The sequence below is a fragment of the Salmo trutta genome, unplaced genomic scaffold, assembly GCF_901001165.1.
Source record: "Salmo trutta unplaced genomic scaffold, fSalTru1.1, whole genome shotgun sequence".
Lineage (NCBI taxonomy): Eukaryota > Metazoa > Chordata > Actinopteri > Salmoniformes > Salmonidae > Salmo > Salmo trutta.
The window spans coordinates 142807-203218 of record NW_021822756.1 but is presented as its reverse complement, the minus strand read 5'-3'; the positions used below and the strand labels follow the sequence as shown (position 1 = coordinate 203218).

The following is a 60412-nucleotide window of genomic DNA, read 5'->3' as shown; positions in this document are numbered from 1 at the left end:
TCTCTCTCTCTCTGTCTCTCTCTCTCTCTCTCTCTCTCTCTCTCTCTCTCTCTCCAGGTCCAGGTCTTCCTACAGTAGCTCATCCTACTCCAAATCCCGTTCCCGTTCTCGTTCATACTCCCGTTCCTCCAGTCGTTCCAGATCCCGTTCCAGGTCCCGTTCCAGATCCCGTTCCAGGTCTTACTCCCGCTCCTCTCCGTACTCCCGCCGCCGCGGACGACCTCGCGGCTACCGCTCCCGTTCCCGTGGCTATCGCCGATCGCGCTCGCCGCCGCCTTTCAGGGACCGAGACGGTGCGGGACGTGGTAGAGGACGGGGACGAGGTTACCGGTCACGCTCTAAATCACCTGGCCAAGGTGGGTACCGAACCCACACTCCTCCACCCACAAGCTCCAGGAAACCTGTCGTCGCTGGTCCGTCACCGGAAGGTGAGAGGAAATACCCAGGCCGGATCCGGGAGAGGGATCGGGAGCCGGCGGCGTACGACCGTGGTCCAGAACACAATGACCCGTACGAGAGGGAGAGGTACCGGGAGTGGGAGAAGGAGTACAGAGAATGGTACGAGAAATACTTCAAAAACTACAACTCCCACGACCCTCCTCCTCCCAATAACCCCCCTCCCTACAGGGGTCGACCCGCCTTTAGTTTCGCCCCCGCCCCTGTGCCACCCCAAGCCGGACGAGACAGAGACCCCTTCAACCCTCCTCCACCCTCTGACTTTTACCCCTCCCCTCGACACCGCCTGGGCCGTGGATCTTCCCCCTTCAGCCGTGAGAGGAGGCGAGGTGAAGACTATCCCCCTCCCTCCTCAAACCCTTCCCCCAGGGGCAGGAACCAGCCAATGACTTACCAGGAGAAGTGTGCCGAGCAGTTTGGTAATCTGCCGGTGACCCGGTCAGCCAATCAGGATCCTCAGACGCCGCTGAAGGTCGCTAAGGGTGACAGAGATCCGTCGTCGAGCGTCGCCGCGACCTCCGACCTGAAAGAGCAGAAGCACAGGAAGAGGAGGAAGACTGAGGAAGGGGAGGCCTTCAGTGCATCGGACTCTACGGACGACGCTCGGAAAGAGGAGGAGGAGGAGAGAACCAGGAGTACTCCCGTTGGTTCGTCAAGCCATGATGACTCCACCCCCGTACGGGACGAGCCAATAGACAGCGACTCCTCAGACTTAGTCCCCCCGGACAAAGCGGATAGGTGGACCAGGGACGTTAAGGAGAAGGAAGTGAGGAGAAAGGTGTATAAAGGCAGACCGGATTCCAGAGCAGCAAGGAAAGACTCGTCGTCCAAGAGCTGGAAGACCGCCAGAGATAGAGACTTAGAGACGGACCAGGACAAGACCGGTACAGCCCGGGATAAGACCACCCCAGCCGGAACGGCCTACCAGGAGACTTCTCTAACAGAACCGGCAGTCAAACGGGTCAGAGATGAATCTATTCCCTTCCAACCAGACTCTTCCACTTCCCCCCAAAGAGAGGTGGAACTCATATCCCCTGCACCTCTAGCATCAGCTCCCAAACGACCTCCTCCTAAACCCCACCCAGACTCATTCAAACCGGTTAGAACTGACCCAAACCAGTTTAAAGCTGTCAGAACCCACCCAGACCTGCTCAACACAGTTCAAATCCACCCAGACTCATTCAAACCGGTTAGAACTGACCCAAACCGGTTTAAACCTGTCAGAACCGACCCAGACCAGTTCAACACAGTTAGAACTGACCTAAACCAGTTTAAACCAGTTAGAACCAGCCCAGACCAGTTTAAACCAGTTAAAACAGACCCAGACCAGTTCAACACAGTTAGAACTGACCTAAACCAGTTTAAACCAGTTAGAACCGACCCAGACCAGTTTAAACCGTTCAGAATCGACCTAAACCAGTTCAACACAGTTAGAACCGACCCAGACCAGTTTAAACCAGTTAGAACCGACCCAAACCAGTTTAAACCTGTCAGAACAGACCTGGACCATTCCAGACCAGCCAAGGAGGAGCAGAGAGGGAAGAGAGATCCAGGGGTTCGGCAGGACAGGGGCTCAGGGAGAGAGGACAAGCCCAGGAGAGAGGCTGACAACAGGCTGGGTAGAGAGCAGGAGAGAGCCTCTGGCAAAACTCCAGACACCAAATCTGAGAAGAGGAGGAGGAAGGAGGAGGAGGAGGAAGAGGGGAAACAGAGGAAAACAAGAAAGGAAGAGAGGAGTATGTCTGATAAAGAGATGGACGTGCCCCAAATCAAATCTCCCAGAGTGGAGCTCACCGACACCGTAAAAACCTGCAACCTCAAACGTGACGTAGAGAAAGAGACGGAAAGAGACGAGAGAGCTTCCGTAAGGCCTCCGACGGAGAGGGGGATGAAAGGAGGAGAAACTCAGAGGAAGATCAAGACCAACAGAGAAGAAGGGAGGAGGACCGCTGGGGTTGTGAGCGTGGCCGGAGGAACAGAGGCAGCCAATCAGAGCAGCTGTATAAAGGGAAGCAAAGCCAAGAGGAACCGTAAGGTCCAAGCGTCCGACGGACCAGGAACAGTAGTGGACTACACCAGGTGAGACTGGCTGTCTGGGGAACTGACTGTTTCCTCTAATAGTAACTACCTGACTGGAATGACAGGAAGTCTCTCTGGGATAATACATGATACAGTCCTCCAGGGGGCAGTAGTCCTGTGTGGTGGAGGAGGTGGTGTCTATATTAACTATGTGTTGTTGTGTAATACAGCACCAGTCCTCCAGGGGGCAGTAGTGCTGTGTGGTGGAGGAGGTGGTGTCTATATTAACTATGTGTTGTTGTGTAATACAGCACCAGTCCTCCAGGGGGCAGTAGTCCTGTGTGGTGGAGGAGGTGGTGTCTATATTAACTATGTGTTGTTGTGTAATACAGCACCAGTCCTCCAGGGGCAGTAGTCCTGTGTGGTGGAGGAGGTGGTGTCTATATTAACTATGTGTTGTTGTGTAATACAGCACCAGTCCTCCAGGGGGCAGTAGTCCTGTGTGGTGGAGGAGGTGGTGTCTATATTAACTATGTGTTGTGTAATACAGCACCAGTCCTCCAGGGGGCAGTAGTCCTGTGTGGAGGAGGAGGTGGTGTCTATATTAACTATGTGTTGTAATACAGCACCAGTCCTCCAGGGGGCAGTAGTCCTGTGTTGTGGAGGAGGTGGTGTCTATATTAACTATGTGTTGTTGTGTAATACAGCACCAGTCCTCCAGGGGGCAGTAGTCCTGTGTGGTGGAGGAGGTGGTGTCTATATTAACTATGTGTTGTAATACAGCACCAGTCCTCCAGGGGGCAGTAGTCCTGTGTGGTGGTGGAGGTGGTGTCTATATTAACTATGTGTTGTTGTGTAATACAGCACCAGTCCTCCAGGGGGCAGTAGTCCTGTGTGGTGGAGGAGGTGGTGTCTATATTAACTATGTGTTGTAATACAGCACCAGTCCTCCAGGGGGCAGTAGTCCTGTGTGGTGGAGGAGGTGGTGTCTATATTAACTATGTGTTGTTGTGTAATACAGCACCAGTCCTCCAGGGGGCAGTAGTCCTGTGGTGGAGGAGGTGGTGTCTATATTAACTATGTGTTGTGTAATACAGCACCAGTCCTCCAGGGGGCAGTAGTCCTGTGTGGTGGAGGAGGTGGTGTCTATATTAACTATGTGTTGTAATACAGCACCAGTCCTCCAGGGGGCAGTAGTCCTGTGTGGTGGAGGTGGTGTCTATATTAACTATGTGTTGTGTAATACAGCACCAGTTCTCCAGGGGGCAGTAGTCCTGTGTGGTGGAGGAGGTGGTGTCTATATTAACTATGTGTTGTGTAATACAGCACCAGTCCTCCAGGGGGCAGTAGTCCTGTGTGGTGGAGGAGGTGGTGTCTATATTAACTATGTGTTGTTGTGTAATACAGCACCAGTCCTCCAGGGGGCAGTAGTCCTGTGTGTGGTGATGGAGCAGACGGCAGAGCAGATCAGAGGAAGACTGTCGTTAAAACACTGGAGGAATACACCAACAACATCTCGACACCTGCTGACGGCCATATTGTACTCATACAGGTCAGAGACACACAGCTCTACACCTGTTAGACCATATAGTACTCATACAGCTCAGAGACACAGCTCTACACCTGTTAGACCAAATAGTACTCATACAGGAGACACACACAGCTCTACACATGTTAGACCAGATAGTACTCATACAGGAGACACACAGCTCTACACCTGTTAGACCAAATAGTACTCATACAGGTCAGAGACACAGCTCTACACCTGTTAGACCAAATAGTACTCATACAGGAGACACACACAGCTCTACACATGTTAGACCAGATAGTACTCATACAGGAGACACACAGCTCTACACCTGTTAGACCAGATAGTACTCATACAGGTCAGAGACACAGCTCTACATCTGTTAGACCAGATAGTACTCATACAGGAGACACACAGCTCTACACCTGTTAGACCAGATTGACCTGTATGAGTACTATCTAGTCTAACAGGTGTAGAGCTGTGTGTCTCCTGTATGAGTACTATCTGGTCTAACAGGTGTAGAGCTGTGTGTGTCTGACCTGTATGAGTACTGACACACACAGCTCTACACCTGTTAGACCAGATAGTACTCATACAGGAGACACACAGCTCTACACCTGTTAGACCAGATAGTACTCATACAGGAGACACACAGCTCTACACCTGTTAGGCCAGATAGTACTCATACAGGAGACACAGCTCTATACCTGTTAGGCCAGATAGTACTCATACAGGAGACACAGCTCTACACCTGTTAGGCCAGATAGTACTCATACAGGAGACACAGCTCTACACCTGTTAGACCAGATAGTACTCATACAGGAGACACACACACAGCTCTCCACCTGTTAGACCAGATAGTACTCATACAGGAGACACACAGCTCTACACCTGTTAGACCAGATAGTACTCATACAGGAGACACACAGCTCTCCACCTGTTAGACCAGATAGTACTCATACAGGAGAGAGACACACAGCTCTACACCTGTTAGACCAGATAGTACTCATACAGGAGACACACAGCTCTACACCTGTTAGACCAGATAGTACTCATACAGGAGAGAGACACACAGCTCTACACCTGTTAGACCAGATAGTACTCATACAGGAGAGAGACACACAGCTCTACACCTGTTAGACCAGATAGTACTCATACAGGAGAGAGACACAGCTCTACACCTGTTAGACCAGATAGTACTCATACAGGAGAGAGACACAGCTCTACACCTGTTAGACCAGATAGTACTCATACAGGAGACACACAGCTCTCCACCTGTTAGTACTCATACAGGTCAGAGACACACAGCTCTACACCTGTTAGACCAGATAGTACTCATACAGGTCAGAGACACACAGCTCTACACCTGTTAGACCAGATAGTACTCATACAGGTCAGAGACACACAGCTCTACACCTGTTAGACCAGATAGTACTCATACAGGTCAGAGACACACAGCTCTACACCTGTTAGACCAGATAGTACTCATACAGGAGACACACAGCCTGTTAGACCAGATAGTACTCATACAGGAGACACACAGCCTGTTAGACCAGATAGTACTCATACAGGAGACACACAGCTCTCCACCTGTTAGACCAGATAGTACTCATACAGGAGACACACAGCTCTACACCTGTTAGACCAGATAGTACTCATACAGGAGACACACACAGCTCCTCCTTGAAGATGAGCATGTTCTCTTCTCTCCTCCTCCAGGTCCCTCGCTCCAAGTGGGAGAAGGAGGACTACGAATCGGAGGAAGAGGAAGGAGGGGTCAGGGTTCAACTACTCCGCCCCTTGCTCGCCCCCTCCCTCCCTTTCCCCCCAGGACCCCACGTCGCCGTGACAACGGAGACGGAGGCAGGGCGATGGAAAGAGAGGGACTGTACCTTTCCCAAGCCAGAGAGAACTATGTCTCCCTCTAGTGGCAGAGACAGAGAAGACGGCCTGCAGGATAGGAAACACTCCGGAGACCACATACCTACTGAGAAAGACAGAGAGATGGAGAGAGAGAGAGATCGGTTAAAGGAAAAGGTGAGGGAGAGAGATACAGAACGGGACAGAGAGCGGGGGAAAGAGAGAGATAGAGAGAGGGAACACAGCCGCGCTTCTGACAAAGATATGGACAGACCGAGAAAGATTCTCTCTTCCTCTCAGCGTCCGGAGAGAGAGAGGAGAGAGAGAGAAGGAGAGAGGACTGGAGAGAGGACTGGAGAGAGAGGGAGCGACCACATCAGTGAGAAGACCTCGTCTCAGCGTCCGGAGAGAGAGAGGAGAGAGAGAGAAGGAGAGAGGACTGGAGAGAGGACTGGGGAGAGAGGGAGCGACCACAGCAGTGAGAAGAGCTCCTCTCAGCGGCCGGAGAGAGAGAGGAGAGAGAGAGAAGGAGAGAGGACTGGAGAGAGGACTGGAGAGAGGACTGGAGAGAGAGGGAGCGACCACAGCAGTGAGAAGAGCTCCTCTCAGCGTCCGGAGAGAGAGAGAGAAGGAGAGAGGACTAGAGAGAGAGGGAGCGACCACATCAGTGAGAAGAGTTCCTCTTCCTCATCACACTCTCGCTCACGGGATCGTAAACCTTTTTCTTCTTCCAGAGACCACAAAGCAACTACTGACCGTAGACCACCGGACCCCAGAACCAGGAAGCAGAGAGACCACAAGCAGAGAGACCACCACCACAAACATAAAGACAACAACGACCACAACTCCTCCACTGTTGACCGTAACACCGACTCTACTGACTGTAGACCACCAGGAGACCACCAGGAGACCACCAGAGAACACAGAGAGCTAGGCGGTGCCTCGCCCGTCTCCAAGAGCGACCTACCCCCATCTGACCCTTCCTCCTCCTCTTCCTCCTCCACTCAGAGATCTCAGGGAGGGTCTGAGCCCACCAGACACAGCGAGAGCAGCCCTGGCAGGGACACGACGCAGGATATATACCCTTCTCCTCAGGTCTCCGGCTCCATGGAGAACCAGCCCGGGAGGGGAAAGGCTGAGGGAGAAGAGCCCAGAGCAGAGCGCTCCTCGGCGGGGAGACAGAGCCAGCAGGCCAGCCTAGGAACCCTAGAGAAGGAGATGAGTGGTGGAAAGCCCCAACAACACCCGGCCTCACTCCTACAGCCCCCCAGGCCTGACAACAGGGCAGGGGTGCCCAGAGCTGTCAGAGAGAGAGAGAGAAAGAAAGAGAGAGAGTGGCAGATGCAAAAGATGAGGGAGAAGATGGAGAAGGAGAGAGAGGAGGAGAGAGAGAAAAGGGTGGATAGGGAGAAGGAGAGAGAGAGAGGGGTGGATAGGGAGAAGGAGAGAGAGGAGGAGAGAGAGAAAAGGGTGGATAGGGAGAAGGAGAGAGAGAGAGGGGTGGATAGGGAGAAGGAGAGAGAGAGAGGGGTGGATAGGGAGAAGGAGAGAGAGAGAGGGGTGGATAGGGAGAAGGAGAGAGAGAGAGGGGTGGATAGGGAGAAGGAGAGAGAGAGAGGGGTCGATAGGGAGAAGGAGAGAGAGAGAGGGGTGGATAGGGAGAAGGAGAGAGAGAGAGGGGTGGATAGGGAGAAGGAGAAAGAGAGAGGGGTGGATAGGGAGAAGGAGAGAGAGAGAGGGGTGGATAGGGAGAAGGAGAGAGAGAGAGGGGTGGATAGGGAGAAGGAGAGAGAGAGAGGGGTGGATAGGGAGAAGGAGAGAGAGAGAGGGGTGGATAGGGAGAAGGAGAGAGAGAGAGGGGTGGATAGGGAGAAGGAGAGAGAGACGGAGCACCCTAAAGCCAGACCTCCTCCCTCAGTCCCTTCTTCTAGACCTCCTTCTGACCTGGTCAGAGAGACAGATGAGGCAGCCTTCGAACCTGACTACAGCGAGGGAGAGATCTCAGAGGGGGAGGACAGGGGGGAGGAGGAAGGAGAGAAAAAAGTGGGCGGACAGCGAGCGGTGGAGGGAGAGCGAGCGGTGCATGGGGGCAGCAGCAGCAGAAGTCGTAGCAGCAGCGCCAGCTCTGTCGGTAGCCTGGGCAACAAGAAACACAAGAAGAAGAAAGATAAAAAACAGAAGAAGAAACAGAAGAAGAAAGACAGAAAGCAGAAGAGACTGGAGGCTGAGGAAGGAGAGATCGCAGGACTGAAACACAAACACAAGAAGAAGAAGAACAAGGAGAAAGAGGACAATAACAGAGAAGAAGAGGAGGAGGAGGAGAGAAGAGGCGAAGACCAAACGGTTAGCGTAGCCTTATGAGACATTTCGTTGTGAAGCGTTTTTCCACACGTTTCAGCCCAAGGCTCGTGGCCCAAACCTTATTCCCTAACTAGTGCACGACTTTAAGGCTCGTGGCCCAAACCTAGTGCACTAAGAAGGGAATTGGGCGCCATTTTGGAGGAAAGAGATTTGGTTTCCTTCCTAGCTTCCTGTCAGTGAACTGTAAAGGTCTCAGAGAGGCGTCACACAGCCTCTGCATTCCAAATACCATCCTATTCCCTATATAGGGCACTACTTTTGACGAGGGCCCATATTCCCTATAATAATAGGGCACTATGTAGGGAATGTGGGTGTAATTTGTGACGGGACCCCGTAGTGAAGATCATAAGAGGACTCTGCAAGCTTGTTCACTTTAGTTCAACACTTTATTTGGGGGGGTTTTGTTTTTGTTTTTGTTGGGGTTTTTTTGCATAGGATTTGAATTAATTTAATGAATTTAAGGCTGATGTATAAAATTATTAATTTTTTAGACTCTGCTCAACATAGGCTGTTGCTTGGACGAGTCAATTTACTTGAATGATGCTTCGATTTTTTTTTGTGTTTAAAAAAAAATGTGTAATTGCTAAAACCTTGATTTGTCCCTGTCCCCCACCGTCCCCCCTCCAGATTCTATTTGAAGAGTTTCTACGACCTGGGATGCATCCCAAATAGCAACCAGTTCCCGATGTAGTGGACTATATACAAGAATAGTGAACTATTATGGACACACACAATATACCATCTTTCATATCAGATATGTATTCTCTAGAGTGAAAACGTGTAGGAGGAGGAGGAGGAGGAGGAGGAGGAGGAGGAGGAGGAGGAGGGAAAAAAGCACTATTGAGATGTAAATGACTGTTACTCTGCTGTAAGCAGACTGAGCTAGAGTGACCTAGAGGTAGTTGTTGGCCTATGTTTTGCAAAATTACTTCCCCCCCCCCCCCTAAAATTCACCATATTTCCCAGAAATCCCAGGTTGTAGGATTCACGGATTTCCTTCTTGATTTCAGGAATCTGTGATTTTTGTTTTTGTTTTTTGTTGTTGTTGTAAAGTTACCAGAGTTGTTTAACCCCTTAGTGGTAGTAGTGTCTTATGATACCTGAATTATATTTACACAATTCTGACAATATGTGAATATTGTTGTTCGTTGAGCTGGACCAGGTGTAGAGATACTACACTGGAAGGTGTTAAAGGGCCACGTCTTCGATTTAAAAGGTTCCATGCAATTGCACTGTGAAGATTCATCAAATTTGTTTGTTTTTGTTTTTAATTGTAATTTTTTTTATTTATTTTTTTGCAATGACCTCTATTTAATTTAAACTACCAGCTCGAATGAATACCGGAGGGACATTTTTTTTATTTTATTTTTTTCTCTTGTTTTGAAGATAATAATAAAATAAATTCTTGCAAAAAAAAAAAATGTTTTTCTCCATTTTCTTGTTCTTTCCACCTTTAGTATTTACCCAGAAATCAAAAGGGGGCTTCAAATGTGTTTAACTTTATATTAAAGGGTCTGTAATAAATTATTTATAAACAGTTTGCTCACCTTTTTTTTTTATCATTGTTACTTCCACATTTAATGTTTTACTAAAGCTAGTCACAAATGTATATTTGTGGGACTATAAAAATACTTTACAAATGATTAGTAATTTTACATTTGGGGTTGATGATTAATACATGATGAACAAACACTTTTATAAATACTATATAAATGTTTTATACATTTGGAGTAATGATTAATAAATGATGAACAAACACTTTTATAAATACTATATAAATGGTTTATTACGGACCCTTAAAGTGTTATCCAGACGTGTCCAAGTGAAAAGTTTGACGAGTGAAGAACTTGCACTTTGACCTTCAGCTCAGATCAGCTATGCCTCGGCTAGGTTTTAGGAACTTTAATTGAAGTCGCCTACCATACTTAGTCAAGAGCAGGAACCGCAAGGAAGGTCGACGCCAAGATGAGGTTTTTAGGCCTCAGGCAAAAGAGGGAGATGGGGGAACGAGGTTAACAGAAGTCTGCAGCTTTATTTATTTATTTTATTTATTTAACTAGGCAAGTCAGTTAAGAAAAAAATCTTATTTTCAATGACGGGCCTACCCCGGCCAAACCCCGGACGATGCTGGATTAGTTGTACGCCGCCCGTATGGGACTCCCGATCACGGCTGGTTGTGATACAGTTAAACTAGTAGGGAGATATACGTTTTTTAACTAGTTCGGTAAATGTTTTTAAATGAGTTGACTCATTGACCAAAGTGACAAACATGAGCGTCAATGATTCGCCCACGTAATGCCCATTTTAATCGGATGGAAAATATGGACCACCAGTCGTCGACAAGAGAGCGGTCCCACCTGAGGAAAAAGGTAAAAGTATTGACATAACAGGTTTGAAACGGAAGGTTAATTTACCATGTTTGTCCTGCAAATAATTACATTTACGTTTAACCTAGCGTTGCAGGCTAGCTGGCTACAGGCACTATAACGTTAAGGCTAGCTATAAACTACATGTATTTAATGTACTGTAAGCTACTGTGTAGACCCGGCTACTAACCTAACATAGCAGGCTAGCTGGCTACAGGCACTATAACGTTAAGGCTAGCTATAAACTACATGTATTTAATGTACTGTAAGCTACTGTGTAGACCCGGCTACTAACCTAACATAGCAGGCTAGCTGGCTACAGGCACTATAACGTTAAGGCTGGCTATAAACTACATGTATTTAATGTACTGTAGACTACTAACCTAACATAGCTGGCTACAGGCACTATAACGTTAAGGCTAGCTATAAACTACATGTATTTAATGTACTGTAGACTACTAACCTAACATAGCAGGCTAGCTGGCTACAGGCACTATAACGTTAAGGCTGGCTATAAACTACATGTATTTAATGTACTGTAAGCTACTGTGTAGACCCGGCTACTAACCTAACATAGCAGGCTAGCTGGCTACAGGCACTATAACGTTAAGGCTGGCTATAAACTACATGTATTTAATGTACTGTAGACTACTAACGTAGCAGGCTAGCTGGCTACAGGCACTATAACGTTAAGGCTAGCTATAAGCTACATGTATTTAATGTACTGTGTAGCACGTGTAACCGATGTGAAATGGCTAGCTAGTTAGCGGTGGTGTAACCGATGTGAAATGGCTAGCTAGTTAGCGGTGGTGTAACCGATGTGAAATGGCTAGCTAGTTAGCGGTGGTGTAACCGATGTGAAATGACTAGCTAGTTAGCGGTGGTGTAGCCGATTTGAAATGGCTAGCTAGTTAGCGGTGGTGTAACCGATGTGAAATGGCTAGCTAGTTAGCGGTGGTGTAACCGATGTGAAATGGCTAGCTAGTTAGCGGTGGTGTAACCGATGTGAAATGGCTAGCTAGTTAGCGGTGGTGTAACCGATGTGAAATGGCTAACTAGTTAGCGGTGGTGTAACCGATGTGAAATGGCTAGCTAGTTAGCGGTGGTGTAACCGATGTGAAATGGCTAGCTAGTTAGCGGTGGTGTAACCGATGTGAAATGGCTAGCTAGTTAGCGGTGGTGTAACCGATGTGAAATGGCTAGCTAGTTAGCGGTGGTGCGCGCTAGTAGCGTTTAAATCGGGTGACGTCACTCGCTCTGAGACCTTGAAGTAGTCGTTCCCCCTTTGCTCTGCGAGGGCCGCGGCTTTTGTGGAGTGATGGGTAACGATGCTTCGTGGGGTGGCTGTTGTTGATGTGTGCAGAGGGTCCCTGGTTCGAGCCCAGGTCGGGGGCGAGGAGAGGGGACGGGAACCTATATACTGTTACACAGGGGCTCCCAAATCTTCTCCACTCAGGTCCCACTTCCAGCAGAGGGGGGGGGGGGGCATCGTATTTCGTCTGCAAGACAAAGGAGCTGGTGGTGGACTACAGGAAACGGAGGGATGTCCCCATCCACAGGACATGGTCCACACACACCCCCACGGTCATGAAGAGGGCACGGCAACACCTCTTCCCCCCCTCAGGAGGCTGAAAAGATTTGTCATAAGGCTCTCGGATCCTCAAAGAGTTCTACAGCTGCACCATCGAGAGCATCTTGACTGGCTGCATCACCCAGCACATCACTGGGGCCAAGCTTCCTGCCTTCCATGACGTCTTCCCTGTGGCTCAGTTGGTAGAGCATGGTGTTTGCAACGCCAGGGTTGTGGGTTCGATTCCCACGGGAGGCCAGTTCACACAAAAAAAATATATATATACTTTTTTTTATTTTTTATAAATATTTTTTATAAAATTATAATGAAATGTCTGCATTCACTACTGTAAGTCGCTCTGGATAAGAGCGTCTGCTAAATGACTAAAATGTAAATGTCTCTATACCAGGCGGTGTCAGAGGAACGGCCAGTTCTCTCTGCTACCGCACGGCAAGCGGTACCGATGCACCACGTCTGGAACCAACAGGACCCTGGACATCTTCTACCCCGAATCCATAAGAGGACTGATAAATAGCTCATCAAATGGCTATTTGACTACCTACATTGACCTTTTTTAAACTAACTCTCTTGGGTAGAGTCCAGTGTGTGGGCCCTTTCCTATTTCAGCATGACACTGCCCACATGCACAAAAGCGGCATCCGTACAGAAATTGTTTATTCGAGATCGGTGTGGAAGAACTTGACTGGCCTGCACCGAGCCCTGACCTCAACCCCATAGAACAACTTTGGGATGAATCAGAACGCCACCTGCGAGCCAGGCCTAATCGCCAAACATCAGCGACCTCACTAATGCTTGTGTGGCTGAATGGAAGCAAGTCCCCGCAGCAATGTTCCAACATCTAGTGGAAAGCCTTCCCAGAAGAGTGGAGGCTGTTATAGCAGCAAAGGGGGGGAACCAACTCCATATTAATGACCATGATTTTGGAAGGAGTTATTTGACGAGCAGGTGTCCACATACTTTTGGCCACTCTCTGGTACTCTCTGTATATAGCCATGTTATTTTGACTTGTTATTGACTGTGTATTCATTACTAATGCAGGGGGTAGATGGACTCAGTACTGGTACTCTCTGTATATAGCCATGTTATTCTGACTTGTTATTGTTATTATTTCTATATATTGTTATATATTTAACTCTGCCCTGTTGGGAAAAAAAGACCCTGTAAGTAAAGCATTTCACTGTCGGTCTACAAAATGTGATTTGATCTCATTTAAAACACATCTATATTCTAGGTGGGTTTTTTTTTCTTTTCTCTCCTGGTAATATTCAATCAACACAATACTCCACCTCTGTACCCCCTTACCTCATCGGATCTTCAGCAATAGGAGAGACCAGTCCATCCAGGACTTCCTGGGGATTTGGGTTTTTTTTGTGATATTTGTGGACAAAAAAAAAAAATGCTTGATTTTTGCTGCGGCAATTCTGATGTTTTGCATGGCAGTATGTCATGATTTTGTTCAATTTATCACAAATGAGGCTGTCGACGGAAAAAGTTTCTTGACTTGATTGAAACGTATTATGCGGTAAATGTGCAGTGATTGGTTGAAATTGCGAGCGCCTCTTTTTCTACTGCGCTGATGGGTCAGTTTTACGCGACACAAATATGTGCGACGATTTGACTGTTTTATGCAGTAATTGATCACATTTGTAAGCTCTTGCATTAATATGCGGGGAATTGTTGATTTTGCGAAGAAGAAAAAAAACAAAACATTTACGATCGCAGAGTCCTGGAGGAACTGGGACAGATACAAGGAAAACAAACCTTATCCGACATAGCAGGTGATGTTGTGGTGCTATTTTTGGATAGTCTATTTTCAGATTGTAGTTTATGACTGTTCCTTTTTTCTCTCTGTCTGTCCAACCGGTTTCTAGTTCTAGTGTTGACTGTCTAAAGACCGGTTTATAGTTGTAGGGTTGACAGTCTAAAGACCGGTTTATAGTTGTAGGGTTGACAGTCTAAAGACCAGTTTATAGTTGTAGGGTTGACAGTCTAAAGACCAGTTTATAGTTGTAGGGTTGACAGTCTAAAGACCAGTTTATAGTTGTAGGGTTGACAGTCTAAAGACCGGTTTATAGTTGTAGGGTTGACAGTCTAAAGACCGTCTGTCGCTCTCTCTACCCGTCTCCCACTCCGTCCGTCTATCTGTGACACACAGAGTTAATGAAGAGATGGTGAGATAAGGGAGAGGAGTTGTTTTTGTTGCAGGCAGGTCAATGGTCACTTCATTGTGTTCTGTCACACACACACACACACACACAAGGTTCTGAGTTACGCCATTCATAGATACGCTAACTACCTTTAGTTCCTATTAACGATAGTATCTTCTGACCGGGGCAGTGTTGCTAACAGCCCCGATGCTAACTACCCTTAGCCCCTATTAACGATAGCAACACTGCCCCCCCGATCAGAAGATACTAACAGCCCCGATGCTAACTACCTTAGCCCCTATTAACGATAGTATCTTCTGATCGGGGGGGGGGCAGTGTTGCTAACAGCCCCGATGCTAACTACCTTAGCCCCTATTAACGATAGTATCTTCTGATCGGGGGGGCAGTGTTGCTAAGAGCCCCGATGCTAACTACCTTAGCCCCTATTAACGATAGTATCTTCTGATCGGGGGGGCAGTGTTGCTAACAGCCCCGATGCTAACTACCCTTAGCGCCTATTAACGATAGTATTTTCTGATCGGGGGGGCAGTGTTGCTAACAGCCCCGATGCTAACTACCTTAGCCCCTATTAACGATAGTATCTTCTGACCGGGGCAGTGTTGCTAACAGCCCCGATGCTAACTACCCTTAGCGCCTATTAACGATAGTATTTTCTGATGGGGGGGGGGCAGTGTTGCTAACAGCCCCGATGCTAACTACCCTTAGCGCCTATTAACGATAGTATTTTCTGATCGGAGGGGGGCAGTGTTGCTAACAGCCCCGATGCTAACTACCCTTAGCGCCTATTAACGATAGTATTTTCTGATCGGGGGGGCAGTGTTTTCTAAGAGCCCCGATGCTAACTTCCCTTAGCGCCTATTAACGATAGTATCTTCTGATCGGGGGGGGGGCAGTGTTGCTAACAGCCCCGATGCTAACTACCCTTAGCGCCTATTAACGATAGTATTTTCTGATCGGGGGGGCAGTGTTGCTAACAGCCCCGATGCTAACTACCTTAGCGCCTATTAACGATAGTATCTTCTGACCGGGGCAGTGTTGCTAACAGCCCCGATGCTAACTACCCTTAGCGCCTATTAACGATAGCAACACTGCCCGATCAGAAGATACTATCGTTAATAGACGCTAAAGGTAGTTAGCATCGGGGCTCTTGGCAACACTCCCACAAGCAGAAGATACTAAGAGCCCCGATGCTTGCTCTAAACGTTTACGCGCATCGCTTGGCGGTAAGGTTTTGGAAACATAAGGAGCGTATCTTCTAGCATATAACCATACAAGTCCAGTCATTGCGCTAATGCTAGTTAGCAACTTTATTCGAACCTCACGCAGACATAAAAATGGTATCCATGAGTTCATCTGCTAGCATGCTAGTAGATACCATAGACTTCTAGTCATTGCGCTAATGCTAGTTATCATTGGCTCGTGAAACTACCTTCTAACTTCCTTCATACTGTATACATAAAAATGGTATCCGTGAGTTTGTCTGCTAGCATGCTAGTAGATACCATAGACTTCTAGTCATTGCGCTAATGCTAGTTATCATTGGCTCGTGAAACTACCTTCTAACTTCCTTCATACTGGATACAGAGACATATAAATGGTATCCATGAGTTAATCTGACTCTCGGGAAGTAGATAAAGTCCGGGCCTCATTGCCAAAATCCCGAAGTATCCCTTTAAATAAACAACACACCTTTTTATAGGGTTAGGGTTCCCACTGGGGGAAATATTTCCATGTTAGAGCGTTTGTTTACATAAAACAGACTGAAGACAAGAGTGGACAACCTGTGCTAATTAGCAATCTGCGTCTCCGAAACACCTGTGTGTGTAAACGGAAGACAAACGAGTTGTCATGGAAACATACTGTCAGCTGCAACTGTGATAAAACACTGTATTGTAAGTGTGTATTTAGCATTTGTGAGAAGAATTTCTTCTTTTTTTTGACGTTATATGAAAGTAGAGGGGTTTATGTTTTCTAGAAACAGTACCACAATTAGAGAACCGATTCACGTTTAGATGGGGAGTATTTGGCTGTTTTGGTTTCCCAGAGCCAATTTGTCTTTTAACAGCTGTACAGCTGTCAGAGCAGCTCACAGATCACTGCACCTGTACATAGCCCATCTATAATTTAGCCCAAACTACTACCTCTTCCCCTACTGTATTTATTTATTTATTTTGCTCCTTTGCACCCCATTATTTCTATTTCTACTTTGCACTTTCTTCCACTATAAATCTACTATTCCAGTGTTTTACTTGCTATATTGTATTTACTTTGCCACTATGGCCTTTTTATGCCTTTACCTCCCTTATCTCACCTCATTTGCTCACATTGTATATAGACATATTTTTCTACTGTATTATTGACTGTACGTTTGTTTTATTCCATGTGTAACTCTGTGTTGTTGTATGTTGTAGAACTGCTTTGCTTTATTCTTGGCCAGGTCGCAATTGTAAATGAGAACTTGTTCTCAACTTGCCTACCTGGTTAAATAAAGGTGAAATAAATACAAAATAAATAAAATACATAAACATGTAACGTTCTTACATTTTTCTTTGTCATTCAGACGACACTCTTATCCAGAGCGATGTATGTAACAGTGTAGGTCGCAACGCAAGGGGAACGACTACTTCAAGTCTCAGAGCGAGTGACGTCACCGATCGAAACGCTATTAGCGCGCGCCACCGCTAACTAGCTAGCCATTTCACATCGGTTACACTGACAAGCATCGGTTTTCATGCCACCAGAAATAAGACCTTCGATATTTATTCGGAAAGAAGGAGCATCACTGTGTACTTTTACCCCCCCCACCCTGTGAAGTTTATCATAAGTTATTTCATCTGTATGCTTTAAAACGGCACGCTTTCCCAACGAGCCGTAGTGGGAAGACCACACAGCATGTCATCGCGTGAATACAAGTTTAATTCCATATGATTATTTTTTTGGCGGGGCATAATTCATTTTACTGACACAAAAAGATTCCACCTTGTCTAAAGTAATTTTTTTTGTTTTGGCGACATTTGGAAAGTTGCTATGAGATTCGAAAATTGAGCTCAGGTGCTTCCTGTTTCCATTGATCATCCTTGAAATGCTTCTACAACTTGATTGGAGTCCACCTGTGGTAAATTCAATTGATTGGACATGATTTGGAAAGGCAAATCAATTGGAAAGACCCCGCAGCAAATGTTCCAACATCGAGTGGAAAGCCTTCCCAGAAGAGTGGAGGCTGTTATAGCAGCAAAGGGGGGGACCAACTCCATATTAAAGCCTTCCCTGAAGAGTGGAGGCTGTTATAGCAGCAAAGGGGGGGACCAACTCCATATTAATGCCTTCCCTGAAGAGTGGAGGCTGTTATAGCAGCAAAGGGGGGGACCAACTCCATATTAATGCCTTCCCAGAAGAGTGGAGGCTGTTATAGCAGCAAAGGGGGGGACCAACTCCATATTAATGCCTTCCCAGAAGAGTGGAGGCTGTTACAGCAGCAAAGGGGGGGGACCAACTCCATATTAATGACTTCCCAGAAGAGTGGAGGCTGTTATAGCAGCAAAGGGGGGGACCAACTCCATATTAATGCCTTCCCAGAAGAGTGGAGGCTGTTATAGCAGCAAAGGGGGGGACCAACTCCATATTAATGCCTTCCCAGAAGAGTGGAGGCTGTTACAGCAGCAAAGGGGGGGGGACCAACTCCATATTAATGCCTTCCCAGAAGAGTGGAGGCTGTTATAGCAGCAAAGGGGGGGACCAACTCCATATTAATGACTTCCCAGAAGAGTGGAGGCTGTTATAGCAGCAAAGGGGGGGACCAACTCCACATTAATGCCTTCCCTGAAGAGTGGAGGCTGTTACAGCAGCAAAGGGGGGGGGACCAACTCCATATTAATGCCTTCCCAGAAGAGTGGAGGCTGTTATAGCAGCAAAGGGGGGGACCAACTCCATATTAATGCCTTCCCAGAAGAGTGGAGGCTGTTATAGCAGCAAAGGGGGGGACCAACTCCATATTAATGCCTTCCCAGAAGAGTGGAGGCTGTTACAGCAGCAAAGGGGGGGGGACCAACTCCATATTAATGCCTTCCCAGAAGAGTGGAGGCTGTTATAGCAGCAAAGGGGGGGACCAACTCCATATTAATGCCTTCCCAGAAGAGTGGAGGCTGTTATAGCAGCAAAGGGGGGGACCAACTCCATATTAATGCCTTCCCAGAAGAGTGGAGGCTGTTATAGCAGCAAAGGGGGGGACCAACTCCATATTAATGACTTCCCAGAAGAGTGGAGGCTGTTATAGCAGCAAAGGGGGGGACCAACTCCATATTAATGCCTTCCCAGAAGAGTGGAGGCTGTTACAGCAGCAAAGGGGGGGGACCAACTCCATATTAATGCCTTCCCAGAAGAGTGGAGGCTGTTACAGCAGCAAAGGGGGGGGACCAACTCCATATTAATGACTTCCCAGAAGAGTGGAGGCTGTTATAGCAGCAAAGGGGGGGACCAACTCCATATTAATGCCTTCCCAGAAGAGTGGAGGCTGTTATAGCAGCAAAGGGGGGGACCAACTCCATATTAATGACTTCCCTGAAGAGTGGAGGCTGTTATAGCAGCAAAGGGGGGACCAACTCCATATTAATGCCTTCCCTGAAGAGTGGAGGCTGTTATAGCAGCAAAGGGGGGGACCAACTCCATATTAATGACTTCCCAGAAGAGTGGAGGCTGTTACAGCAGCAAAGGGGGGGACCAACTCCATATTAATGCCTTCCCAGAAGAGTGGAGGCTGTTATAGCAGCAAAGGGGGGGACCAACTCCATATTAATGCCTTCCCAGAAGAGTGGAGGCTGTTACAGCAGCAAAGGGGGGGGGACCAACTCCATATTAATGACCATGAATTTGGAATGAGATGTTGGACGAGCAGGTGTCCACATACTTCTTGGCCATATAGAGTAGCTATGGGAAAAGTCCATGAAAATAAAGTCAGGTGCGAGGGTTAGTTAAATGAAAGGGTTAGTTAAATGAAAGGGTTAGTTAAATGAAAGGGTTAGTTAAATGAATGGGTTAGTTAAATGAATGGGTTAGTTAAATGAATGGGTTAGTTAAATGAATGGGTTAGTTAAATGAAAGGGTTAGTTAAATGAAAGGGTTAGTTAAATGAATGGGTTAGTTAAATGAAAGGGTTAGTTAAATGAAAGGGTTAGTTAAATGAATGGGTTAAGTTAAATGAATGGGTTAGTTAAATGAATGGGTTAGTTAAATGAATGGGTTAGTTAAATGAATGGGTTAGTTAAATGAAAGGGTTAGGTAAATGAATGGGTTAGTTAAATGAATGGGTTAGTTAAATGAATGGGTTAGTTAAATGAATGGGTTAGTTAAATGAATGGGTTAGTTAAATGAAAGGCAAGTTTTATTTGGTGGTGGTGGGTTAATACTCTTTGAAGATTTCATCATGAACCTGCAGGAACGAGTCAGTGCTTTGATGTTTGCAGGTGTTGTCCAGGGTCACGCCAAGGTTTCATTGTACTCTCGGAGGGGGAACAACGTGGAGTTGTTGTCAACCGTGATGATGGAGAGGTCTTGAAGCGGGCTGGCCTTCCAACGGGGAGGAAGAGCAGCTCTATCTTGTCGAGGTTGAGCTTACGGTGGGCCGACATCCATGTTGAGATATCTGACCCGGCACACAGAGATGAGTGTCGCCACCTGGGTGTCAGAAAGGGGGGAAGGAGAAAAGTAGTTGAGTGTCATCCTCATAGCGATGATAGGAGAGACCATGTGAGGATATGACAGAGCTGAGTGACTTGGTGTGTAGAGAGAAGAGGAGAGGGCCATCCTCATAGCAGTGATAGGAGAGACCATGTGAGGATATGATGGAGCTGAGTGACTTGGTGTGTAGAGAGACATCCACGAGTTCATCTGTATCTGTCTCTGGGGAAGGAGATAAAAGGGTCCTCTGCCAAAATCCCAAAGTATCCCTTTAATCCTGGTTGATGTGTCAACAATCAGCTACAAGTTATGAGCAGTTAGCAGTTCACACACCAAATAGGCCACTAGAAAGACAGACAGCTATTTATTTATTTTTTACCTTTATTTAACGAGGCAAGTCAGTTAAGAACAAATTCTTATTTTCAATGACGGCCTACCGGGGAACAAGTCCAACGCTCTAACTAACCACTAGGCTATGCTGCCGCCCCAAATTTAAAAAAGATGGGCCCCTAGTTTACAAAAAGACAGACAGCTATTTAATGAAGATGGGCCCCTAGTTTACAAAAAGACAGACAGCTATTTAAAGAAGATGGGCCCCTAGTTTACAAAAAGACAGACAGCTATTTAATGAAGATGGGCCCCTAGTTTACAAAAAGACAGACAGCTATTTAATGAAGATGGGCCCCTAGTTTACAAAAAGACAGACAGCTATTTAAAGAAGATGGGCCCCTAGTTTACAAAAAGACAGACAGCTATTTAATGAAGATGGGCCCCTAGTTTACAAAAAGACAGACAGCTATTTAATGAAGATGGGCCCCTAGTTTACAAAAAGACAGACAGCTATTTAAAGAAGATGGGCCCCATAGTTTACAAAAAGACAGACAGCTATTTAATGAAGATGGGCCCCTAGTTTACAAAAAGACAGACAGATATTTAATGAAGATGGGCCCCTAGTTTACAAAAAGACAGACAGCTATTTAATGAAGATGGGCCCCTAGTTTACAAAAAGACAGACAGCTATTTAATGAAGATGGGCCCCTAGTTTACAAAAAGACAGACAGCTATTTAATGAAGATGGGCCCCATAGTTTACAAAAAGACAGACAGCTATTTAAAGAAGATGGGCCCCTAGTTTACAAAAAGACAGACAGCTATTTAATGAAGATCGGCCCCTAGTTTACAAAAAGACAGACAGCTATTTAAAGAAGATGGGCCCCTAGTTTACAAAAAGACAACGACTAGACAACGACAGATTTCAGGAAATTATACTTCTCACTCCTGGAGATATCAGGAGACCTCTAGTTATAGATCGAACTATAAGGATTAACATTTAGGCTCCTTTAGTCCTGTATTGGTCTTTGTATGCTGTGTTACTGGACACCCTGCTTCCTGAAGAGGCTGTCTCTTTTTCTCTCCGTGTTTGTGTACTCTGTACAGCTCTCCCCTGGTCAGTTCTAAATTTGTGCTATATTGGCTCATACTTTAAGAGATACACCAGGAAGTTATCTCTCTCCCAGCCCCCCCCCCTTTTCATCTATGATCTGAGTATTATCTTGTATTGACAGAATCTGTCACCATCTCTGTCTGACACCGGTTCTGAAAACTGAACTGCACACTAGTTTTAGGTTATTTTCCAGTGTTGGTAAAAGTACCCAAATGTCATTCTTGAGTAAAAGTATAGATACCTTTAATAGAAAGTTACTTAAGTAAAAGTCAAAGTCAACCAGTAAAATACTACTTGAGTAAAAGTCTAAAAGTATTTGGTTGTAAATATACTTAAGTATCAAAAATAAAAGTATAAATACTTAAATAGTTCCTTCTTTTAAACAGACGGCACCATTTTCTTGTTTTTAAAACATATGGTTAGCCAGGTGCACGCTTCAACACTCAGACATAATTAACCAAAGATGCATTTGTGTTTAGTGAGTCTGCCAGATCAGAGGCAGAAGGGATGGACCATGTGTTGTCTTGATAAGTGCGTGAATGGGACCATTTTCCTGTCCTGTCTAAGCATTCAAAATGTAACGAGTACTTTTGGGTGTCAGGTAAAATGTATGGAGTTAAAAAGTACATTATTTTCTTTACGAATGTAGTGAAGTAAAAGTAGCGAAAATATAAATAGTAAAGTAAAGATACTCTCCCCCCCAAAAATATCTTAAGTAGTACTTTAAAGTATTTTTACTTAAGTACTTTACACCACTGGCTATTTCCCAATAACATTGAGAGCAGCCTGCAGGTGATCTGGAGTAGAGAGTTTATAAAGATCGCCTTATATTTTTGACTTAACACTTACTTTTCTGTACTGCATTGTTGCTTTAAGGGCTTGTAAAGAAGTAAGAATTTCACTGTTGTATTCGGAGCATGTGACAAAATCAAATTGTGATTTGCGTTATTGTTTTGCTGTCAATAACTTACTGATAAGAACTTAACTCTTATCAACTCTTGGACTTTGGTAACCTTGTAACCTAAGTTGTGTGAATGATACTGTAATCAACTTAGTACTCAAAACAAACCCCCTTTTTAGAATTGAAGTAGTGTATTTCTTCACTCAACACTAGCTACCAGTAAAAAACAGTGTCTAGGTACAATAACTCAGGAGAAGATAGACTTTTAGCACACACTAAGTCCTCTACTATAACTCAGGAGAAGATAGACTTTTAGCCTTCACTATGTCCTCTAATATAACTCTGGAGAAGATAGACTTTTAGCCCTCACTAAGTCCTCTACTATAACTCTGGAGAAGAAGATACACTTTTAGCCCTCACTAAGTCCTCTACTATAACTCTGGAGAAGAAGATACACTTTTAGCACTCACTAAGTCCTCTACTATAACTCTGGAGAAGAAGATACACTTTTAGCACTCACTAAGTCCTCTACTATAACTCTGGAGAAGAAGATACACTTTTAGCCCTCACTAAGTCCTCTACTATAACTCAGGAGAAGATAGACTTTTAGCCCTCACTAAGTCCTCTACTATAACTCTGGAGAATATATACTTTTAGCCCTCACTAAGTCCTCTACTATAACTCAGGAGAAGATAGACTTTTAGCCCTCACTAAAGTCCTCTACTATAACTCTGGAGAAGATATACTTTTAGCCCTCACTAAGTCCTCTACTATAACTCAGGAGAAGATAGACTTTTAGCCCTCACTAAAGTCCTCTACTATAACTCTGGAGAAGATATACTTTTAGCCCTCACTAAGTCCTCTACTATAACTCAGGAGAAGATAGACTTTTAGCCCTCACTAAAGTCCTCTACTATAACTCTGGAGAAGATAGACTTTTAGCACTCACTAAAGTCCTCTACTCCAAAGCCACCATTTTGGGTCTATGTGTGTCTCTGTGTGGCTTCTAGAGGAAGTGGTGCTCCAGCAAACTAGTTTCCTGCAGCCCCCCCCCTGAACACACACAGCGAGAAGAGGGGGAAAGCAACACAACACAGCGAGAAAGAAGGGGGAAAGCAACACACACACAACACACAAAAAAAAGGTTAGCGAGTGAAGAAAATGGCGATGGTACAGGACAAATAGCTCCTCTCGTAAAAGCGGCAAATGCGTTGAATTTCTTTAGTCTTTAGCCTTACAGCCGGCTTCCATTTCCACTCTGTTGTTGCACTTTATATTGCATGAGGTAAGGCTTTTTTTCTTCTAGATTGTGTTATCTATTGTTTTAGCCAGTATATCGATGTGTTACGCAGGTAACCGGGGGAAAGCTTGTCGTAGTTCAGTTTGTCCGCTGGTTGGTTACCTAGCTAGCTTGTTAGCCCGTTTCTAATGAACATGTTAGCTACATAAGTCGTAGTTCAGTTTGCCCGCTGGTTGGTTACCTAGCTAGCTTGTTAGCCGGGTTTCTAATGAACATGTTAGCTACATAAGTCGTAGTTCAGTTTGTCCGCAGGTTGGTTACCTAGCTAGCTTGTTAGCCGGGTTTCTAATGAACATGTTAGCTACATAAGTCGTAGTTCAGTTTGCCCGCTGGTTGGTTACCTAGCTAGCTTGTTAGCCCGTTTCTAATGAACATGTTAGCTACATAAGTCGTAGTTCAGTTTGCCCGCTGGTTGGTTACCTAGCTAGCTAGTTAACCGGGTTTCTAATGAACATGTTAGCTACATAAGTCGTAGTTCAGTTTGCCCGCTGGTTGGTTACCTAGCTAGCTTGTTAGCCGGGTTTCTAATGAACATGTTAGCTACATAAGTCGTAGTTCAGTTTGTCCGCTGGTTGGTTACCTAGCTAGCTTGTTAGCCGGGTTTCTAATGAACATGTTAGCTACATAAGTCGTAGTTCAGTTTGCCCGCTGGTTGGTTACCTAGCTAGCTTGTTAGCCGGGTTTCTAATGAACATGTTAGCTACATAAGTCGTAGTTCAGTTTGCCCGCTGGTTGGTTACCTAGCTAGCTTGTTAGCCGGGTTTCTAATGAACATGTTAGCTACATAAGTCGTAGTTCAGTTTGCCCGCTGGTTGGTTACCTAGCTAGCTAGTTAACCGGGTTTCTAATGAACATGTTAGCTACATAAGTCGTAGTTCAGTTTGCCCGCTGGTTGGTTACCTAGCTAGCTTGTTAGCCGGGTTTCTAATGAACATGTTAGCTACATAAGTCGTAGTTCAGTTTGCCCGCTGGTTGGTTACCTAGCTAGCTTGTTAGCCGGGTTTCTAATGAACATGTTAGCTACATAAGTCGTAGTTCAGTTTGCCCGCTGGTTGGTTACCTAGCTAGCTTGTTAGCCCGTTTCTAATGAACATGTTAGCTACATAAGTCGTAGTTCAGTTTGTCCGCTGGTTGGTTACCTAGCTAGCTTGTTAGCCCGTTTCTAATGAACATGTTAGCTACATAAGTCGTAGTTCAGTTTGCCCTGCTGGTTGGTTACCTAGCTAGCTAGTTAACCGGGTTTCTAATGAACATGTTAGCTACATAAGTCGTAGTTCAGTTTGCCCGCTGGTGTTTCTAATGAACATGTTAGCTACATAAGTCGTAGTTCAGTTTGCCCTGCTGGTTGGTTACCTAGCTAGCTTGTTAGCCGGGTTTCTAATGAACATGTTAGCTACATAAGTCGTAGTTCAGTTTGCCCGCTGGTTGGTTACCTAGCTAGCTTGTTAGCCGGGTTTCTAATGAACATGTTAGCTACATAAGTCGTAGTTCAGTTTGTCCGCTGGTTGGTTACCTAGCTAGCTTGTTAGCCGGGTTTCTAATGAACATGTTAGCTACATAAGTCGTAGTTCAGTTTGCCCTGCTGGTTGGTTACCTAGCTAGCTTGTTAGCCGGGTTTCTAATGAACATGTTAGCTACATAAGTCGTAGTTCAGTTTGCCCGCTGGTTGGTTACCTAGCTAGCTTGTTAGCCGGGTTTCTAATGAACATGTTAGCTACATAAGTCGTAGTTCAGTTTGCCCGCTGGTTGGTTACCTAGCTAGCTTGTTAGCCGGGTTTCTAATGAACATGTTAGCTACATAAGTCGTAGTTCAGTTTGCCCGCTGGTTGGTTACCTAGCTAGCTTGTTAGCCCGTTTCTAATGAACATGTTAGCTACATAAGTCGTAGTTCAGTTTGCCCGCTGGTTGGTTACCTAGCTAGCTTGTTAGCCCGTTTCTAATGAACATGTTAGCTACATAAGTCGTAGTTCAGTTTGCCCGCTGGTTGGTTACCTAGCTAGCTTGTTAGCCCGTTTCTAATGAACATGTTAGCTACATAAGTCGTAGTTCAGTTTGTCCGCTGGTTGGTTACCTAGCTAGCTTGTTAGCCGGGTTTCTAATGAACATGTTAGCTACATAAGTCGTAGTTCAGTTTGCCCGCTGGTTGGTTACCTAGCTAGCTTGTTAGCCGGGTTTCTAATGAACATGTTAGCTACATAAGTCGTAGTTCAGTTTGTCCGCTGGTTGGTTACCTAGCTAGCTTGTTAGCCGGGTTTCTAATGAACATGTTAGCTACATAAGTCGTAGTTCAGTTTGCCCGCTGGTTGGTTACCTAGCTAGCTTGTTAGCCGGGTTTCTAATGAACATGTTAGCTACATAAGTCCTAGTTCAGTTTGCCCGCTGGTTGGTTACCTAGCTAGCTTGTTAGCCGGGTTTCTAATGAACATGTTAGCTACATAAGTCGTAGTTCAGTTTGCCCGCTGGTTGGTTACCTAGCTAGCTTGTTAGCCGGGTTTCTAATGAACATGTTAGCTACATAAGTCGTAGTTCAGTTTGCCCGCTGGTTGGTTACCTAGCTAGCTTGTTAGCCGGGTTTTTAATGAACATGTTAGCTACATAAGTCGTAGTTCAGTTTGCCCGCTGGTTGGTTACCTAGCTAGCTTGTTAGCCGGGTTTCTAATGAACATGTTAGCTACATAAGTCCTAGTTCAGTTTGCCCGCTGGTTGGTTACCTAGCTAGCTTGTTAGCCGGGTTTCTAATGAACATGTTAGCTACATAAGTCGTAGTTCAGTTTGCCCGCTGGTTGGTTACCTAGCTAGCTTGTTAGCCGGGTTTCTAATGAACATGTTAGCTACATAAGTCGTAGTTCAGTTTGCCCGCTGGTTGGTTACCTAGCTAGCTTGTTAGCCGGGTTTTTAATGAACATGTTAGCTACATAAGTCGTAGTTCAGTTTGCCCGCTGGTTGGTTACCTAGCTAGCTTGTTAGCTGGGTTTCTAATGAACATGTTAGCTACATAAGTCGTAGTTCAGTTTGCCCGCTGGTTGGTTACCTAGCTAGCTTGTTAGCCGGGTTTTTAATGAACATGTTAGCTACATAAGTCGTAGTTCAGTTTGCCCGCTGGTTGGTTACCTAGCTAGCTTGTTAGCCGGGTTTCTAATGAACATGTTAGCTACATAAGTCGTAGTTCAGTTTGCCCGCTGGTTGGTTACCTAGCTAGCTTGTTAGCCGGGTTTCTAATGAACATGTTAGCTACATAAGTCGTAGTTCAGTTTGCCCGCTGGTTGGTTACCTAGCTAGCTTGTTAGCCCGTTTCTAATGAACATGTTAGCTACATAAGTCGTAGTTCAGTTTGCCCGCTGGTTGGTTACCTAGCTAGCTTGTTAGCCGGGTTTCTAATGAACATGTTAGCTACATAAGTCGTAGTTCAGTTTGCCCGCTGGTTGGTTACCTAGCTAGCTTGTTAGCCGGGTTTCTAATGAACATGTTAGCTACATAAGTCGTAGTTCAGTTTGTCCGCAGGTTGGTTACCTAGCTAGCTTGTTAGCCGGGTTTCTAATGAACATGTTAGCTACATAAGTCGTAGTTCAGTTTGTCCGCTGGTTGGTTACCTAGCTAGCTTGTTAGCCCGTTTCTAATGAACATGTTAGCTACATAAGTCGTAGTTCAGTTTGCCCTGCTGGTTGGTTACCTAGCTAGCTAGTTAACCGGGTTTCTAATGAACATGTTAGCTACATAAGTCGTAGTTCAGTTTGCCCGCTGGTGTTTCTAATGAACATGTTAGCTACATAAGTCGTAGTTCAGTTTGCCCGCTGGTTGGTTACCTAGCTAGCTAGTTAACCGGGTTTCTAATGAACATGTTAGCTACATAAGTCGTAGTTCAGTTTGCCCTGCTGGTTGGTTACCTAGCTAGCTTGTTAGCCGGGTTTCTAATGAACATGTTAGCTACATAAGTCGTAGTTCAGTTTGCCCGCTGGTTGGTTACCTAGCTAGCTTGTTAGCCGGGTTTCTAATGAACATGTTAGCTACATAAGTCGTAGTTCAGTTTGCCCGCTGGTTGGTTACCTAGCTAGCTTGTTAGCCGGGTTTCTAATGAACATGTTAGCTACATAAGTCGTAGTTCAGTTTGTCCGCTGGTTGGTTACCTAGCTAGCTTGTTAGCCGGGTTTCTAATGAACATGTTAGCTACATAAGTCGTAGTTCAGTTTGCCCTGCTGGTTGGTTACCTAGCTAGCTTGTTAGCCGCGTTTCTAATGAACATGTTAGCTACATAAGTCGTAGTTCAGTTTGCCCGCTGGTTGGTTACCTAGCTAGCTAGTTAACCGGGTTTCTAATGAACATGTTAGCTACATAAGTCGTAGTTCAGTTTGCCCGCTGGTTGGTTACCTAGCTAGCTTGTTAGCCGGGTTTCTAATGAACATGTTAGCTACATAAGTCGTAGTTCAGTTTGCCCGCTGGTTGGTTACCTAGCTAGCTTGTTAGCCGGGTTTCTAATGAACATGTTAGCTACATAAGTCGTAGTTCAGTTTGCCCGCTGGTTGGTTACCTAGCTAGCTAGTTAACCGGGTTTCTAATGAACATGTTAGCTACATAAGTCGTAGTTCAGTTTGCCCGCTGGTTGGTTACCTAGCTAGCTTGTTAGCCGGGTTTCTAATGAACATGTTAGCTACATAAGTCGTAGTTCAGTTTGCCCGCTGGTTGGTTACCTAGCTAGCTTGTTAGCCCGTTTCTAATGAACATGTTAGCTACATAAGTCGTAGTTCAGTTTGCCCGCTGGTTGGTTACCTAGCTAGCTTGTTAGCCGGGTTTCTAATGAACATGTTAGCTACATAAGTCGTAGTTCAGTTTGTCCGCAGGTTGGTTACCTAGCTAGCTTGTTAGCCGGGTTTCTAATGAACATGTTAGCTACATAAGTCGTAGTTCAGTTTGTCCGCTGGTTGGTTACCTAGCTAGCTTGTTAGCCCGTTTCTAATGAACATGTTAGCTACATAAGTCGTAGTTCAGTTTGCCCTGCTGGTTGGTTACCTAGCTAGCTAGTTAACCGGGTTTCTAATGAACATGTTAGCTACATAAGTCGTAGTTCAGTTTGCCCGCTGGTGTTTCTAATGAACATGTTAGCTACATAAGTCGTAGTTCAGTTTGCCCGCTGGTTGGTTACCTAGCTAGCTAGTTAACCGGGTTTCTAATGAACATGTTAGCTACATAAGTCGTAGTTCAGTTTGTCCGCTGGTTGGTTACCTAGCTAGCTTGTTAGCCGGGTTTCTAATGAACATGTTAGCTACATAAGTCGTAGTTCAGTTTGCCCGCTGGTTGGTTACCTAGCTAGCTTGTTAGCCGGGTTTCTAATGAACATGTTAGCTACATAAGTCGTAGTTCAGTTTGCCCGCTGGTTGGTTACCTAGCTAGCTTGTTAGCCGGGTTTCTAATGAACATGTTAGCTACATAAGTCGTAGTTCAGTTTGCCCGCTGGTTGGTTACCTAGCTAGCTTGTTAGCCGGGTTTCTAATGAACATGTTAGCTACATAAGTCCTAGTTCAGTTTGCCCGCTGGTTGGTTACCTAGCTAGCTTGTTAGCCGGGTTTCTAATGAACATGTTAGCTACATAAGTCGTAGTTCAGTTTGCCCGCTGGTTGGTTACCTAGCTAGCTTGTTAGCCCGTTTCTAATGAACATGGTTAGCTACATAAGTCGTAGTTCAGTTTGCCCGCTGGTTGGTTACCTAGCTAGCTTGTTAGCCGGGTTTCTAATGAACATGGTTAGCTACATAAGTCGTAGTTCAGTTTGCCCGCTGGTTGGTTACCTAGCTAGCTTGTTAGTCGGGTTTCTAATGAACATGTTAGCTACATAAGTCGTAGTTCAGTTTGCCCGCTGGTTGGTTACCTAGCTAGCTAGTTAACCGGGTTTCTAATGAACATGTTAGCTACATAAGTCGTAGTTCAGTTTGCCCTGCTGGTTGGTTACCTAGCTAGCTTGTTAGCCCGTTTCTAATGAACATGTTAGCTACATAAGTCGTAGTTCAGTTTGCCCGCTGGTTGGTTACCTAGCTAGCTTGTTAGCCGGGTTTCTAATGAACATGTTAGCTACATAAGTCGTAGTTCAGTTTGCCCGCTGGTTGGTTACCTAGCTAGCTTGTTAGCCGGGTTTCTAATGAACATGTTAGCTACATAAGTCGTAGTTCAGTTTGCCCGCTGGTTGGTTACCTAGCTAGCTTGTTAGCCGGGTTTCTAATGAACATGTTAGCTACATAAGTCGTAGTTCAGTTTGCCCTGCTGGTTGGTTACCTAGCTAGCTTGTTAGCCGGGTTTCTAATGAACATGTTAGCTACATAAGTCGTAGTTCAGTTTGTCCGCTGGTTGGTTACCTAGCTAGCTTGTTAGCCGGGTTTCTAATGAACATGTTGGCTACATAAGTCGTAGTTCAGTTTGTCCGCTGGTTGGTTACCTAGCTAGCTTGTTAGCCGGGTTTCTAATGAACATGTTAGCTACATAAGTCGTAGTTCAGTTTGCCCGCTGGTTGGTTACCTAGCTAGCTTGTTAGCCGGGTTTCTAATGAACATGTTAGCTACATAAGTCGTAGTTCAGTTTGCCCGCTGGTTGGTTACCTAGCTAGCTTGTTAGCCCGTTTCTAATGAACATGTTAGCTACATAAGTCGTAGTTCAGTTTGCCCGCTGGTTGGTTACCTAGCTAGCTTGTTAGCCGGGTTTTTAATGAACATGTTAGCTACATAAGTCGTAGTTCAGTTTGCCCGCTGGTTGGTTACCTAGCTAGCTTGTTAGCCCGTTTCTAATGAACATGTTAGCTACATAAGTCGTAGTTCAGTTTGCCCGCTGGTTGGTTACCTAGCTAGCTTGTTAGCCGGGTTTCTAATGAACATGTTAGCTACATAAGTCGTAGTTCAGTTTGCCCGCTGGTTGGTTACCTAGCTAGCTTGTTAGCCGGGTTTCTAATGAACATGTTAGCTACATAAGTCATAGTTACGAGGTAGTGTGTGTTTTTCTTTCCATGGAAGAAAATAGCGAAACGACTTGTTTAAAAAAAAAAAAAAAGGATTGAAAGGCCACTGTACGATTTTGATTAGTTAATATTACCGGTATTGTGGATGACCCGGTGTGAAAGTTTTGTTAGCTAGCTAGTTAGCTTAATGTTGGCTACGTTGCCTTGCAGACAAGACGATGGTGCAGAATTAAAGGGCGTTAAATATAAGGCGATTTTTCTGGTAACTTAATTTCATCAATATTGCCAACACATAGATGTTAAGATTTCTGCTTAACTGTTTGATCGATTTGTGATTTAGTTTTTTTTTTACCAATAGCTAGTTAAGAGAATGTTAGTTGAGCTAACTGCTAGTTAGCATAAATTCAACCGAGTTGTCGCTTGGATACGCGGCTGCAGAATGTCCTCACTCTGTAGCCAAGGCACAGGTTTATTAACAAATCACTTTAGTGTGCAAAAAATCTCTTTATTTGTCCTTGGGTTGTTTTGATAGCCAGCAAGCTATTTCCCCGATGTTTCAGACTGTATTTTGTTTTAGTTAGCCTGTATTTTGTTTTAGTTAGCCTGTTACCTATCTAAACAACCGAGGTTTTATGCACAGGAGTAGCCTAGCGCTAGCTAGTTACATTGCATTAGCTAGTTATCGATTTTGGCTGTACTTCTATCAAACCGAACAAGTGTTTCCTAAAGTAATACATATACATTTTAAACATGTGTGATGTTTACTAGTTAGCTGTTAACGCCGTGTGAATAAACACCTTTCGCAGAGCCAGCCAGTACAGTCAGTGGCCATGTTAAGCTGGTTAGCAAACCATTTAATGGCCGATCAACACCAAACGTTAAAACACTCTTATTTTCCTTTCAGGCTTAAACTCTTATTAACGTTTGGCTAGCTGACCTATAAGGGTGCAACTGCAGCCAGCAATTCGGGGCGTTCCTGTAGGATCCCCTCTTTTTTTAATACTTCTATTGGTCAATTTTTTTTTTAGGCTATGACTTCAGTACATAGGCGGGAGGCTGAGGCGCTCCAGTACAGTAGATGGCGGTAATGCGCCATAACATTGGATGCCAACTGCTGATAAACCCCACAGAAGAGGGAAGCAATAACCGTAGCCAGCTATATGTAAACGATGTGAAATGGCTGGCTAGCTAGCTAGCTATATGTAACCGATGTGAAATAGCTAGCTAGCTATATGTAACCGATGTGAAATGGCTAGCTGGTTAGCGGTGGTGTAACCGATGTGAAATGGCTAGCTGGTTAGCGGTGGTGCGCGCTAATAGCGTTTCAATCGGGTGACGTCACTCGCTCTGAGATCTTGAGGTAGTTGTTTCCCCCTTTGCTCTGTAAGGGCCCGCGGATTTTGTGGAGCGTTGGGTAACGATGCTTCGTGGGGTGGCTGTTGTTGATGTGTGCGGAGGGTCCCTGGTTCGAGCCCAGGTAGGGGCGAGGAGAGAGATGGAAGCTATACTGTTACATATAGCTAGCACACACCGGTAGTGATCTTCGCCCCTGCCTGTCGGGGGCAATAACGGTAGCTAGCTATAGCTAGTACACACCGGTCGTGACCTTCGCCCCCGCCTGTCGGGCTCTGTTTTCCCACAGTTCTGTTAACGACGGTGACGGCAGGCGTGTGCTAGCTTAGCCGGGAGCAACACTGTCTTATTTTTTTTATTTTTTTTTTATTTCACCTTTATTTAACCAGGTAGGCAAGTTGAGAACAAGTTCTCATTTACAATTGCGACCTGGCCAAGATAAAGCAAAGCAGTTCGACAACATACAAAAACACAGAGTTACACATGGAGTAAAACAACATACAATCAATGATGCAGTAGAAAAAAATAAGACTATATACAATGTGAGCAAATGATGTGAGATAATGGAGGTAAAGGCAAAAAAATGCCATGGTGGCAAAGTAAATAAAGTATGGCAAGAAAAAACACTGGAATGGTAGATTTGTAGTTTGAAGAAAGTTAAAAGTTAAAATATAAATAATATGGTGCAAAGGAGCAAAATAAATAAATACAGTAGGGGAAAAGGTAGTAGTTTGGGCTCAATTAAAGATGGGCTATGTACAGGTGCAGAGATCTGTGAGCTGCTCTGACAGCTGGTGCTTAAAGCTAGTGAGGGAGATAAGTGTTTCCAGTTTTAGAGATTTTTGTAGTTCGTTCCAATCATTGGCAGCTGAGACCTGGAAGGAGAGACGACCAAAGGAGGAGTTGGCTTTAGGGGTGACCAGAGAGATATACCTGCTGGAGCGCGTGCTACAGGTGGGTGCTGCTATGGTGACCAGTGAGCGGAGATAAGGGGGGACTTTACCTAGCAGGGTCTTGTAGATGACCTGGAGCCAATGTGTTTGGCGACGATGATGAAGTGAAGGCCAGCCAACGAGAGCATACAGGTCGCAGTGGTGGGTTGTATATGGGGCTTTGGTGACAAAACGGATGGCACTGTGATAGACTGCATCCAGCTTGTTGAGTAGGGTATTGGAGGCTATTTTGTAAATGACATCGCCGAAGTCGAGGATTGGTAGGATGGTCAGTTTTACGAGGGTATGTTTGGCAGCATGAGTGAAGGATGCTTTGTTGCGAAATAGGAAGCCAATTCTAGATTTCACTTTGGATTGGAGATGATTGATGTGAGTCTGGAAGGAGAGTTTACAGTCTAACCAGACACTTAGCTGACTAGCAAGCTAGCTGTCGGGCACGGTTTTCTCTGGTACACAGGAGGTTGGGCGGTGACACCGTGTGCTAACTAGAAGCTAGCACACAGTGTTGCTAGCGGGAGGCGGGGATGACCGGTAGACAGTGCCCATGGCCCCGACAGGGTACACAGCAGGGGGGAGGCGGGGGCGACATAGTGTGCTAGCTAACAAGCAAGCTTGCACACAGTGTCGCTAGCTAGTTTGCGCGCGGTGTCGCTCGCTAGCTAGTTTGCGCGCGGTGTCGCTCGCTAGCTAGTTTGCGCGCGGTGTCGCTCGCTAGCTAGTTTGCGCGCGGTGTCGCTCGCTAGCTAGTTTGCGCGCGGTGTCGCTCGCTAGCTAGTTTGCGCGCGGTGTCGCTCGCTAGCTGGTGGGGACAATCGGTAGACTGTTTTTCCACATTTCTGTTATGTATTTTTTTGGGGGGGGGCAGCAAATCTCTTGTCAAATTGACTGGGCCTGAGCTGCACGCTAACTGTCTGTGGCTAACTGTCTGTGGCGCAATCTGTTAGTGCGCTGTACTAAAACTCTCAGCCCCAGTTAATTTGACACCAAGAGATTTGCTTCCCCAACAAATATTACATTTAGCTTGTTTTAACGTCTCTATGTGGTCAACATGCTCATTGGCTCTGCCCAGGCCCATGGTACATCATGTACTAGGTTACATGTAGTAGGCATGGCAAACCCGTTTTGGTCACTTCTGGTAAATCTTCTAAAGTACATAAATCGCAGTCAGGGCATAAAATGTACTTTTGGGTCCATCTACTGCAAGTAGATTTTAAAAAATGTAATAAATATTAATACCAGCCAAAATATTTTTGAGGCCCTAAAATTATACCAGTAAAACACAAAAAATCAGATCAGCATGCTTTGTAATGTTTCTAAAACAAATGTTTTACGAGTAAGAGGTAATGCGGTATATTGTTTAGTTTAAATTTTTTTGTCTATTAACCACAATATCACAGATTGAGACAACAAAAAAATGCCTGCCCCTTTAAGGGCAGCAGGTTACCATGGTAACATGACTTGTCATGTGACTAGTAGAAGTGTTCTCTTCTCTTCACAGTTAAAACTCAAACAATTTGGAAAAACATCCGAGCTTGTAAACTAAACAATGTAAATAGACCCAAGAAACACGAGGATTAAAGTCTCATTTCAGTTGACTTTCTTTTCAAGTAAATTAGACCAACTTGTCTGCCCTCGCTTCTAAAAACGAATATTTCACTCTGCACTTGACGTGCCCACAGCCCCCAACCAGGAAGTGTTGCAGCGTGAGGTGGAATAGGCTTATTTAAGATTTGTAGTTCTGACTTAGTGCTATTCATTTACCAGCTATGAAACAAAACGGCAAAAAATACGGAGAAAACAGCTACTGCTGCGTTCATTTGACTATAAATGTGATCATACTTGACTATTTTTATTCACAAATGTGAATGAAATGCTCGCACTGTAGAGCTCTGACCACCTGCCAACATGGCTAGTGAAATAGACATCGAACCTGCCGTTGCCAAATCTACCCGTATTTGGCAGATGGTGGGTGTTAATGTGAGGCCCTGATCGCAGCATGTTTTTGGACTCATTCAGCAGTTTTTCACCTCTGATTTTTTTTAAAGTACAATACCTTTTTGGAAATTAATGTTGAAAATGATGCTGTTTCTGCTTCCTGATGACAAGACGTTTGATAAATAGCCCAATGTCAAAACAAGTTTTAACGTGTTCAGATCAATAACCGATATGCAGAAACGGTTTGATATATTGAAAACATAACATGTACTACCTGGTTAATCACATGACTTCATTCACCAAAAACCCTGTTTCAACTAGTGGCAATAAATCACTGATATCGATAAGGGGGGAAATCAGGTTGTACGAACGGATGAAACCAACAACAACATCTCCAGTTTCCATCACAGGTTAGCGAACAACCTACACAAGACAGTCCGCTACCCAAACAGAACGAGAAAAGCAACACTTAAATAGCCAACTCATATCACGTTGAAATTTTACATTTACCATTTTAGTCATTTAGCAGACGCTCTTATCCAGAGCGATTTACAGTAGTGAATACATACATTTTCATACATTCTTTTTCTTCTTCTCTGTACTGGTCCCCCGTGGGAATCGAACCCACAACCCTGGCGTTGCAAACGCCATGCTCTACCAACTGAGCCACACAGGAAATCAATGGCATGAGAGCGGGGAGATGAGGTTAAACCAACACTGCTTTAACAAACAAAAAAACACAAGGGATTCTGGGAATAATGTGTACATCACTGTGTAGAGAACAATTTCCTAAAAGACTGCTAGCTTCATTTTGAAGTATTATGCTTTTTCCCCCTTTTTTTTCTTGAGTGGGTCGCCCAACGCAGTAAGAGTAACGCAACACTTTATTATTATTATTATTATTGTTGTTGTTGTTAATCACTTCCATCGACGTCACAACAGTTAGCTGCTATTTTAAGGGATAGTTTGACTGTCAAATCCCATGTTGGTGTGTGGCCATCGGCTTTTCTACATTTACATGTTTTTTTCCCCTTCATTTTGTTTGACATTTTAGTCATTTAACAGATGCTCTTTATGCAGAGCCACTTACAGGAGCAATTCGGGTTAAGTGCCTTGCTCAAGGGAACATCGATAGATGTTTTTTTATTTTTTACGTGGCCAGCTCAGGGATTCGACCCAGCGACCTTTCGGTTACTGGCCCAACGCTGTCAATTCCAGTCTATCTCAGAAAGTTAACCAAATTCCATATTTTTTATTCTGAATCGAAAAACTTTTTAGTGTATTTCCTGAATGAAATTGAATTAAAATGGAATTGGCCCAAACCCTGGTAGACGGGTCCCTAGCTAGATAAATGGAATTGACCCAAACCCTGGTAGACGGGTCCATAGCTAGATAAATGGAATTGACCCAAACCCTGGTAGACCAGGTCCATAGCTAGATAAATGGAATTGACCCAAACCCTGGTAGACGGGTCCATAGCTAGATAAATGGAATTGACCCAAACCCTGGTAGACGGGTCCATAGCTAGATAAATGGAATTGACCCAAACCCTGGTAGACCAGGTCCATAGCTAGATAAATGGAATTGACCCAAACCCTGGTAGACGGGTCCCTAGCTAGATAAATGGAATTGACCCAAACCCTGGTAGACGGGTCCATAGCTAGATAAATGGAATTGGCCCAAACCCTGGTAGACGGGTCCAGAGCTAGATAAATGGAATTGACCCAAACCCTGGTAGACGGGTCCCTAGCTAGATAAATGGAATTGACCCAAACCCTGGTAGACCAGGTCCCTAGCTAGATAAATGGAATTGGCCCAAACCCTGGTAGACGGGTCCCTAGCTAGATAAATGGAATTGACCCAAACCCTGGTAGACGGGTCCATAGCTAGATAAATGGAATTGACCCAAACCCTGGTAGACGGGTCCCTAGCTAGATAAATGGAATTGACCCAAACCCTGGTAGACGGGTCCATAGCTAGATCCATATAATATTTACATTTCTGAAATAAGAAACTTATTTCAAACTCTTAACGCCTAGTGGTCAATTCCATACTAACTGAATTAAAAATATATATTATTTCACCTTTATTTAACCAGGTAGGCTAGTTGAGAACAAGTTCTCATTTACAATTGCAACCTGGCCAAGATAAAGCAAAGCAGTTCGACAACATACAACAACACAGAGTTACACATGGAGTAAAACAAACATACAGTCAATAATACAGTAGAAAAATAAGTCTATATACAATGTGAGCAAATGAGGTGAGATAAGGGAGGTAAAGGCAATAAAGGCCATGGTGGCAAAGTAAATACAATATAGCAAGTAAAACACTGGAATGGTAGATTTATAGTGGAAGAAAGTTCAAAGTAGAAATACTGGGGTGCAAAGGAGCAAAATAATAAATTAGACAAACAAAAAAAACGGTCTTTTAAAATGTTTACCAAACAAAAACCTTTGATTTTCAATTTTTTTTTACAAGCGCCACTAAAATTGCACAAAAAAAATCACATTTTACAGTAAGATCCTTTTCAGATACAAAGTTCTGCAGCAGAATTAAACGTGAGGGAGATTTTACTGTAATTCTGTTACCAAACTTTGCATCTGCAGTTTGTTCCACTAAAATATAATTTATTTTACAGTGTAAATTGTTCTAAGTAGCTATTGTGCATAGAGTTGTGTGGTTTGTTTTTAACCTTTTAAAAAAAAAAATTTAATCAATGGTTTTTATTTGGTTTACATTTTTAAATTCTCTACATAGTTCTGTTATTGTGGAATTTCCCTAGTCTGCTGTGGTTACTCTTAGACTGAAGAGTTAATTAGTGACCAGGATAAATGATCTGACTTGTCTTTGTTTTGACTGGAGAGTTAATTAGTGACCAGGATAAATGATCTGTCTTTGTTTTGACTGGAGAGTTAATTAGTGACCAGGATAAATTATCTTTGTTTTGACTGGAGAGTTAATTAGTGACCAGGATAAATGATCTGTCTTTGTTTTGACTGGAGAGTTAATTAGTGACCAGGATAAATGATCTGTCTTTGTTTTGACTGGAGAGTTAATTAGTGAGCAGGATAAATGAAGTGTCTGGTCTTTGTTTTGACTGAAGAGTTAATTAGTGAGCAGGATAAATGATCTGTCTTTGTTTTGACTGGAGAGTTAATTAGTGAGCAGGATAAATGATCTGTCTTTGTTTTGACTGGAGAGGTTATTAGTGAGCAGGATAAATGAAGTGATTGGTCTTTGTTTTGACTGGAGAGTTAATTAGTGACCAGGATAAATGATCTGTCTTTGTTTTGACTGGAGAGGTTATTAGTGAGCAGGATAAATGAAGTGATTGGTCTTTGTTTTGACTGGAGAGTTAATTAGTGACCAGGATAAATGATCTGTCTTTGTTTTGACTGGAGAGTTAATTAGTGACCAGAATAAATGATCTGTCTTTGTTTTGACTGGAGAGTTAATTAGTGACCAGGATAAATGATCTGTCTTTGTTTTGACTGGAGAGTTAATTAGTGACCAGGATAAATGATCTGTCTTTGTTTTGACTGGAGAGTTAATTAGTGACCAGGATAAATGATCTGTCTTTGTTTTGACTGGAGAGTTAATTAGTGACCAGGATAAATGACCTGACTGGTCTTTGTTTTGACTGGAGAGTTAATTAGTGAGCAGGATAAATGATCTGACTGGTCTTTGTTTTGACTGGAGAGTTAATTAGTGAGCAGGATAAATGATCTGACTGGTGTTTGTTTTGACTGGAGAGTTTATTAATTTATTTATATGTATATATTTTATTTAACCTTAACTTACTTGCCTAGTTAAATTAAAGATCAAATTCTTATTTACAATGACGGCCTACCCCGGGTCAAACCTGAACGACGCTGGGCCAATTGTGCGCTGCCCTATGGGACTCCCAATCACGGCCGGATGTGATACAGCCTGTATTTGAACCGGGGTCTGTAGTGACGCCTCTTGCATTGAGACGCAGTGCCTTAGACCGCTGCGCCTCTCGGGAACAGATTAGCGAGCTAGATAGATGAACTGACCTGTCTTTTTTTTCTTTGTCTTTTTTTAGAGCTCTCAATACAACACAATACAAGCTGTTGCCAACGGAGAAACAAACTCAAGAGTCAATACAGGTGAGTCCTGGACCTGGGAGTGGTTTATATAGAGCCCTGGATCTGGGAGTGATTTATATAGAGCCCTGGATCTGGGAGTGGTTTATATAGAGCCCTGGATCTGGGAGTGGTTTATATAGAGCCCTGGACCTGGGAGTGGATTTATATAGAGCCCTGGACCTGGGAGTGGTTTTATATAGAGCCCTGGATCTGGGAGTGGTTTATATAGAGCCCTGGACCTGGGAGTGGTTTATATAGAGCCCTGGACCTGGGAGTGGTTTATATAGAGTCCTGTATCTGGGAGTGGTTTATATAGAGCCCTGGATCTGGGAGTGGTTTATATAGAGTCCTGGATCTGGGAGTGGTTTATATAGAGCCCTGGATCTGGGAGTGGATTTATATAGAGCCCTGGATCTGGGAGTGGTTTATATACAGCCCTGGATCTGGGAGTGATTTATATACAGCCCTGGACCTGGGAGTGGATTTATATAGAGCCCTGGATCTGGGAGTGGTTTATATAGAGCCCTGGATCTGGGAGTGATTTATATACAGCCCTGGACCTGGGAGTGGATTTATATAGAGCCCTGGATCTGGGAGTGGTTTATATAGAGCCCTGGATCTGGGAGTGGATTTATATACAGCCCTGGATCTGGGAGTGGATTTATATAGAGCCCTGGATCTGGGAGTGGTTTATATAGAGCCCTGGATCTGGGAGTGGTTTTATATAGAGCCCTGGATCTGGGAGTGGTTTTATATAGAGCCCTGGATCTGGGAGTGGTTTTATATAGAGCCCTGGATCTGGGAGTGGTTTATATAGAGCCCTGGATCTGGGAGTGATTTATATAGAGCCCTGGATCTGGGAGTGATTTATATAGAGCCCTGGATCTGGGAGTGGTTTATATAGAGCCCTGGATCTGGGAGTGGTTTATATAGAGCCCTGGATCTGGGAGTGATTTATATAGAGCCCTGGATCTGGGAGTGGTTTATATACAGCCCTGGACCTGGGAGTGATTTATATAGAGACCTGGGAGTGATTTATATAGAGCCCTGGATCTGGGAGTGATTTATATACAGCCCTGGACCTGGGAGTGGATTTATATAGAGCCCTGGATCTGGGAGTGATTTATATAGAGCCCTGGATCTGGGAGTGGTTTATATAGAGCCCTGGACCTGGGAGTGGATTTATATAGAGCCCTGGATCTGGGAGTGATTTATATAGAGCCTTGGATCTGGGAGTGATTTATATAGAGCCCTGGATCTGGGAGTGATTTTATATAGAGCCCTGGACCTGGGAGTGGATTTATATACAGCCCTGGATCTGGGAGTGGATTTATATAGAGCCTTGGATCTGGGAGTGATTTATATAGAGCCCTGGATCTGGGAGTGATTTTATATAGAGCCCTGGATCTGGGAGTGGTTTATATAGAGCCTTGGATCTGGGGAGTGGTTTATATAGAGCCTTGGATCTGGGAGTGGTTTATATAGAGCCCTGGATCTGGGAGTGGTTTATATAGAGCCCTGGATCTGGGAGTGGTTTATATAGAGCCCTGGATCTGGGAGTGGTTTATATAGAGCCCTGGATCTGGGAGTGATTTATATAGAGCCCTGGATCTGGGAGTGATTCATATAGAGCCTTGGACCTGGGAGTGATTTATATACAGCCCTGGACCTGGGAGTGGATTTATATACAGCCCTGGACCTGGGAGTGGATTTATATACAGCCCTGGACCTGGGAGTGATTTATATAGAGCCCTGGATCTGGGAGGGGATTTATATAGAGCCCTGTACCTGGGAGGGGATTTATATAGAGCCCTGTATCTGGGAGTGATTTATATAGAGCCCTGTATCTGGGAGTGATTTATATAGAGCCCTGTATCTGGGAGTGATTTATATAGAGCCCTGGACCTGGGAGTGGTTTATATAGAGCCCTGTATCTGGGAGTGGTTTATATAGAGCCCTGTATCTGGGAGTGATTTATATAGAGCCCTGTATCTGGGAGTGATTTATATAGAGCCCTGTATCTGGGAGTGATTTATATAGAGCCCTGGACCTGGGAGTGGTTTATATAGAGCCCTGTATCTGGGAGTGGATTTATATAGAGCCCTGGATCTGGGAGTGGATTTATATAGAGCCCTGTATGTGTGTGTCTGCCTGCCCTTCTGGTCTTTTCCATTGTGTGCGTGCGTGTGTACTGGAGGTAAAGTCTGGTGACAGCAGCTGCTGCTTGTCAAAGCTCACCGCCGTTCCGTTGTTGCGTAGCGACCGAGCGGCCAGGCCCCGACTGCTGAGTAAGCGCTGCTGTTTTAAAGGCTAAATGAAAACCGCTGTCACACTTTTGCTGTAGACGGCTGTTTGTGTAGCTCATTGTAGTCATATAGTTCACGCAGAGACAAAAGACCTGTGACCCCCCCCCCCCCACCCAAGTACCCCTGTTCCCGTCCCCCAGCTTCTACCCCGTCCCCAGTCCCCCGTCCCCCAGCTTCTACCCCGTCCCCAGACCCCCACTTCCCAGCCTCTACCCCGTCCCCAGACCCCCACTTCCCAGCTTCTACCCCGTCCCCAGACCCCCACTTCCCAGCCTCTACCCCGTCCCCAGACCCCCACTTCCCAGCTTCTACCCCGTCCCCAGACCCCCACTTCCCAGCCTCTACCCCGTCCCCAGACCCCCACTTCCCAGCTTCTACCCCGTCCCCAGACCCCCAGCCTCTACCCCGTTCCCAGACCCCCGTCCCCCAGCTTCTACCCCGTCCTCCATCCCCCAGCTACTACCCCATCCCCAGACCCCCATCTCCCAGCTTCTACCCCGTCCCCAGACCCCCATCTCCCAGCTTCTACCCCGTTCCCAGACCCCCAGCTCCTACCCCGTCCCCAGAACCCCATACCCCAGCTCTTACCCCGTCCCCAGACCCCCATCCCCCAGCTTCTACCCCGTCCCCAGCTTTTACCCTGTCCCCAGACCCCCGTTTCCCCAGCTTCTACCCCGTCCCCAGACCCCCATCACCCAGCTGCTACCCCGTCCCCAGACCCCCATCCCCCAGCTTCTACTCTGTCCCCAGACCCCCATCCCCCCAGCTTCTACCCCGTTCCCTAACCCCCATCCCACAGCTTGTACCCCGTCCCTTAACCCCCAGCTCCTACCCCGTCCCCTAACCCCCATCCCCCATCTCCTACCCCGTTCCCAGACCCCCATCCCCCATTTCAACCCTGTCCCAAGACCCCCGTCCCCCAGCTATTACCCCGTCCTCCAGACCCCCATCCCCCAGCTCCTAACCCGTCCTCCAGACCCCCATCCCCCAGCTCCTACCCCGCTCCCAGACCCCCATCCCCCAGCTCCTAACCCGTCCTCCAGACCCCCATCCCCCAGCTCCTACCCCGTTCCTAGACCCCCATCCCCCAGCTCCTACCCCGTCCTCCAGACCCCCATCCCCCATCTCCTACCCCGTTCCCAGACCCCCATCCCCCAGCTCCTACCCCATCCTCCGGACCCCCATCCCCCAGCTCCTAACCCGTCCCCCAGCCTCTACCCCGTCCCCAGACTCCCATCCCCCAGCCTCTACCCCGTCCCCAGACTCCCATCCTCCAGCTTCTACCCCGTCCCCAGACCCCCACTTCCCAGCTTCTACCCCGTCCCCAGACCCCCATCCCCCAGCTACTACACCGTCCCCAGACCCCCACTTCCCAGCTTCTACCCCGTCCTCCAGACCCCCATCTCCTACCCCGTCCCCAGACTACAATCCCCCAGCCTCTACCCCTTCCCCCAGCTTCTACCCCGTCCCCAGACCCCCTGTCCCCAGCTCCTACCCCGTCCCCAGACCCCCTGTCCCCAGCCTCTACCCCGTCCCCCAGTCTCTACCCCGTCCCCAGACCCCCTGTCCCCAGCTGCTACCCCGTCCCCTGTCCCCCAGCCTCTACCCCGTCCCCAGACCCCCTGTCCCCAGCTTCTACCCCGTCCCCTGTCCTCCATCCCCCAGCTTCTACCCCGTCCCCTGTCCTCCATCCCCCAGCTCCTACCCCGTCCCCAGACCCCCTGTCCCCAGCTTCTACCCCGTCCCCTGTCATCCATCCCCCAGCTCCTACCCCGTCCCCTGTCCTCCATCCCCCAGCTCCTACCCCGTCCCCTGTCCTCCATCCCCCAGCTCCTACCCCGTCCCCTGTCCTCCATCCCCCAGCTTCTACCCCGTCCCCTGTCCTCCATCCCCCAGCTCCTACCCCGTCCCCTGTCCTCCATCCCCCAGCTCCTACCCCGTCCCCTGTCCTCCATCCCCCAGCTCCTACCCCCGTCCCCTGTCCTCCATCCCCCATCTCCTACCCCGTCCCCTGTCCTCCATCCCCCAGCCCCTACCCCGTCCCCTGTCCTCCATCCCCCAGCCCCTACCCCGTCCCCTGTCCTCCATCCCCCAGCCCCTACCCCGTCCCCTGTCCTCCATCCCCCAGCCCCTACCCCCGTCCCCTGTCCTCCATCCCCCAGCTTCTACCCCGTCCCCTGTCCTCCATCCCCCAGCTTCTACCCCGTCCCCCAGCTCCTACCCCGTCCCCAGACCCCCGTCCCCCAGCTCCTACCCCGTCCCCAGACCCCCGTCCCCCAGCTCCTACCCCGTCCCCTGTCCTCCATCCCCCAGCCCCTACCCCGTCCCCAGAACCCCATCCCCCAGCTTCTACCCCGTCCCCAGACCCCTGTCCCCAGCTCCTACCCCGTCCCCAGACCCCCTGTCCCCAGCTCCTACCCCGTCCCCAGACCCCCATCCCCCAGCTTCTACCCCGTCCCCAGACCCCCTGTCCCCAGCTTCTACCCCGTCCCCAGACCCCGTCCCCCAGCTCCTACCCCATCCCCCATCTCCTACCCCGTCCCCAGACCCCCTGTCCCCAGCTCCTACCCCGTCCCCAGCTCCCTGTCCCCAGCTCCTACCCCATCCCCTGTCCTCCATCCCCCAGCGCCTACCCCGTCCCCAGACCCCCTGTCCCCAGCTCCTACCCCGTCCCCAGACCCCCTGTCCCCAGCTCCTACCCCATCCCCCATCTCCTACCCCGTCCCCAGCTCCTACCCCGTCCCCAGACCCCCTGTCCCCAGCTCCTACCCCGTCCCCCAGCTCCTACCCCATCCCCCATCTCCTACCCAGTCCCCAGACCCCCTGTCCCCAGCTCCTACCCCGTCCCCAGCTCCCTGTCCCCAGCTCCTACCCCATCCCCTGTCCTCCATCCCCCAGCGCCTACCCCGTCCCCAGACCCCCTGTCCCCAGCTCCTACCCCGTCCCCAGACCCCCTGTCCCCAGCTCCTACCCCATCCCCCATCTCCTACCCCGTCCCCAGCTCCTACCCCGTCCCCAGACCCCCTGTCCCCAGCTCCTACCCCGTCCCCAGACCCCCTGTCCCCAGCTCCTACCCCGTCCCCAGACCCCCTGTCCCCAGCTCCTACCCCATCCCCTGTCCTCCATCCCCCAGCGCCTACCCCGTCCCCAGACCCCCTGTCCCCAGCTCCTACCCCGTCCCCAGACCCCCTGTCCCCAGCCCCTACCCCGTCCCCAGACCCCCTGTCCCCAGCCCCTACCCCGTCCCCAGACCCCCTGTCCCCAGCTCCTACCCCGTCCCCAGACCCCCTGTCCCCAGCTCCTACCCCGTCCCCAGCTCCTACCCCGTCCCCAGACCCCCTGTCCCCAGCTCCTACCCCGTCCCCAGACCCCCTGTCCCCAGGTCCTACCCCGTCCCCAGACCCCCTGTCCCCAGCTCCTACCCCGTCCCCCAGCTCCTACCCCGTCCCCAGACCCCCTGTCCCCAGGTCCTACCCCGTCCCCAGACCCCCTGTCCCCAGCTCCTTCCCCGTCCCCCAGCTCCTACCCCGTCCCCAGACCCCCTGTCCCCAGCTCCTACCCCGTCCCCCAGCTCCTACCCCGTCCCCAGACCCCCTGTCCCCAGCTCCTACCCCGTCCCCAGACCCCCTGTCCCCAGCTCCTACCCCGTCCCCAGACCCCCTGTCCCCAGCTCCTACCCCGTCCCCAGACCCCCTGTCCCCAGCCTCTACCCCGTCCCCAGACCCCCTGTCCCCAGCCTCTACCCCGTCCCCAGACCCCTGTCCCCAGCTCCTACCCCGTCCCCAGACCCCCTGTCCCCAGCTCCTACCCCGTCCCCAGACCCCCTGTCCCCAGCTCCTACCCCGTCCCCAGACCCCCTGTCCCCCAGCTCCTACCCCGTCCCCAGACCCCCTGTCCCCAGCCTCTACCCCGTCCCCAGACCCCCTGTCCCCAGCTCCTACCCCGTCCCCAGACCCCCTGTCCCCAGCTCCTACCCCGTCCCCAGACCCCCTGTCCCCAGCTCCTACCCCGTCCCCTGTCCCCAGCTCCTACCCCGTCCCCAGACCCCCTGTCCCCAGCTCCTACCCCGTCCCCAGACCCCCTGTCCCCAGCTCCTACCCCGTCCCCAGACCCCCTGTCCCCAGCTCCTACCCCGTCCTCCAGTTCCCAGATCCTCTGTGAGGCCGATTTTATTTTTTCCTTTTTTTAAATGAACAGATAATTGAATAACAGAAAAATAGTTTTGAATATCGATGCATGTGAGACAAATAACAGGGTTTAAATACCTTTTTAGTTGAATGTGGTGAATATATTTTAAATACAACAGTTGGAAAAATAAATATGCCGTTACAAAGTAATGATTTGTATTAATTGATGTCAATAACAGCTGATGTAAAATACATTTGGCTGTCATGCTTATCGGTCTATATTTATATATATATATATACATAGTAAATTTGGCATAATTTATTGGTGTTAAATTGGCCTGTGTATTATTTTGGTTTAGTCATAGTTTTATTATTTATATAACACAACTATCAACACAGCATACAGAGCGAGCCAAGTACTTCTATACCAGTGATCCATATAAACACATTGATATACCAGTGATTCATTGACGGCTAAAGAAATTAGCTCATGGAACTCCTAGCTTATAGGCTAATTGCTAATTGCAGCAGTAGGCCTATAACTTCCATTGGTCTTTCACACTGAGGATTGGTGATTTATCGAAGGGGAGATTATTTTTCTCCAAATAGCCTACTGTGAGGAACTATAGTTGTAATATATTATCATTCTCAATGGATGTTAAAAAAACAACTTTTTCTTCATTTCGGAGCAGCGGGCCAGGTACTTCTATGCAAAACCTCCCAGCGTTAATCAGGACAGAGAAACCAGATGACATGAAGCCACTACAAACACCAGACCGATGAAAGCACTTGACAAATCTCCTAAAAATAAACAAAAACCATAGTTTATGAAATGAACCAAAAAGTGTAGCAGGTCGTGAAACTCTGCAAACCAACGTTTTCCACTCTGAGAATGAGAAACGGTAAAATGACTGTGTAATTAATACCTGCATTAACAGACATGAATGGAACCAAATGATGGGGATGAACAGTACATTTACTAGCGGTGACGTAGTGGGGGAATTTAGGTTTTTATTTTTTAATTAAAACTAAAGGCAAACGATTCACACAATGAAAACAATTTAATGCACAAGAATTGGCGGGAGACGGCAGAGCCGTTCTGGAGGGAGACTGGGCTTGTATATCTCCCTCCCCTTCCTGGAGGGAGACTGGGCTTGTATATCTCCCTCCCCTTCCTGGAGGGAGACTGGGCTTGTATATCTCCCTCCCCTTCCTGGAGGGAGACTGGGCTTGTATATCTCCCTCCCCTTCCTGGAGGGAGACTGGGCTTGTATATCTCCCTCCCCTTCCTGGAGGGAGACTGGGCTTGTATATCTCCCTCCCCTTCCTGTCTCGACATGTTTTTATTATTACTGAACACACGTTATCGTCACACGGATATCTGAGATGTTTTTCACATGACGGCTCAACTCCGTAATCAGCAAGACCTACTACTACACGCGCTCTGCCCAAATTACAGGCTTCCCAAGCAGTTTTTTTATTTATTTAAACAATCCACAGCTATTTTCATGCTTTCTGGTGAAATATTTTGAATTATTTTTTATTTATTTCTGTACAAACTGGAGTAATTTTTATATATAATTTTGGTAAATATATTTTCCATTTATTTCACTATTAGACCCACCACTAAGGCATTTCTCTCTTTGTTCTATTGATTTTCATAGCAACTTTGTTTTTTGTTGTCCAGAAGGCAAAGCAACCCGTCCTAGTTGTTGCATCTTTAGAGCTCCCTCTGAAGTTTCTAACAGAGATTTTCTCATCTCTGTCACGTATGGAACTGCTATCTGGTTGTTCTCCTCTCTCTCCACTAGAGCTCTGGTCTTGTCTCCTCAGCGGTGACAGGCTGGTTGATCTCCACTAGAGCTCTGGTCTTGTCCCCTCAGTGGTGACAGGCTGGTTGATCTCCACTAGAGCTCTGGTCTTGTCCCCTCAGCGGTGACAGGCTGGTTGATCTCCTCTCTCCACTAGAGCTCTGGTCTTGTCCCCTCAGCGGTGACAGGCTGGCTGTTCTCCACTAGAGCTCTGGTCTTGTCCCCTCAGCGGTGACAGGCTGGTTGATCTCCTCCACTAGAGCTCTGGTCTTGTCTCCTCAGCGGTGACAGGCTGGTTGATCTCCACTAGAGCTCTGGTCTTGTCCCCTCAGCGGTGACTGGCTGGTTGATCTCCTCTCTCCATCAGATGCCCTGCTGCCTCTGTTCTGCTGCTGCCTCTGTTCTGCTGCTGCCTTTGTTCTTCTGCTGCCCTGTTCTGACAGGGAGGGAAGCCCTGCTGCCCTGTTCTGTGTACTGGCTACGGCATCTGAAAATGGACAAACTGTACTATTGCCACTTTTAGTTGGGGCCTCTTTTAGGCGAGTATATGGGCACGCTGAAGCACGCTGATGCCTTTAGACAGCTATCTGCTGGAGCACTTCAAGGATGGAGAGGAGGCCCCTGGGAGGGTGGAGAGAGGAGGCCCCTGGGAGGGTGGAGAGAGGAGGCCCCTGGGAGGGTGGAGAGGAGGCCCCTGGGAGGGTGGAGAGGAGGCCCCTGGGAGGGTGGAGAGGGGAGGCCCCTGGGAGGGTGGAGAGGGGAGGCCCCTGGGAGGGTGAACTAGACTCACTTCAAGGATGGAGAGGAGGCTCCTGGGAGGGTGAACTAGACTCACTTCAAGGATGGAGAGGAGGCTCCTGGGAGGGTTGACTAGACTCACTTCAGGGATGGACCGGAGGCCCCTGGGAGGGTGGACTCCCTCCCTCCCTCCCTCCTTCCCTCTCCTGGTGGCTGACAGGCGGACGCCGAAGGAGAGGCGGAGTGAGAGTTGATTACGTCTCCCTGTGGAGTCCGGCGGTTTGGTCCTCAATTCTCTGACGGAGAAACTTTTCTCAGAATACAGTCCAATTCTTAAAAGGGAAACTTTTTGGGATTTCGTCAGTGATGCCCCCTTTTTTTTATCTACATCCCCAGAGTCAGATTAACTTTTTATGTCTCTATGTCCGGTATGAAGTAAATTGGATGTAGTTTCGTGAGCTATACTCTTAACTAGTGTTAGCACAATGACTGGAAGTCTATGGGTAACGCTAGCTAGCAACTTCCCAAATTCTAAAGGTATCCCTTTAACAATAAGCACATTTAAAACAAATCTCATAAAACGTAGAGGGGTGTAACGATACACGTATTGGTAACGTTTGGTACGGTGACCTGGATTCAATCCTCGCTGCGAACCCGTTTAAAAAATAAATAAATAAATGTTTGTGTATATTTTTATTGTTTTTGTTTTGTTTTTTTTGTTTTTTTAATAAATGCATTTCAAGTTAAAATAAATAGCCAAATAAATAAATAAAAAACACAAGGCCTATAGTCTATGGTGCCTACTCTGCGTTGTAGGACTGTTTTCTTGAGTAAATCTGAGCTTTAAAAAAATAAAAACCCACATTTCATTCTGTTTAAACAACTAGAGACGACGTACACGATAATTTTACGCTGCTGCTGCTCTGTTCATCCTATACATCTCTGTCTGTATATAGCCTCTCTGCTGCTGCTCTGTTCATCCTATACATCTCTGTCTGTATATAGCCTCTCTGCTGCTGCTCTGTTCATCCTATACATCTCTGTCTGTATATAGCCTCTCTGCTGCTGCTCTGTTCATCCTATACATCTCTGTCTGTATATAGCCTCTCTGCTGCTGCTCTGTTCATCCTATACATCTCTGTCTGTATATAGCCTCTCTGTTCATCCTATATATCTCTGTCTGTAAATAGCCTCTCTGTTCATCCTATATATCTGTCTGTATATAGCCTCTCTGTTCATCCTATATATCTGTCTGTATATAGCCTCTCTGTTCATCCTATATATCTCTCTGTATATAGCCTCTCTGTTCATCCTATATATCTCTCTGTATATAGCCTCTCTGTTCATCCTATATATCTGTCTGTATATAGCCTCTCTACTGCTACTCTCTGTTTATCATATATGCATAATCACTTTAACCATATCTACATGTACATACTACCTCAATCATCCCAACTAAGCAGCTGTCTATAGTCTCGGTTTCCTGTCTATGGCCTCGGTTTCCTGTCTATGGCCTCGGTTTCCTGTCTGTAGAGCCTCGGTGCCCTGTCTGTAGGGCCTCGGTGCCCTGTCTGTAGGGCCTCGGTGCCCTGTCTGTAGGGCCTCGGTGCCCTGTCTGTAGGGCCTCGGTGCTCTGTCTGTAGGGCCTCGGTGCTCTGTCTGTAGGGCCTCGGTGCCCTGTCTGTAGGGCCTCGGCGCCCTGTCTGTAGGGCCTCGGCGCCCTGTCTGTAGGGCCTCGGCGCCCTGTCTGTAGGGCCTCGGCGCCCTGTCTGTAGGGCCTCGGCGCCCTGTCTGTAGGGCCTCGGCGCCCTGTCTGTAGGGCCCTCGGCGCCCTGTCTGTAGGGCCTCGGCGCCCTGTCTGTAGGGCCTCGGCGCCCTGTCTGTAGGGCCTCGGCGCCCTGTCTGTAGGGCCTGTAGGGCCTCGGCGCCCTGTCTGTAGGGCCTCGGCGCCCTGTCTGTAGGGCCTCGGCGCCCTGTGTAGGGCCTCGGTGCCCTGTCTCCAGGGCCCCGGCGCCCTGTCTGTAGGGCCTCGGCGCCCTGTCTGTAGGGCCTCGGCGCCCTGTCTGTAGGGCCTCGGCGCCCTGTCTGTAGGGCCTCGGCGCCCTGTCTGTAGGGCCTCGGCGCCCTGTCTGTAGGGCCTCGGCGCCCTGTCTGTAGGGCCTCGACGCCCTGTCTGTAGGGCCTCGGCGCCCTGTCTGTAGGGCCTCGGCGCCCTGTCTCCAGGGGCCCGGTGCCCTGTCTGTAGGGCCTCGGTGCCCTGTCTGTAGGGCCTCGGTGCCCTGTCTGTAGGGCCTCGGTGCCCTGTCTCTAGGGCCCCGGTGCCCTGTCTGTAGGGCCCCGGTGCCCTGTCTGTAGGGCCTCGGTGCCCTGTCTGTAGGGCCTCGGTGCCCTGTCTCTAGGGCCTCTGTCTTTTTACTGTTGTTTTTATTTCCTTATCTATTGTTCACCTAATACCTATTTTTTTTACTTAAAAATTGCACTGTTGGTTGTATGTTAAATTACCTGTTGAGGTGTTCAAGTGGATTTCACACAGTCGCTTGCGATAAATTCTCACGTCCATCTTGATTTATGAATGCAGCATTTATGAATGTAAGCATTTTACTGTAAGGTCTACCTACACCTGTTGTATTCTGCGCACGTTGACAAATCAACTTTGATTTGATAATCAAAATTCGAATCTTTTTTTTTTAATTGGTTCATTTCAAAATTCTAATCTTACTTGGTTTGTTTTTGTTTTCTGAGGCCCAACCAGGAAACTAGTTCTGTGCTGTGATGGAATTGATCTAAAACCAGCAGGATTCTCCATAGTTTTTTTAAATCTCCCAGTTTGGGAACATTTAGTCTCGACGACAGTAAATTGACAGCGTTAGTAGTGTGTCGTCACGCTCGACGTGGTGACTTGCCACACACCTCAAAATACGCTGACACATTTTACGCTGATGTCAGGGTGCACTACATAGGGTGACCTACATAGGGTGCACTACATAGGGTGCACTACATAGGGAGTAGGGTGCACTACGTAGGGTGCACTACATAGGGAGTAGGGTGCACTACATAGGGTGCACTACATAGGGAGTAGGGTGCACTACATAGGGTGCACTACATAGGGAGTAGGGTGCACTACATAGGGAGTAGGGTGCACTACATAGGGAGTAGGGTGCACTACATAGGGAGTAGGGTGCACCCTATTAGGGAATAGAAACATGATCCAGTCCTGCTCCAGAGGCAGGACCCGGTAGTCGGGGCTCCCCCCCCAGAGGCAGGACCCGGTAGTCGGGGCTCCCCCCCCAGAGGCAGGACCCGGTAGTCGGGGCTCCCCCCCCAGAGGCAGGACCCGGTAGTCGGGGTTCCCCCCCAGAGGCAGGACCCGGTAGTCGGGGCTCCCCCCCCAGAGGCAGGACCCGGTAGTCGGGGCTCCCCCCCAGAGGCAGGACCCGGTAGTCGGGGTTCCCCCCCCCCCAGAGGCAGGACCCGGTAGTCGGGGTTCCCCCCCCCCAGAGGCAGGACCCGGTAGTCGGGGTTCCCCCCCCCCCAGAGGCAGGACCCGGTAGTCGGGGCTCCCCCCCCAGAGGCAGGACCCGGTAGTCGGGGCTCCCCCCCCAGAGGCAGGACCCGGTAGTCGGGGCTCCCCCCCCAGAGGCAGGACCCGGTAGTCGGGGCTCCCCCCCCAGAGGCAGGACCCGGTAGTCGGGGCTCCCCCCCCAGAGGCAGGACCCGGTAGTCGGGGCTCCCCCCCCAGAGGCAGGACCCGGTAGTCGGGGCTCCCCCCCCAGAGGCAGGACCCGGTAGTCGGGGCTCCCCCCCCAGAGGCAGGACCCGGTAGTCGGGGTTCCCCCCCAGAGGCAGGACCCGGTAGTCGGGGCTCCCCCCCCAGAGGCAGGACCCGGTAGTCGGGGCTCCCCCCCAGAGGCAGGACCCGGTAGTCGGGGTTCCCCCCCCCCCAGAGGCAGGACCCGGTAGTCGGGGTTCCCCCCCCCCCAGAGGCAGGACCCGGTAGTCGGGGTTCCCCCCCCCCCAGAGGCAGGACCCGGTGGTGGGGGTTCCCCCCCCCCCAGAGGCAGGACCCGGTAGTCGGGGTTCCCCCCCCCCCAGAGGCAGGACCCGGTAGTCGGGGCTCCCCCCCCAGAGGCAGGACCCGGTAGTCGGGGCCCCCCCCCCAGAGGCAGGACCCGGTAGTCGGGGTTCCCCCCCAGAGGCAGGACCCGGTAGTCGGGGCTCCCCCCCCAGAGGCAGGACCCGGTAGTCGGGGCTCCCCCCCCAGAGGCAGGACCCGGTAGTCGGGGCTCCCCCCCAGAGGCAGGACCCGGTAGTCGGGGTTCCCCCCCCCCCAGAGGCAGGACCCGGTAGTCGGGGCTCCCCCCCCCCCAGAGGCAGGACCCGGTAGTCGGGGTTCCCCCCCCCCCCAGAGGCAGGACCCGGTAGTCGGGGCTCCCCCCCCAGAGGCAGGACCCGGTAGTCGGGGCTCCCCCCCCAGAGGCAGGACCCGGTAGTCGGGGCTCCCCCCCCAGAGGCAGGACCCGGTAGTCGGGGCTCCCCCCCAGAGGCAGGACCCGGTAGTCGGGGCTCCCCCCCCAGAGGCAGGACCCGGTAGTCGGGGCTCCCCCCCCAGAGGCAGGACCCGGTAGTCGGGGCTCCCCCCCCAGAGGCAGGACCCGGTAGTCGGGGCTCCCCCCCCAGAGGCAGGACCCGGTAGTCGGGGCTCCCCCCCCCCAGAGGCAGGACCCGGTAGTCGGGGCTCCCCCCCCCAGAGGCAGGACCCGGTAGTCGGGGCTCCCCCCCCCCCAGAGGCAGGACCCGGTAGTCGGGCTCCCCCCCAGAGGCAGGACCCGGTAGTCGGGGCTCCCCCCCCCCCAGAGGCAGGACCCGGTAGTCGGGGCTCCCCCCCAGAGGCAGGACCCGGTGGGCTCCCCCCCAGAGGCAGGACCCGGTAGTCGGGCTCCCCCCCCCCAGAGGCAGGACCCGGTAGTCGGGGTTCCCCCCCCCCAGAGGCAGGACCCGGTAGTCGGGGTTCCCCCCCCCCCAGAGGCAGGACCCGGTAGTCGGGGTTCCCCCCCCCCCAGAGGCAGGACCCGGTAGTCGGGGTTCCCCCCCCCCAGAGGCAGGACCCTGTAGTCGGGGTTCCCCCCCCCCCAGAGGCAGGACCCGGTAGTCGGGGTTCCCCCCCCCCAGAGGCAGGACCCGGTAGTCGGGGTTTCCCCCCCCCCCAGAGGCAGGACCCGGTAGTCGGGGCTCCCCCCCCCCCAGAGGCAGGACCCGGTAGTCGGGGCTCCCCCCCCATAGGCAGGACCCGGTAGTCGGGGCTCCCCCCCCCAGAGGCAGGACCCGGTAGTCGGGCTCCCCCCCCAGAGGCAGGACCCGGTAGTCGGGGCTCCCCCCCCAGAGGCAGGACCCTGTAGTCGGAGGCTCCCCCCCCAGAGGCAGGACCCGGTAGTCGGGGCTCCCCCCCCAGAGGCAGGGACCCGGTAGTCGGGCCCCCCCCCCCAGAGGCAGGACCCGGTAGTCGGGGCTCCCCCCCCCCAGAGGCAGGACCCGGTAGTCGGGGCTCCCCCCCCCAGAGGCAGGACCCGGTAGTCGGGGCTCCCCCCCCCGAGGCAGGACCCGGTAGTCGGGCTCCCCCCCCCAGAGGCAGGACCCGGTAGTCGTGGGTTTCCCCCCCCCCCGAGGCAGGACCCGGTAGTCGGGGTTTCCCCCCCCCCCCAGAGGCAGGACCCGGTAGTCGGGGTTCCCCCCCCCCCCAGAGGCAGGACCCGGTAGTCGGGGTTCCCCCCCCCCCAGAGGCAGGACCCCGGTAGTCGGGGTCCCCCCCCAGAGGCAGGACCCGGTAGTCGGGGCTCCCCCCCCAGAGGCAGGACCCGGTAGTCGGGGCTCCCCCCCCAGAGGCAGGACCCGGTAGTCGGGGCTTCCCCCCCCAGAGGCAGGACCCGGTAGTCGGGGCTCCCCCCCCAGAGGCAGGACCCGGTAGTCGGGGCTCCCCCCCAGAGGCAGGACCCTGTAGTCCGGGTGGTTCCCCCCCCCCCCAGGGGCAGGACCCGGTAGTCGGGGTTCCCCCCCCCCCAGAGGCAGGACCCGGTAGTCGGGGTTCCCCCCCCCCCAGAGGCAGGACCCGGTAGTCGGGGTTCCCCCCCCAGAGGCAGGACCCGGTAGTCGGGGCTCCCCCCCCAGAGGCAGGACCCGGTAGTCGGGGCTCCCCCCCCAGAGGCAGGACCCGGTAGTCGGGGCTCCCCCCCAGAGGCAGACCGGTAGTCGGGGCTCCCCCCCAAGAGTCATACCGGTAGTCGGGGCCCCCCCCAGAGGCAGGACCCGGTAGTCGGGGCTCCCCCCCCAGAGGCAGGACCCGGTAGTCGGGCTCCCCCCCCAGAGGCAGGACCGGTAGTCGGGGCTCCCCCCCCCCAGAGGCAGACCCGGTAGTCGGGGCTCCCCCCCCCAGAGGCAGGACCCGGTAGTCGGGGCTCCCCCCCCCCCAGAGCAGGACCCGGTAGTCGGGCTCCCCCCAGAGCAGGACCCGTAGTCGGGGCTCCCCCCCCCCCAGAGGCAGGACCCGGTAGTCGGGGCTCCCCCCCGAGAGGCAGGACCCTGTAGTCGGGGCTCCCCCCAGAGGCAGGACCCGGTAGTCGGGGCCCCCCCCCCCCAGAGGCAGGACCCGGTAGTCGGGGCTCCCCCCCAGAGGCAGGACCCGGTAGTCGGGGCCCCCCCCCAGAGGCAGGACCCGGTAGTCGGGGCTCCCCCCCAGAGGCAGGACCCGGTAGTCGGGGCTCCCCCCCAGAGGCAGGACCCGGTAGTCGGGGGTCCCCCCCCCCCCAGAGGCAGGACCCGGTAGTACGGGTTCCCCCCCCCCCAGAGGCAGGACCCGTAGTTCGGGGTTCCCCCCCCCCCAGAGGCAGGACCCGGTAGTCGGGGGTCCCCCCCCCCCAGAGGCAGGACCCCGGTAGTCGGGGTTCCCCCCCCCCCCAGAGGCAGGACCCGGTAGTCGGGGTTCCCCCCCCCCCAGAGGCAGACCCGGTAGTCGGGGTTCCCCCCCCCCAGAGGCAGGACCCGGTAGTCGGGGCCCCCCCCCCCCCAGAGGCAGGACCCGGTAGTCGGGGCTCCCCCCCCCAGAGGCAGGACCCGGTAGTCGGGGCTCCCCCCCCAGAGGCAGGACCCGGTAGTCGGGGGCTCCCCCCCCAGAGGCAGGACCCGGTAGTCGGGGCTCCCCCCCCAGAGGCAGGACCCGGTAGTCGGGGCTCCCCCCCCAGAGGCAGGACCCGGTAGTCGGGGCTCCCCCCCCCAGAGGCAGGACCCGGTAGTCGGGGCTCCCCCCCCCAGAGGCAGGACCCGGTAGTCGGGGCTCCCCCCCCCAGAGGCAGGACCCGGTAGTCGGGGCTCCCCCCCCCAGAGGCAGGACCCGGTAGTCGGGGCTCCCCCCCCCAGAGGCAGGACCCGGTAGTCGGGGCTCCCCCCCCCAGAGGCAGACCCGGTAGTCGGGGCTCCCCCCCCCAGAGGCAGGACCCGGTAGTCGGGGCTCCCCCCCCCAGAGGCAGGACCCGGTAGTCGGGGCTCCCCCCCCCAGAGGCAGGACCCGGTAGTCGGGGCTCCCCCCCCCAGAGGCAGGACCCGGTAGTCGGGGCTCCCCCCCCCAGAGGCAGGACCCGGTAGTCGGGGCTCCCCCCCCCAGAGGCAGGACCCGGTAGTCGGGGCTCCCCCCCCAGAGGCAGGTCGGGGCTCCCCCAGTAACACAAGGCCCTTGTGTGGTGTATATAGATGGACCTAACGTCTCCCCACTCTGCCTCTACAGGGAACCAGCCCATAGAAGACAGAACAGTGGATTGACCAGCGAGAGACAGAGTGAAGAGGAAGGAGGATAAGATAAAGAGGGCTGGGGCTGGTCAACAGGTAAGAAGAACCTTTTTAGATATTTAACATCGTCGACATTTACATAATACACTGTTTTTTGTTTTGTTTTAATCTGTTGATGTCTAATCTACCAGGACTGACACTGACTGTCCTCTGTTTGAAAACCTCCAGTTTTTTGTTGTCCTTTTTGAAGAGCCAATAGATTCTCTGCTGTTTTAGAGAGATTTGAAACCCTGACGTGATGTAGAAACGTGTTGTTCTCTGAACATGGTCTTAAACAACAACAAGAAGAACAACAACACAATGCTGCTACTATCTGGAGGTTTCCATGGTAACACAAGTGGCCTTGGTCCCCCTGCGGCTCCTCAGCCCGGTAGCCTTGGTCCCCCCTGCGGCTCCTCAGCCCGGTAGCCTTGGTCCCCCCTGCGGCTCCTCAGCCCGGTAGCCTTGGTCCCCCCGGCGGCTCCTCAGCCCGGTAGCCTTGGTCCCCCCGGCGGCTCCTCAGCCCGGTAGCCTTGGTCCCCCCTGCGGCTCCTCAGCCCGGTAGCCTTGGTCCCCCCGGCGGCTCCTCAGCCCCGGTAGCCTTGGTCCCCCCGGCGGCTCCTCAGCCCCGGTAGCCTTGGTCCCCCGGCGGCTCAGCCCCGGTAGCCTTGGTCCCCCGGCGGCTCAGCCCCGGTAGCCTTGGTCCCCCGGCGGCGGCTCAGCTCCGGTAGCCTTGGTCCCCCGGCGGCGGCTCAGCTCCGGTAGCCTTGGTCCCCTGCGGCGGCTCAGCCCGGTAGCCTTGGTCCCCCCCCGGCGGCTCAGCTCCGGTAGCCTTGGTCCCCCCCCGGCGGCTCAGCTCCGGTAGCCTTGGTCCCCCGGCGGCGGCTCAGCTCCGGTAGCCTTGGTCCCCCGGCGGCGGCTCAGCTCCGGTAGCCTTGGTCCCCCGGCGGCGGCTCAGCTCCGGTAGCCTTGGTCCCCCGGCGGCGGCTCAGCTCCGGTAGCCTTGGTCCCCCGGCGGCGGCTCAGCTCCGGTAGCCTTGGTCCCCCGGCGGCGGCTCAGCTCTTGTGTTTTACCCTGCATGGTTTCCCAGGCAGGCGAAGTGCCACAGCACCGCCCCCTGAGACAACATGGTGGGCTGCAATGTCAACACAACACTAAGGGAGAATCTCAATTTCCTTGATTTTTTTTTTTTTGTGTCCTTTCACCGCCTCCTCAAAACCCATTGGATGAGAAGATCAGAGGAGGGGGAGGGACATCTAACCTTCTCATCCAATTGGTTTTGAGAAGGTGGTGAGGAAAGAGAACGTGAGTAATCAAGGAAATTACATTTTTAAAAAGAGGCCTACTTCCTTTTTTAATTGAGGAAACAGAACAGAGTTGACCTATTGAACTCTGGTGGGGGAACCAGTGCAGCGGGGCAGTGCGCCCAGACCAGGACATTGGGTTGTTTTTACTGGCAGGAGTGATACTGCCAGTACTGGCAGGTTTGAGTCAGGACTGGGTCTCAGTAGCAGGGTTAAATCATCTCCTGCCCTGGATAGCCACAGCCGGGTCCCCAGCACAGAGTAGCTACTAGCTAGTTACATGTTAGCCTAGCTGTTCTGCAGGGTAGCTACTAGCTAGTTACAGTTTGTTAGCTACCCTGCAGAACAGCTAGGCTACTAGCTAGTTACATGTTGTTTAACCTAGCTGTCCTGCAGGGTAGATACTAGCTAGTTACATGTTGTTAGCCTAGCTGTTCTGCAGGGTAGCTACTAGCTAGTTACATGTTGTTAGCCTAGCTGTTCTGCAGGGTAGCTACTAGCTAGTTACATGTTGTTTAGCCTAGCTGTTCTGCAGGGTAGCTACTAGCTAGTTACATGTTAGCCTAGCTGTTCTGCAGGGTAGCTACTCGCTAGTTACATGTTGTTAGCCTAGCTGTTCTGCAGGGTAGCTACTAGCTAGTTACATGTTAGCCTAGCTGTTCTGCAGGGTAGCTACTCGCTAGTTACATGTTGTTAGCCTAGCTGTTCTGCAGGGTAGGTACTAGCTAGTTACATGTTGTTTAGCCTAGCTGTTCTGCAGGGTAGCTACTAGCTAGTTACATGTTGTTAGCCTAGCTGTTCTGCAGGGTAGATACTCGCTAGTTACATGTTGTTAGCTTAGCTGTTCTGCAGGGTAGCTACTAGCTAGTTACATGTTGTTTAGCCTAGCTGTTCTGCAGGGTAGCTACTCGCTAGTTACATGTTGTTAGCCTAGCTGTTCTGCAGGGTAGCTACTAGCTAGTTACATGTTGTTAACCTAGCTGTTCTGCAGGGTAGCCACTAGCTAGTTACATGTTGTTAGCCTAGCTGTTCTGCAGGGTAGCTACTAGCTAGTTACATGTTGTTTAGCCTAGCTGTTCTGCAGGGTAGCCACTAGCTAGTTACATGTTGTTAGCCTAGCTGTTCTGCAGGGTAGCTACTAGCTAGTTACATGTTGTTTAGCCTAGCTGTTCTGCAGGGTAGCCACTAGCTAGTTACATGTTGTTAGCCTAGCTGTTCTGCAGGGTAGCTACTAGCTAGTTACATGTTAGCCTAGCTGTTCTGCAGGGTAGCTACTAGCTAGTTACATGTTGTTAACCTAGCTGTTCTGCAGGGTAGCTACTAGTTAGTTACATGTTGTTAGCCTAGCTGTTCTGCAGGGTAGCCACTAGCTAGTTACATGTTGTTAACCTAGCTGTTCTGCAGGGTAGATACTAGCTAGTTACATGTTGTTTAGCTGTTCTGCAGGGTAGCTACTAGCTAGTTACATGTTGTTAGCCTAGCTGTTCTGCAGGGTAGATGCTGGCTAGTTACATGTTGTTTAGCCTAGCTGTTCTGCAGGGTAGCTACTAGCTAGTTACATGTTAGCCTAGCTGTTCTGCAGGGTAACTACTAGCTAGTTACATGTTGTTTAGCCTAGCTGTTCTGCAGGGTAGCTACTCGCTAGTTACATGTTGTTAGCCTAGCTGTTCTGCAGGGTAGCTACTAGCTAGTTACATGTTGTTAACCTAGCTGTTCTGCAGGGTAGCCACTAGCTAGTTACATGTTGTTAGCCTAGCTGTTCTGCAGGGTAGCTACTAGCTAGTTACATGTTGTTTAGCCTAGCTGTTCTGCAGGGTAGCCACTAGCTAGTTACATGTTGTTAGCCTAGCTGTTCTGCAGGGTAGCTACTAGCTAGTTACATGTTGTTTAGCCTAGCTGTTCTGCAGGGTAGCCACTAGCTAGTTACATGTTGTTAGCCTAGCTGTTCTGCAGGGTAGCTACTAGCTAGTTACATGTTAGCCTAGCTGTTCTGCAGGGTAGCTACTAGCTAGTTACATGTTGTTAACCTAGCTGTTCTGCAGGGTAGCTACTAGTCTGCAGGGTAGCCACTAGCTAGTTACATGTTGTTAACCTAGCTGTTCTGCAGGGTAGATACTAGCTAGTTACATGTTGTTAGCCTAGCTGTTCTGCAGGGTAGCTACTAGCTAGTTACATGTTGTTAACCTAGCTGTTCTGCAGGGTAGATACTAGCTAGTTACATGTTGTTAGCCTAGCTGTTCTGCAGGGTAGATACTAGCTAGTTACATGTTGTTTAGCTGTTCTGCAGGGTAGCTACTAGCTAGTTACATGTTGTTAGCCTAGCTGTTCTGCAGGGTAGCTACTCGCTAGTTACATGTTAGCCTAGCTGTTCTGCAGGGTAGCTACTAGCTAGTTACATGTTGTTAGCCTAGCTGTTCTGCAGGGTAGCTACTCGCTAGTTACATGTTGTTAGCCTAGCTGTTTCCGCAGGGTAGCTACTAGCTAGTTACATGTTAGCCTAGCTGTTCTGCAGGGTAGCTACTAGCTAGTTACATGTTGTTTAGCCTAGCTGTTCTGCAGGGTAGCTACTCGCTAGTTACATGTTGTTAGCCTAGCTGTTCTGCAGGGTAGCTACTAGCTAGTTACATGTTGTTAACCTAGCTGTTCTGCAGGGTAGCCACTAGCTAGTTACATGTTGTTAGCCTAGCTGTTCTGCAGGGTAGCTACTAGCTAGTTACATGTTGTTTAGCCTAGCTGTTCTGCAGGGTAGCCACTAGCTAGTTACATGTTGTTAGCCTAGCTGTTCTGCAGGGTAGCTACTAGCTAGTTACATGTTAGCCTAGCTGTTCTGCAGGGTAGCTACTAGCTAGTTACATGTTGTTAACCTAGCTGTTCTGCAGGGTAGCTACTAGTCTGCAGGGTAGCCACTAGCTAGTTACATGTTGTTAACCTAGCTGTTCTGCAGGGTAGATACTAGCTAGTTACATGTTGTTAGCCTAGCTGTTCTGCAGGGTAGCTACTAGCTAGTTACATGTTGTTAACCTAGCTGTTCTGCAGGGTAGATACTAGCTAGTTACATGTTGTTAGCCTAGCTGTTCTGCAGGGTAGATACTAGCTAGTTACATGTTGTTTAGCTGTTCTGCAGGGTAGCTACTAGCTAGTTACATGTTGTTAGCCTAGCTGTTCTGCAGGGTAGCTACTCGCTAGTTACATGTTAGCCTAGCTGTTCTGCAGGGTAGCTACTCGCTAGTTACATGTTAGCCTAGCTGTTCTGCAGGGTAGCTACTCGCTAGTTACATGTTAGCCTAGCTGTTCTGCAGGGTAGCTACTAGCTACTTACATGTTAGCCTAGCTGTTCTGCAGGGTAGCTACTAGCTACTACA

General features: G+C 49.5%; 1 protein-coding gene and 1 long non-coding RNA gene across 2 annotated transcripts; both read left to right on the top strand.

Moving 5' to 3' along the window:
* Positions 1–49: 49 nt before the first annotated feature.
* LOC115184201 (E3 ubiquitin-protein ligase RBBP6) lies at positions 50–9021 on the top strand (the record flags this gene model as incomplete). The annotated part of the gene is made up of 4 exons (XM_029745222.1): positions 50–2535; positions 3883–4027; positions 5723–7288; positions 7682–9021. Coding segments are annotated over 4 exons (4740 nt in total), but the record flags the coding sequence as incomplete, so codon positions are not given.
* A 14319-nt stretch (positions 9022–23340) lies between these two features.
* On the top strand, positions 23341–55762 carry LOC115184197 (uncharacterized). Its single transcript, XR_003874223.1, has 3 exons — positions 23341–23651; positions 38909–38972; positions 55705–55762. It is a non-coding gene; the product is annotated as an uncharacterized LOC115184197 (long non-coding RNA).
* The last annotated feature ends 4650 nt before the right edge of the window (positions 55763–60412 follow it).